Raw genomic sequence first — 72089 nt, 5'->3', positions numbered from 1 at the left:
CACGTTGCGCTTTGGGGCGTTTCCTGTCGCGGGCGCTAGGCCTACCCACACAAGTGAGGTATCATTTTTATCGGGAGACTTGGGGGAACGCCGGGTGGAAGGAAATTTGTGGCTCCTCTCAGATTCCAGAACTTTCTGTCACCGAAATCTGAGGAAAACTTGTTTTTTTAGCCACTTTTTGAGGTTTGCAAAGGATTCTGGGTAACAGAACCTGGTCCGAGCCCCGCGAGTCACCCCTCCTTGGATTGCCCTAGGTCTCTAGTTTTCAGAAATGCACAGGTTTGGTAGGTTTCCCTAGGTGCCGGCTGAGCTACAGGCCAAAATCTACAGGTAGGCACTTCTCAAAAAACACCTCTGTTTTCTTCAAAAAATTTTGATGTGTCCACGTTGCGCTTTGGGGCGTTTCCTGTCGCGGGCGCTAGGCCTACCCACACAAGTGAGGTATCATTTTTATCGGGAGACTTGGGGGAACGCCGGGTGGAAGGAAATTTGTGGCTCCTCTCAGATTCCAGAACTTTCTGTCACCGAAATGTGAGGAAAACTTGTTTTTTTAGCCACTTTTTGAGGTTTGCAAAGGATTCTGGGTAACAGAACCTGGTCCGAGCCCCGCAAGTCACCCCTCCTTGGATTCCCCTAGGTCTCTAGTTTTCAGAAATGCACAGGTTTGGTAGGTTTCCCTATGTGCCGGCTGAGCTAGAGGCCAAAATCTACAGGTAGGCACTTTGGAAAAAACAGCTGTGTTTTCTATAAAAAAAATAGGATGTGTCCATGTTGTGTTTTGGGGCATTTCCTGTCGCGGGCACTAGGCCTACCCACACAAGTGAGGTATCATTTTTATCGGGAGACTTGGGGGAACACAGAATAGCTAAACAAGTGTTATTGCCCCTTATCTTTCTCTACATTTTTTCCTTCCAAATATAAGAGAGTGTGTAAAAAAGACGTCTATTTGAGAAATGCCCTGCAATTCACATGCTAGTATGGGCACCTCGGAATTCAGCGATGTGCAAATAACCACTGCTCCTCAAAACCTTATCTTGATCCCATTTTGGAAATGCAAAGGTTTTCTTGATACCTCTTTTTCACTCTTCATATTTCAGCAAATGAATTGCTGTATACCCAGTATAGAATGAAAACCAACTGCAGGGTGCAGCTTATTTATTGGCTCTGGGTACCTAGGGTTCTTGATGAACCTACAAGCCCTTTATATCCCCGCAACCAGAAGAGTCCAGCAGACAAAACGGTATATTGCTTTCAGAAATCTGACATCGCAGGAAAAAGTTACAGAGTAAAACATAAAGAAAAATGGCTGTTGTTTTCAGCTCAATTTCAATATTTTTTTATTTCAGCTGTTATTTTCTGTAGGAAAACCTTGTAGGATCTACACAAATGACCCCTTGCTGAATTCAGAATTTTGCCTAGTTTTCAGAAATGTTTAGCATTCCGGGATCCAGCATTGGTTTCACACCCATTCCTGTCACTAACTGGAAGGAGGCTGAAAGCACCAAATATAGTAGAAATGGGGTATGTCCCAGTAAAATGCCAAATTTGTGTTGAAAAATTCGGTTTTCTGATTCAAGTCTGCCCGTTCCTGAAAGGTGGGAAGATAGTGATTTCAGCACCAGAAACCCTTGGTTGATGGCATTTTCAGGGAAAAAAACCACAAGCCTTCTTCGGCAGCCCTTTTTTCCCATTTTTTTGGAAAAAACAAAATTTTCACTGTATTTTGGCTATTTTCTTGGTCTCCTCCAGGGGAAACCACCAACTCTGGGTACCATTAGAATCCCTAGGATGTTGGAAAAAAAGGACGCAAATTTGGCGTGGTTAGCTTATGTGGACAAAAAGTTATGAAGCCCTAAGCGCGAACTACCCCAAATAGCCAAAAAAGGGCTCAGCACTGGGGGGGGGAAAGGCCCAGCAGCTAAGGGGTTAAGGTCTAATCACATATTTTGCACATTAAATGATCGTGTATATGGGAGTAATAGCACCTTTATCAAAGCAGTACTGGATAGATCTTTTATATAACTTTATGAGAGCAGATTGGAAAACCCAACCGATTGGTTATCTCCCGCTTATAAAGAGCGGACAACCATCAGCTTACTGGCTTTTATAATAACTCATGTTCAGGTTTGTTACCTTGGGTGCGTTTTAATTAAAGCAATAGTTAAATATGGCAACTTTACCACTAGAATTGTACAAGCAAAAAAAAGATTGTGATAATCAAAGAGGGAAACAAGGACTTATTTTAACGTTTTTATTTCGAAATATTATTTAATATGTAACTTCTTCTCATACATTCTTATAAAACATGTATTCATCCAACTATGCCTTCTACTTGGTGAATAATCCATCTCATGTGCGGACACAAAATAGAGAAAGGCTTGGTTTCGTTTTTGAGTAGTCCATTTAAACCATGTATAATGCATGTTCCTGGTCTGCTTAAACAGCTTTCCTAAAACTGTGGCCTAGTAAGACTTGCTTCCTCTTCCAAACCATTTCTATACAACTAAATGTAACATTCGTTAAAGGCATTCAGTTACGATGCCAATGGAATAAGGACCACATACCTTTTTAAATGTATATAATCTAAAGCATCGCATGCGTCTATTATTATTTTGGTATTTTGGAAGGCACAGAAATTCAGCTTCATGGTACGTTTAGACGTAATTTTCCCTATGCAAGCCCTTAGGTATAAAATACCCTAATTTCGTGTTAAACCCATGATGCAGAAAAAATTCTTATATGAAATTAGATAGATGTGTGTGTCAGTGTCACTTTGTCCTATTTGGCACCAATATACATAGGGAGATTAATTTTGGATGACTTATTGTAAAAAAATACCTTGTACTTATTTATTTTTATTATTCAACAGCAGAACTCTCAGATATACGATACTAAGAACCTGATTTAAAAAAAAGTGGCACTGCAACCAGTGCTGCGCCCCCTAACACCATGTGTGCACCATTTCTAAGATACGCCGCACCGTGGGGGTAGTTAGGGAAATTAGCGTCAGAATTTTTGATGCTGGTTCGGAGCTTTGCAGGATTAACGTAATAAATGTTGATGCTAATCCTTCAAAGCCCTATAAGGCCCATTGACAACAGTGGTCTGCCTCCTTTTAATGCCTGTTCTGAGCAGGCGTTAAATGCGCCAAAATAGATGATGCAAATACATCTTTTATATTTCTTTTTGCCATTTTTTTGGCACCCCTAACAGGGGAACCCCGCTTTGCATACATCATGCCTGGCGCAGGCATAATGTAGTGCAAAGGTTTACAAAGTGGTGCAGTGCATGCATTGCACCACTTTGTAAATTTGGGGCATCATTTTCGCCCTTTTTGGGCCAATTTAGCATAAAAAATGATGCTAATGTGGCACAAGGAGGCACTAGGGGATCTTAAATCAGCCACTAAGTCCCATATTTACTAAAGAGTTGCACTGTCATTGTGGGACGCAAGTCCTCCTAATGCAACGCAAGCCCTTATCTGAGATTTACTAAGGCACACAAAGCCACTTTACATGTATCTGTGCGGTTTATTGAATACAAGGTAATGTAAGACAGCACTATGCCTTGCATTACTTTTCGTCAGAGAGGTGTCCCAGGAGTGAAGCATGGGCGTTCTCATGCATCCCCCGATAAACTTTGATACAATCCCAGATTTACCAAGGTCGGTAAACCTTGGATTGTGCCCAAATGATGCACCTCCAAGACCCAGTTGTAAATTTTGAGATGGTGGAGGCAGTCTGCTGTAGTTCCTCATTTTGCTTTTTTTCCCCGAGTGTTACTGATTGTCCTACAGTACTTATCTGCTGAGGCCTCAATTGTTTTGGTAAATTGTAATCTCTTTTTCACATTTGACTGCATGCTGTGATTTAGGGACCTGTGGATAACCCCAGATTTCACACCAAATGTGTTGTATTTTGTGTGGTCCTGATCTTGCATATGTTTGTTAGTGTTTGGTGAGTGGGACATCAGCTACATTATCTAAATATATTGCTAGCAACTTTATGGTTCTTTAAAATTGCCTTCATAGCAAGGGAACAATCACAGGACAAAGGGGTGGAGCGATTTGCCCACCCGCTGTACGTCAATAAAGAAAAGTACAACAGGACACAGTGGCAGGAATTATATGGAGATTAGAGGACAGTGAAGTTTTGCTCAAAACCAACTATTCTCATATTATGCTTTGACTCAAGTGTCCCGTATACAGAGTTCTTTCTAGTTGCATGTTTTTTCATACTTTAAAAAAAAAATATTCAATCTGAGTGCTTTTCAAATAAATGTTTTTCAGTTTATCCATCTAAACCTCTCAGACAATGACTCCTTTAAAGTCAGAGGATTGGGACTATTTGTATAAAGTAATCACAAGGCTTCCCTGCAGAAGAGATCATGTTCGGTTACAAAGAAACACAATTAAAACCATAAGGCCATGAAATGTGCAACAGATATACATTCTAAAATAATACGTTATTACACCAATTTACCAAAACCTTTATAATACATTAACATGTATTTCTAGAACATAATAGGCAGGACATCTGTTATAATGATATTTATTCGGAAGGCATGCAAAAAACTTCAGAAATTATACTCAAATTAGGTTTCTTTCTGACTGCAAAATGATGACTGAGACTGACACTAAAAAGCGATGTAATTGTCTGGTGTTGAATTTAGCTACATTGACAAGTCTTAGCTGGAGCTGTTATAGTGCTCAATAATATATAGGGGCATATTTACAAGAAAGTGGTGCATCAGCTGTAATGTGCCACTTTTCTTGCGTCGCCCTGCGCCCCCTAGCCTCACCATGGTAGCGCTGTATTTTCTATACAGTGCACCATGGCACAAATTAGCACAATAGAGTCACAATTTATAACGCTATTGTGGATCTTTGATGGATTAGCGCCATAAGTTATGGCGTTAGTCCAGCAAAGCACAGGGAGGCCCATAGATCAATATGGGAGTGTCACTTTAACGCCTGCCCTGAGCAGGCAGAAAAAATGGCACAGTGAAATATTGTAAATTTCAATGCGCCATTTTCTTGGGCCTCCCTTACATATTATAACTGGCGCAGGTATAATGTAGCACCAGTGGTTACAAAGTGGGGCAATGTATGCATTGTTCCACTTTGTAAATATGGCATGCAGGGGGAACCGACTTAGTGCCTCCTTAGCTTAAAAAAAAATGACACAAGGGTGGCACAGTGAGGCACAAGGGGCTTGTAAATATGTCTCTTATTATTGTATCATGTCAAAAGCAGAGTGATGTTTTCCAGTAAAACCATAAATGCCTCAATTGGGAAAAAAAACTCAATAGAGAAGAGACATTACTCTCTTCTGCCCAAAATCCAGCACTGAAGTTGGCCATTAAAGAGGTGTTTCTCCATAACCTGCTTGGTCACTGTGATGGCTGCGTAAGGGGAATTTAAAGGGAGATTTCTTTGGCTCAACAGTCTCTCCAGAACACTGCTCAGTGAAGTGTACCATAATAACTGTGTTCACAACAATAACCATGAAAAACATAGGCCAGCAGACACTTGGGGCAGATTTAGAGTATGGTAGAGAGGATACTTCGTCACCAAAGTCAGCAGAATACCCAGTCTGCTAAACTGAAGGTCCATCTGGTTGATTTACAGATTGGTGTACCTTTGGTATGTCAGCACTGGAGTCTACTCCATCGCTGATGCTGACATAATCCTCCAATGGCCTGATAGAGTAAGGGTAATCGGAGGCTTGGCTATTAGACCACCCACAAGATTTAGTGTAGAGTGTCAAATGGCCAGTTTTCACTGTCCAATCACTGCCAGGTAAAACCTGGCGGTAAAGGGGAATCAATGGGGGTCATTGCCCATGGAGTAGGAGTCATTTGTTTTTGTATTTCCAAAAAACAAAATCCCACAGTGGGATTTAGATTTTTAAAACACAAAAACATGTTAAAAAGTTTGATGGATGATACAGGTAGGTTGACTGAACTGTACATAAAACATTCAATACACTGACAGGAACTCTTTCATGGGAGGTTCCAGACAATGTTAAGAGATGTCCACTGGGCTGGTGGGCATCTCTAAATTCTGAGTTTGTTTACTCTGTCAGGGCATCAAAATATTTATTTCCATCACGCTGATTAAATAATGTATTCCAGTATCTAAATAAGGTGCTAGGTTATAATTCTTCAACTGTGGAAACTATCTCCAATTATCTTGTGCATATATTATATGCAGGGCACATGTCACAATGTCAGATGTCACTCAATATCTTAATAACACCTCCAGCGACACCTATCAAACACTATGTCAGTGATTAAGACATGGTTACTGAAAACAGAAAATAACAAAAATAGCACCACAAATAACACAGTGACACAAGCTTTGGAATACCATTGAATCTAGGGTGTTATTTGAATTATGTTTTCCAAGAGTCAAACTATGTTGGCAGACATTTCTACAACTGTGTTTGGTTAATTCAGTACCCAAACAAGGCACAGAACCCCTTGTCAAATTACCTTGATGTATCATTGGGGAATATATGGTTTCAGGGTGATCGGAAAGTAGCTCTCTACTATGTGTCTTGCAGGGCCCTCCACCATGGTTCTAAGAGCTTTGAACAAGCATTGGCTATAACAAAAAACATAAAACTTGGTGATACATATATATATATATATATATATATATATATGTGTGTATATATATATATATATATGATACAAGGCTATTTTATATACTCCAACTCAACAGCAGTTACGCACAAATATGCTTATTTAAGATTTCTCTAATTGACTGTTGTTGAATTTACAGATTCATGTGCAGGAAGGTCATCATTAGATTTTTGCTTCTGTAGTTATAAAGCATGGACAAACTGAAGTACCTTGTATAAGTAACAGAAGTAAAGGTGTTTTGTTTAAAGCATTTTTTAATGGAAAAAGACCATCAAACCTGATATATTTGTAAGGAATATACATCTAGTTGGGCCACTTGTACAGTTTTTAGAAGTGGGTAGGAAGGACTGTACCCTGAGAAGACAACTAGTTCATTTAAAATAGCATCCAACTGTGCAGATGCCTGTGAGTTGTTTTTTATTCACGATAGTAACTTCTGCACATATATCCAATTTGTGATGATAGATGAATGGAATATATGCATCTAAGCTGATGAATGAAGTTTATGTTGTTTAATTATTACACAAGTAGCAAATGTTTAGAGTGCATGAATAAAATATGAATATTTTTTGCATATGTAATGTTATTATTGATATTTATTACAGTTGGTTCATTTTACTTTTTGAACATATTTTGTAATGTATCTACTTAATTAAACATGAGAAAGAGAGGAGAAATAGAAATGTGTTATGCTGGATGTATAAAGAACTGACAAATAGTTGCCCTGACCTTTATTTCAGAGAACAGATTTTACAACAGTGCAATTATCATCTAGTGGATGATAGTGAAAGTGAAATTCAACCACGTTCCAATTTGTAAAACAGGCTGCTTTGTACTATTAGATCTATTCTTTGTCCCTCAATTAGAAAGACAAGTTTGTGCTACAAATTGTTTTACAAAAAACATTGTCCAAAAAGGTGGTTTCAAATGACTATACTATCAGGAAAACTATTGCCAGCGTTGTAAGGTTCTTCCCTCAGCAAAAGCGATTTCCATTTTCTCTGTACCCACGTTGGTTGCAGCAACATCCCCACTCCCGGTGGCTCTTGCGGAGGCTGTTCCTAGAACTAGCCTCCTCAGGTTTAATAGCCACTCAAGATGGTAGCCGTAGATCTTTGTGAGGTCAGCGCTCTAGTGTTTCTACTTTAGTCTCATGCTGTAGTTCATCTCAGGGAGCAGTGCACTTCAACTGTCATCTTGAGGAGGATGAGCAATGTTCCTGTGGCAATTGGCTTCATTGACAATTATTTCAGTAGTGAGTAGGTAATCCTTTTTTCTTGGTACGGTGTGCACAACAGGGATTTTTTCCCTTTTGGAGAAGCTGATTTTTTCCTTCTTCCAGCAACTGGGTATCGGCTTTCTGAGGAGAATTTGTTCTGGCTCAACTGAACTTCAAGCAAATGCAGTAAGGAATCCTCCTATGTAACATCCAGACTTGCCAATATATATATATTAAAACTATTTGCCTTGCAGACTCATCCGTCTTAAGAGACAAACCTCAGAACTCAGACTAATGCCTTAGAGACTATGATAGAGAAATTCAAACTTTGAGAAGGAGGTTTCTATTTATGTATTTCTGTAAAAGACAATAGTAAATAGTACATTTATGAACTTTGGACTGTTCTTCAGAGAACCTTGGATTTATCCTCTGACTTCAGGAGAAAAGAAGATTCTGAGATAACATTGTTCTTTTAGAGAGAGAGGATAGTATTTCAAAAGATTCAGGTTAGGAGAGCGATTGCATTGAGTGAATGAGAATGACTGAACAGTTGAATGACCAGTAGGAATGTACTCATTTGTGCTCTTATCACACCACTGTAGGTCCTTCCCTGAAAGAAATCCCCAAAAGAATAAAGGTGCTGGTTTACAGAAGCACATGCAGAATATCCTATCTTCATGTGGGAAACACAGGTAGGAACTGGATCTGGTGGTGGTCTCGCTTTTTCTATTCCCATTCCCCTTTCCCCCTAGTGAATGCAGGGTTCAGATAATCAGCTAAGGTCTGAGCACACATCTGTTGGAGGGAGTTGGGTAAAAAACATCTGCTCCTGTGGAATTTTGATTCAATTGGTAATCTTCTGACACATACACTCTGAGTTCCCTCAGACTTTCCCCAATCATATGTCAATCCATGGACCGGTCCAGAAAATGGCAAAGTATAGACTTTGGATAGTTGTCTTATTGGTAAAGGATAATTTACACTCCTATAAATATGCTGGAAGCCCTCTGTTGTCCCTAAATAAAAGAGAAACTTGAACGTTTTAGCTGACAGAGAAAAAGTGGGCAAATGTTTGGCCCCAAAAACTCCTAACTGACCGGTAAAATATCTTGACCGAGGACTAGGTGACCAGCAGTGGAAAATCTCCATGTTTAAAATAGATCCCCTCTCAATAACAGCTCAGTATGCTGAGTGTTCCTTTAAGACATATCATGCATTGAATTTAACCCTGGGTCACCAGAGCACAATTAATCAGACTCCTCTCATATTTTAAATAGAGCTGAATATACTTTTGTCCACAACTGGCACTAATTTTCACTAACCCATGTGTGTTAGGAACAGGTGGCAAGCTGGATTAAAGACCAACAAATATGTCTACTCGCACTTCTGTTAAAGGTCCTTGAATCTAGCCAGTCCCACCAAAATTCAGGTTACCCCTGCCTATACTCCTTCTCTATAATATCTTTGTTTACAAAATAAACATGGCAGTTTCTGTTTTCCCCCTTAAGCCGCTTTTTTATATAAAAATATTGTACTATTAATTTCATAGGCTTTCATGGCTCAGTTAGCACTTAAGACAGAGCAGGCTGCCGTGAGTTTACATTTTAGAATTATGAAGGAAGACTTTAAATTAAGATTATATTGTATTTTGAAATAATATGGATTGTTAAGATATGTTAGTTTAACCAAAACGTCAAATAGCATCTCGCTGTGGAAAAATGGATGGATTGAATATTCTCCACTGTTTTTGACTCAGTGCCTCATTCCTTTCCAGTGTATTTACTCACTGGGCCATTGTTTCAGCCTCCACTTGGAGAAGACAAGGCATAATAGTTCACAATGGACTGTTCTGACTGGAGTAGAATAGCCAAGGTTCCTGGACCTTTTGGTAAGCAGTTGGTGTGAGTTAGCCTGTTGTTGATGAACTTCTTACAACTTAAAAACAATTGCATGGAAATTCCCCAGAGTAATAGAAAGTGGTTTTATTTAATTCAAGTGTTTCCATCCATTACTTGTTTGCTGCTGTTGCAATGTACAGCAATGAACACACTACTGACTGACATACCATTGTATACTTTCAGCATTTGCAATTATAATTACAAAGTTAAGCTTTTGTTCTAGCATGTCAACATACATATTATATAGGGTGTGTACTGATCAGCTTGAATTATTTGCATTAGTTTTGAAAGTTGTAGAACTGAATTGAAGATGTGGGTTTTCTGTGATCCCCTAAATGCTTGCAAGTGTTCAGTTCATTATGTAGATGGTCAGATTTGGGCTCTATAGGCGAATAAACATATTAAGTGTGCTCTACCACAGTTGCTTTTTCGGTTTGTAATCAGTAAGAGCTTAGTTGTACCATTAACCAATGGTTGGTTTCAGAAAAAAAAAGAATTAAGTTAAAAGGATAAATAAACAAAATCCCAAGATGCACATACTATATTTTCTGAAATAATTCTTTATTTCCTCACATGAAATAATAGATGAACAATGGGTATGGTACTAGAATATTGTGAATGAAGTACCATTCTATGGAATACTGTGGTCTAGATATTGATGACTGTGAGGACAAGCTCCTTTTATAGAATCACCCCCACTTTCCTTTTTGCAGGGTCACACAAACTTTTCTCCCCCACTTTTTGTTACTTTTAGTGCTGGTTTACTGACTCTGAACACTGGGGTGCAGACATCCAACACTCAGGGGGTCATTTCTACATTGGCGGGCGGCGGTCGCCGCCCGCCAAGCAGGAACCGCCGAATGACCGCACCGCGGTCAAAAGACTGCGGCGGCCATTCTGGCTTTCCCACGGGGCCGGCGGGCGACTGCCAGAAGGCTGCCCGCCGGCCCAGCGGGAAACCCCCTTCTACGAGGATGCCGGCTCCGAATGGAGCCGGCGGAGTCGAAGGGGTGCGACGGGTGCAGTGGCACCCGTCGCGATTTTCAGTGTCTGCTTTGCAGACACTGAAAATCTTAGTGGGGCCCTGTTAGGGGGCCCCTGCAGTGCCCATGCCAGTGGCATGGGCACTGCAGCGGCCCCCAGGGGCCCCACAACACCCGTTACTGCCATCCTGTTCCTGGCGGTGAAAACCGCCAGGAACAGGATGGCGGTAAGGGGGTCGGAATCCCCATGGCGGCGCTGCAAGCAGCGCCGCCATGGAGGATTCCCTGGGCCAGGGGTAAACCGGCGGGAAACCGCCGGTTGCCCTTTTCTGACCACGGCTTTACCGCCGCGGTCAGAATGGCCAAGGAAGCACCGCAAGCCTGTTGGCGGTGCTTCCGTCATTTTAGCCCTGGCTGTCGCCGACCGCCAGGTTTAGAATGACCCCCTCAGTGTATATGCTCTGACCACTCAAAACTTGTTGATTTGGCTAATCCCTGATTGACTTATCTAACTTACTTCTAACTCCCTAGTATATGGTACTCTGGCTACTCAGAGCCTGTGAGTTAAATGTCCATGTGTACTGCAGCAATTGTTGTGTCACCACTAAAGTAGCAGTGCAAAGCATATCTTCAGGCCAGACCCTGAAGCCTGAGTGTGTAGTTTTAAAACTGCAAATTCAACCTGGCAACATAAAACGTTTTTCCTTTTGCCAGACTGAAATCTTCCTTTTTAATTCTGGTATGTCAACCCTAAGTTAGACCCTAAGGCCCTCATTCTGACCTTGGCGGTCGGCGGAGAGGCGGCGGTCGGACCGCGAACAGACCGGCGGTCAAAAAAATGGCATTCTGACCGCGGCGGTCACCGCCGCGATCGACCGCCACTTCCCCACTCCGACCGCCACGGCGGTCATGACCGACGGGCTGGAGTTTGCGCACTCCGGCCTGGCGGTCGACCCAAGACCGCCAACGGTATCATGACCCTGCTTACCGCCGCGGTTTCTGGCGGTCGGGAACCGCCATGCGAACCATGGCGGTAGGCACTATCGGGGCCAGGGAATTCCTTCCCTGGCACTGATAGGGGTCTCCCCCACCCCCCACTGCCCCCCGAGTCCTCCCCCCACACCCTCCACCCCCCTGCCACCCCCCAGAGGTGGTACGAACCCCCTCCCCACCCCCACCCCGACATGCACATACACGCATCCCGACATGCACACACCCCCAACATGCACATATACACACCCCCTACACACACACATACACAACGGGGACACATACCCGCACACATACATGCCGACATGCGCACCCGCCGAACTACACACATTGCCCATAGGCACAGCAGCACCCCCGCCCGCATGCACGCACTCACACACCCCCTCTACACACTCACACGCACACCCCCATGCACGCACACATCACACAACACCCCCCCCACCCCCCCCCCTCACGGACGATCAACTTACCTTGTGCGTTGGTCCTCCGGGAGGCGACAGGAGCCATGGGGAGGTGACCGCCAACAGAAGACCGCCAACAGAAGACCGCCACACAGAAATGTGGGTCGTAATTCTGTGGGCGGTGTTCTGCTGGCGTGGCGGTGGAGGTTGACCAGTCTCCACTTTCCCACCGACCGCCAGTGTGGCTGCTGGCGGTTTTCCGGCGGAACGCTCCCAGCGGTCGGAATGCGCACAGCGGCATACCGCCGCGGTCGGCGGTCTTCACCGCGGCGGTAACTCGGCGGTCTTGCGAAAAGACCGCCAAGGTCAGAATGAGGGCCTAAGTGCCTATAGGGCAGGGCACATGCTGTTTAAAAAGTTTGATATGTGTTCTCAGGTTTTAGATGTCCTAGCAATGAAACAATCTCTGTTTTTCACCGTGGAAGGTTTCTCACCCATCGAAAATCACTGAGTTACATTAAACACCTTATAGTGTATAACTTTGGGTTGGTAATAGATAGAACCAAGAACCAACTACTCAAAGTAACAGGAAATTAAAATTCAATCTGATGGTAATGTCATGTTTTTAAATTAGTATTTTGAAAATGTCACTTCTAGAAATGTGTGATTTCCTGCCTACCAGATGGTAGCCCTTTCCAGAGATAATCATCACCTTTCTCCTAGCATCCTGCTGAGAGATATGAACTGCTCTCAGGAAAAGGAACAAAAGTGTCTCAAATGGGAGAAAGTGTGACTTCCTTTTGATGGGATGGACTAGGGATGTGGCCACTAATCATACAAGATTCAAAGGGGCTGCCCCTGCCACAGGCAGATGTTACTCAAACCTATGCCTGCCCCTGCCACTGTCTACATAGCCAGAGTGGCACCAAGACCTGTGGGGGGGAAACCTGTCCCTGACTAATTTTGCATGCAGAGTTGCTAACTTCCATAGACCCATGCAGGGTTGTGCCCAGAGCTCTGACCAAGGAAAGAAAGACTCTGCTGTGTTAGATTTTGGCAGATCAGGACACTGTAGGATTGTTTAGGACTAACCCCAAAGACATGATGTGAAAGTCGGTAGGGTTGCCCCTGGTAAATTTTTCCATGCTGAATAGGGAATTCACCTCCACCCACAAGCTAGTGCTAGGCATAAAAGTGGCACCCCCTGGACACCTTTTTCAGTACACTGCTGGACCTATGGAACCCAGAAAAGGGAATACATCTGCTGAACCAACGGACCAGCAATCGAAGGAAGAAGGAATGAAGCTGTGGATAGAACCCCAAAGGCTGTCTCTGCTCCCACCTGACCCAAAACAGAAGAGTGGACTCCAAAGGCTAGTTAGAAAGCCTCTAGGAGCAGAATGGAATCCTATTGTGGATGGTCTTTCTATTAAGGTGGATATCGCATGAAGGCACCACCATAAGTGAAAGTATAACCATGCTGGGGCTGTACCCTGTCACAAAGAGGATGTAGAGTTATTGTACCTACATTATAAGTATCCTTAAAGTGCTCAGAGTTTTTTGTCAACACATCAGAGATATTTGTTTGTCTTTTAGTTGAACTTCCATGGTACAAAGTTGTATCCCCTGCCCAGTATGCCTAACAGAGTTTGTTTTATTCAGTTCTTGGTCTGTTTGCCCTGATCACCAGGTGGGTACCGACTCTGAATGTGCCCTGTGCTCTGCTAACCAGGCCCAGGGTCAATTCTCTTTCCTTAAATGGTATATGTTAATTGGTAAAATTCGAATTAGCAAAGACAACCTACCTGTAAGTGCTTAGTTTATTATAGGGCTTTTAGGTTTTAAGACACCAGCGGACTTAATGCACTTTTCTGTGCACTGCTGTGTTGTCTTCCTTCCAAAGTTTAAAACTTCCTTCTTATTACTTATAAGTCACTGATATGGTGTCCCCTAGATGTCTACAGGTCAGGGTGTATAGCTATGAAAAGCAGGGACAATATAAAATACGTTTTATAAGCCCTGGTAATGGAATACAGCCCAAGGGTTTTTTTCCCGATTGTTATGCTTCTAGCCTAAGGGCTAGCATGGGAAGGTTTTCATAAACTTGATAAAGTCTTTTGAGTGGAGGTAGCTAGTCATATCATTCAAAGTATCAAACTGATAGAATAAACACAACAACTTGCCAAGGTTGGATGTAATATAAATAGTACAAGAAATTAGTGTTAAAACTTTTAATCCTGAAGATATATAAAGCAGTGCTACAGCATCCTGCACACCAAGGACATAAGGTACAGTACTCAGCGGCCTAGCTTGGTTCTGTGCCTGGCCTGAGCTCCATCGCAGTCAGCCTGAACTTGTGACTTTGTCCCAGTCCAGCACGACCAGATACCCTAATTGAAGCTTTGTGCCGTTTAGTGGTATTTATATCTAAATATTTAGAAATGCATAGCTCTGGTTGCCTTCATTGGATTTTTATTGTTTTGGTGTTGCTTTGAAGATAAAAGTTTTATCTATTTTTACAAATTGGTTTTAGATTTTTATTTTACTATGTCTTTTACTTATTTGCCCTTTTGGTGGTACTAAATGTTTCACACACACCCATCACCTAAGTTAAGCCTGATTGCTTGTTTGCTAAGCTATCAAGGGTTATGCAAGGATTAGTTTACTGAGACTTGACTGGACCTGTTGGTGATAATGGTATTATTACTAGCTGAGGGGGAATACCCCCCTAATCATATCCCACTTTCCTACATGTTCAACGTTACACTAATCTAACATGTGCCAAAGTCTGGTCTTATATGTGCCTGGACATGTAAGGGTGCTCCAACTGAGCCCTGGAAAGTGATACAGTTCCTGCCCCGTCACAGGATCATGTGTGTAGCACAGTTGTAGCAGCATACAATGATTTGTAGTGATAATAGCATAGCCAGACCTTTTTATCTGCATTATAAGAGTGGAAGTCTACCAGCCCACTTGGGTAAATTCCACTGCTTGCAATAAACCTGAATCCTAGCTCTGAGATCTTGAGCGCATGGATGTATACATGTGGTCTGTGATGAGCAGTTTACACAGTGCATGATTGTATGAGTGGATCAGAGAGGCACAGGCTTGATGATTCCACTTAAGGAGCTCTGACCTCTTCCTGTGCTCTCGATGGAAAAAAGGTTACTTCCCTAGTGATTGGAAGTGTATTACTGACATTCTTGAGACTGGAGGGAAGGAACACAGAAACTGAAATGGGGACAGGGAGAACAGGCTCTGCCTTCAAATTTCAATTACATCCTTTGATGTAGAAGACTGCTGGGGAATTTTCCAGGAAATTGCCATTTAGTGGATGGTAGAAGAGGGTGGGACAGCGGTTACAGATGTCAAGAAGTGAAGGGTCTTTTGAAAAGGACCAGCATTTTGAGTCTCTTGCTGGTCACTGTCATGTGTGGCTGTTATCAGACAATTTTGAATGCTCACACCTTGTTGTGCCTCATTGTGTGTGCCCATTCATGTAGAGGATACTGCAATGAAGAACATAACTCAAGGAAAGGTCTGAGTCTGGATAGCAGCAGTTTCTGATGTCAGGGAGTGAAGCGTCTTTTGAAAAGGGTGAGCATTTTGAGTCTCCTCCTGATCACTGTCAGGTGTGGCTGTTGTCAGCCAAGTGTTAATGCTCACACCTTGTTTTGTCTCCATATTAGGTGCTCCAGCAAGGAGAGGATACTGCTATGAAGAGCATAACTCAAGACAAGGGCTGAGTTTGGATGACAGCCTGAGGACACATGAAAAGAGAACTGAACCAAACTGGCCCAACAAGTGCAGACTGAGAATACAGATTCCCTGTCCATTATACATGTAGAAGAGTGGCAGCTGCTGACCCATTTGTTGTTCCAGTTTCAAGTTTTCATTGAAAATGGAGCGGGTGCTCCGCAGATTACCCAGAGTAATATTGCAGAAGAAGAGCTGGTGTCTCACTGATAGCCAGTTTTCCAGTCTGATGCAGAGAAAGAGCTTGTGATGATGTGGGTAAGAATGTCGGTGCGTGGTATGGAATTATCTGACATAGCCGGGCAGTGCCCGAGGATTCCATGCTACGCTAACGGATGACTGCGCTCGTCGTCACTCTGTGCCCTGTTTCAGATGTAACTTAATTTTATGTATGTTCTCCAAATAAACTTCATTTGTGGAGTGAAGAACTGGTTTTGCCGCTCGTCTTTACAAGTGGCGACGAGGGTGAACAAAGCAGCCTTTTTATTTCCTTGTGGCTCCTCTCCTTTCCCGGTCTTGGTGGTACACAACGGCCGAGGCTGAGTTCACCATAGCCGCGGTCTCTGGCAGAAGGCGGCGCTTTGGGGGCACAGAGTAAGTTTTTGTTTTTCATCATTGTACTATCTTCATAGCGTTACGAGCCGCTTTTTATAATGCACTTTAAATGGCACATACGCGTGCCGTACTGGACTTTGCTCGTGCATACCTCGCGTGCTGGCCTGCTGAAATTGGAGGTGCATTCCTGACACTGAGCGCTGTGGGAGGCGCGTTCGTTATACTGAACGCTGTGGGAACTTTCTACATTTCCTTACCAGTGAATTCTCTGGCTGGTGGATTATTCCTTTTTCCATCCTGTACTGGAGCTTGCTGATCATCATCCTAGAGAACTTCTTGTCTGCCAGGAAGTTCAAGGAAACACAGAAAGGACACATTTTTTTCCCCTCTTCTTGAAGTGTAAGAAGGACTGCTTTTGTTTGGCAAACTGGTTCGGCCATCTTGCTTTGGGACACTGTGCAAATTAAAATTCTTATTTTTCTCCATTTTATTTTATTATCATCATTTTAAAAGTTAAAGAAGAAAATTCATAAAGAGGAAAATGCAGAATGTAATGTCACCTGCTCCTTTTTTCAGGACCCTGGTGATCCCCCCTTGGAATGGAAGTTGTGGCTTCGTTGCTTTAAAGCCTTTTTGGGTGCCATTGACGGCCACAAATTTAGGCAGGAAAGGAAAAAGAGTTTAATGTATTAATATCTGGGTGTGGAAGGTCAGAAATGTTTTGATCATTTACCAGTCTATGAGTTACGTGAGGACGAAGAATTGGATGAATTTGAAATGGCAGGAGCGCAACTGGACAAGCATTTCACTAAAACAAAAAATATTGTAGTGCATAGGTACACATTTTTTACGAGATCACAGAATCCGAATGAAACTATTGAGTTGTTTAATACAGCGTTGAAGGTTTTGGCTGCTAAATGTGAATTTGAAAATTTTACCGCCGCGGTCAAAAGACAGCGGCGGCCATTCCAACTTTACCGCTGGGCCGGCGGGCGACCGCCAAAAGGCCGCCCGTCGGCCCAGCGGGAAAGCCCCTGCAACGAGGAAGCTGGCTCCGAATGGAGCCGGCGGAGTTGCAGGGGTCGACGGGTGCAGTGGCACCCGTCGCGATTTTCACTGTCTGCTAAGCAGACAGTGAAAATCTGTATGGGGCCCTGTGAGGGGGCCCCTGCACTGCCCATGCCAGTGGCATGGGCAGTGCAGGGGCCCCCAGGGGCCCCACGACACCCGTTCCCGCCATCCTGGTTCTGGCGGTGACAACCGCCAGAAACAGGCTGGCGGAAAGGGGGTCGGAATCCCCGTGGCGGTGCTGCAAGCTGCGCCGCCATGGAGGATTCCCTGGGCCAGGGGAAAACCGGCGGGAAACCGCCGGTTCCCCTTTTCTGACCGCGGCTTTACCGCCGCGGTCAGAATAGCCCAGGAAGCACCGCCAGCCTGTTGGCGGTGCTTCCACTGCCCTCCGCCCTGGCGGTCATGGACCGCCAGGGTCGGAATGACCCCCTATGTGTTTTAGATGTGGTTCTGTGAACCATATTTCCTCCTTTAAGAACTGTCCTGCTGTCAATCAACAGTGTAGGAGTTGTAACAAACTTGGACATTTCTCACAAGTGTGTAGAAGCATCAAGAAGGGTAATGTCTATTGTGTACTAGAGGGAGACAAAGAGACTGTTCAACACGAAGACAACAAATTTGTTTTAGTAGTCAGAGACACTCCTACAGTCAACAAATTAGTAGTAGATCCTCACATTGATGTGTTGATTGGAGCAATTACGGTTAAATTATTGGTTGCTACAGGAGCTCGCATCACAATTGTTTCACTAGAGAAATTCAATGAGTTCTGGGGGGAAAAAACTCACTCTCCTCCTGATGTTGCCACGCTGGCTTTTGAAGGCAGCAAGATCGACTTGATTGGTACTTTTGGACTTCATTGTCTATTTTTAGTGAAACCATTCAAGGCAAAGTTTATGTAGCTAGAAAAGGTATCAATGTCTTGGGGCTAATTCACCAGGCTGAATTTAAATTAATTATCAAACCAGGAAGGGTGAAACCAGTCACTATTGAGAGGAGTGATACCAACTGTGTTCAAACTATTTCTCACACTGCTAATTTCTGGCAACAGAAATTTAACAAGTTATTTCAGGACAACTTAGGGAAAATAACAGATTTCACACACACAATTAAGATAAAACAGGGAGCAGTACCTATAAAATATAAATTAAGAAATGTCCCCTTAAGGGTGAGAACAGACTTATCCAAGTTGCTAAAAGATATGTGCGAACAGGGCATAATAGAGAAAGTGGAAGCTACGCTGTGGTTGTCTCCCATAGTTTTGGCAAGGAACAGTTCTGGGGAGTTGAGAATGTGTGTGAATTTGAGGAGTTTGAACGAAGTGATTTGGGTTGACAGTTTTCCGTTACCACGAATTGATGACCTCATTACGAAAGTAGGTTCTGCCAGTTGGTTTATGAAATTAGACCTAAGATCGTCCTATCACCAAGTAGAATTAGATGTTAATTCAAAACACCTTACTGCCTTTGTGACTCCTGACGGGACTTTCCAATTTTGCAGATTGCCATTTGGTTTAGCGTCGGCTGCTGCCGTATTTCAAAGATTGATGACTGATATGTTTCCCAATAATTCCAATGTGGTTGTATTCTAAGATGACATATTGTTTTTTGCTGACATGGATAGTGCACACGACAAACTTTTGGAAGAAGTCCTGAAAACTTTGGAGGATAGGGGGGTAACCCTAAGGAAGGACAAGTGCATTTTTAAGACTAGGGAAATTGGGTACCTTGGTCATGTTCTTTCTGAAAAGGGGGTCAAACCCAAGCCAGGATTGGTAAAAAGTATTCTTGAAGCCCCCGCACCAGAGACCAAAGAACAATTTTTATCTTTTCTAGGGTTGTGTGAATTTTACGTGGAACTTTTGAAGGATTTTGCCAAAACCACAGATTGTCTCAGATCATTACTCAAGAAAAAACAAGCATTTGTTTGGTCTGAAGAATGCAATGAAGCATTTGAACAGATTAAACAAAGCATTGTTAAATCTCCAGCATTACAACCCTTTTCAGAAAGTTGTAAGACCATAGTTACAGTAGATGCGTGTGAGTATGATTTGGGTGCAGTCTTAATGCAAGTTTCCGGTGATGGCAATGGCAAGGAGAATACTGTTGGCTTTGCATCAAGAACTTTGCGAGTGGTGGAACGGAAATATTCTGTGATTGAAAAAGAACTTTTAGCTTGCGTATGGAGTGTGGAAAAAGTTTAGGCAGTATCTTTGGGGTAGACATTTTATCCTAAAAACTGATCATCGTCTTCTAGTAGAAATGTTATCAGGAAAAAGAATTAAACACTCCACTTCTCGTATAGCCCGACTTTCAGCTAAATTGTTGGAATTCAACTTCTCGGTTGAGTATATTCCTGGGGGGAAAAATAGTAGGGCAGACTACCTATCTCGTTTGCCTATCAGAGAGGATGATGAACTAGAGTGAGAGACAGAAATTGAGGAGTGTTTTATAGCATGCATCACTGACTTTGACAACATTTTGGAGGAAGGGTCTTGGATTGAGTCATTAAAGAATGATAATTTACTATGCAATGTAATGCAAATGGTTGAGGTTGGTTGGCCAAAGGAGAAGAGTTTGCCATCTGAGTTGCAACCTTTTTGGAAGGTGTCAGACAAATTATCTATTGAAGGTGACAAACTTATTAGGAGTGAAAAACTCGTTCCTCCTGAGTGTTTTAGGAGAGATTTGATAATTAAAACACATTCTGGCCATTTAGGTTCCACCATCACTAAAAGAAAATTAAGATCAAACTTTTGGTGGCCTAAAATGGACAAAGAAATTGAGGAATTTGTGAGAAACTGCGCTAGGTGCTGCTTAAGTGACAAGGTACTTATTACTCAGGAGGCGGGATTCTTTTGTTCCATCACCAGCAAGAGCTTGGCAGAAAATTGGTTTGGATTTTCTAGGGCCCTATCATGTGTTACCACCTGACATGAGGTATTTCATCGTAATGGTGGATCACCTTTCAAGATGGGTGGAGGTTTTACCTGTTAGGTTCCCAACTACACAAAGTGTTATCACATGCTTAAGATATGTTTTCGGTCGTGAGGGTTTCCCTGAACAGATATTAACAGACAATGGGGATCAATTTGTTTCTGGGGAAATGTGTGAATTCTTAGGCAAGTGTGGAATTAAACACATAAGGACCCCATTATATCATCCTCAAAGCAATGGCATTGTGGAACGTTTTAATCGTGTGCTTGTAGAGTGTATTCAGGCTGTTCGCAGGAGCAACATGTCGGTAGATCAAGCTATTAAGGAATTAGTTTGATCTCATCGTACAACACCTCATATTGCCACTGGTAAAAGCCCTTTTGAATTAATGAGAGACAGAGTTGCAACGACAGAATTCATGAAGGTAGCAACTTGAAGGAAGCTTGGGATATGGCAAGACACAATTCGGATATTGTTGGCAGGAAAAGACTGAATGGGTTTCAGGGTAACAACACTCTGCAGGTGGGCAATTGGGTGAGAGTAAGGGATCCCTTAGTGGTCAAGAAAGGCATTTCAAAGTTCAGAGAACCTCAGCAAATTCTAGAGGTACGCAGGAATGCCGCAAAACTAACAGATGGTAGTTGGTGGGGTATCACAAGATTAGCTTTAGATCCCAGTATTCGACGTAGAATTGCGGGGAGTGAGGAGCATGGTTACAAATCTTTGGATCAAGCTAAACAAGTGGGGAATAAAGTTCATGCAGAACAATTAAATGTGGTGACCAGAAGGAGTATGAGAAAATGCCACAGGCACACAAAATTTCAGGACTATGTTTTGCCTTAAAAAAAAAGTAAATAATATTAGGACACTAACACAATTACTTTTGTGTTTGGTTCAGTTAGTTATTAGGCTAAACTTGCAACTTCCTCATTTTTATTCGTTCCATGAGTTTCACTTCACATAGGCTTGTTTCTTTTTAATTATTCAGATTATTACATTCTTATTGTATTTTTGTATAAGGGGGAAGAAGTGTGATGATGTGGGTAAGAATGCCGGTGCGTGGTATGGAATTCTCTGACATAGCCGGGCAGTGCCCGAGGATTCCATGCTACGCTAAGAGATGATTGCGCTCGTCGTCGCTCTCTGCCCCGTTTCAGATGTAACTTCATTTTATGTACGTTCTCCAAATAAACTTCATTTGTGGAGTGAAGAACTGGTTTTGCTGCTCGTCTTTACAGATCTGCTTTTCTTCTCCTGCAAGACCAGAAGAGTCCTGCCTGAACAATGAGGAGAGGAGCAAACCTGCTTGGCAGGAAGCAATCATTGTTTGTGTGGACAGGAGTGGCTGAACCTGGGGCTTTTCTCAATCCATCAGAAACTCAAGAAGAGTGTGACTGTGTCCTGCCAACATGGAGCCAGTCACTGAACCTCAGAGGCACTGCTGACCTGTGCCCGAGTGAATTCCATTGTCATCCATACCATTGCAGCTGTGGGTATAGCTTGAGTGTGTCTTAACAGCCTGCACCTCTGAAGAAGGGATTGGCATTGAACTGATTCGGTGGTTTGTGTGCCTAAAGTGACTTTTGTTGGTGTGACTGTGGCATTTGCTGAGTTGTGCCTGAGAGCTCAAAACCACTGAAGAAGAACCCAGTGAGCCTATGGCACCCACCCAAAGGTGCCCTGAACAGACTGAAAGTGTGGCTAGACCCAGAACTTGTCAAGTGTTTTCCATGGAGACCATGAAGCACCCGCCATGAGGCACTTTGTTCCCATGTGCCAAAGCAATCATTGGCTCTCTTTGGTGGTGTCAGTGCAACTCATCAGGCTCAGCAATTGCTCTCAAGTGTGTGTCGATGAAAGTCACTGTCCAAGGACCTGTGCATGAAAGGAAGGCTGCATCACTGCTGCATGCCACAATGTACCAATCACTATCATCAAGCAGATCTAGAGGTACTATGCCCGCTGCAAAAGAGAGGTTTAGCTCCTGCTGATGCAGCTAAGCTCTGAAAAGTCATGCCATCTTAAGACTGCCTCGGTTGCCTCCCAGACACTTATGTGAGTCCTGCACCTACCTCACCAGAGTGAAACAGCCACTCAACTTGACAACAGCTGTCAAGCCTTCAGTGAACATGGACCAAAAGCGGGAGGCCACCCCATGACCTACTGTAGCCCAGAAAACAGGAAAAACATTAAATACAAATATAGCCGTATAGAGACAAAAAAAGAATGAGAGGAAGAAGGGGGATAGAGTGATGGAGGAGAATCTTCCTAGCTGTATTAGCCTCACACCTGCATATCGGGTATATGATACTTTTTGTTTTAATGTGTAGTATTGTGTCACAATGTGTAAAATATAGTTTTCGTTTTGCTAAGAGAAACACTGGGATGGACACTGCTGGATGTCTCTGAGTATATGGTACTCCCACACTAACCTCCCTTTGAAGCCTTTGACTTCTCGTCAATGCCACCACTGACAGTCAGATGCTGAAGGCAAACAACCCTAGCCTTCACTGTTTTGGCCTCGGTCCCCTACTGACAGCTTTACGTGCATGAATGTCTTTGGTGGCAATCCAGGCATCTTAAATTGGCTGGCTAGTCTGATGCAATCCTGGTGGTATTATGACCTCCTGATACAGTCCGCGATGGTGGCAGCATCACTCTAAACTGGAGGCCAACTGGAGGCCCCAATTTTGTTCTCTGGTGTGGGAATGACAATTAATGCAGATAAAGCTCTAATTTCCAACAGTACTTTCCACTAAATAAGCGCTCTCTGGTGATTTACAGCTCTTTTAAACAACAGAAGTGTTGTCAAATGTTTTTTTGGTTGGTGCTTCTACAAAGCATCCAATCTTCTTCAACCTTTACAGTCTCCAAAGTGTTTTCCGCCAGTTTAAGACCATTTTCAATGCATTTCTTTTCCACTATAATTCCTTTCGTTGCCCTTTTAAACGTCAACATTGTCATGTTATGTTTGTTACCCCTTTTGCTGCAAATGATGCTCATATAGGCCCGTATTTATATTTTTTTTAGCGCCGCATTTGCGCCGCTTTTTGACGCAAAACGGCGCAAACCTACAAAATACAGGGCCATATTTATACTCTGGTTGCGCCGAATTTGCGTCGTTTTTTTCGACGCAAATTCGACGCAAAACTAACGCCAACTAACGCCATATTTATACTATGGCGCTAGACGCGTCTAGCGCCAAAGTTCCCGGAATGTGCGTCATTTTTTAGCGTGAACCCCTTCCTTGCGTTAATGATATGCAAGGGAGGCGTTCCCGTCTTAAAAAATGACTCCCAGGCCTTTACGTGGTATTTATACTCCCGGGCAAAAATGACGCCCGGGAGTGGGCGTGGCCAAAAACGGCGCATTTGCGCCGCTTTTTAACGCCTGGGTCAGGGATGGCGTTAAGGGACAAGTGGGCTCAAAATGAGCCCAGAGTGCCCTCCCCTGCCCCCAGGGACCCCCCCTGCCACTCTTGCCCACCCCAGGAGGACACCCAAGGACGGAGGGACCCATCCCATGGACATTAAGGTAAGTTCAGGTAAGTATTTTTTTTTTTTTTTTTGTGGCATAGGGGGGCCTGATTTGTGCCCCCCTACATGCCACTATGCCCAATGACCATGCCCAGGGGACAGAAGTCCCCTGGGCATGGCCATTGGGCAAGGGGGCATGACTCCTATCTTTACAATGATAGGAGTCATGTTGATGGGGGATGGGCATCGAAAAAAAATGGCGCAAGTCGGGTTACGACGATTTTTTCGACGCAACCTGACTTGCCCCATTTTAAGACGCCCATACGCCATTTTCCCCCTACGCCGGCGCTGTCTGGTGTACGTGTTTTTTTTCCACGCACACCAGGCAGCGCCGGTCTGCTAGCGCCGGCTAACGCCATTCAATAAATACGGAGCCCGCATGGCGCTTCAGAATGGCGTTAGCCGGCGCAAATTTTTTTGACGCAAAACTGCGTTAGCGCAGTTTTGCGTCAAAAAGTATAAATACGGCCCACAATGGCATTTTGCAAGTTTGCGCCGTTTTTGCGTCAAAAAACGACGCAAATGAGGCGCAAAAAAAGTATAAATACGGGCCACAATATTTTAATATTATCCACTGTAGTTTTTTTTTCCCCACACTATACTGAAGCATACTGTAGTTCATTAGCGTTTGTCTGAAAGCAACCATATGCCGAACGTACTACATATAAAGAAGGTTAGTAATTTTAAGTGACCTTTTACTCCACATTGTAATATATTTGTAATTATAAATACAACTATAATGTGCTGTCCTGACTACTGCACCACTTTGAATCACATCCTTCTTTAATCAGGCCTTATAGTCTTCTGGTTCTCACAAGTCAAGTTCTAGGTCCTCATGACATTCTAGAGATACCCTTGGAAAAGTGCTTTGAGTCTCCTTTAAAGTCAGTTTCATGACACGTCAAATATACTTATATGAAACATTAACGAAGTCCATAGGTTTGGCATCGGTATAATGCAAGCATAAGGAGTCATACAACAAATTGTTATATGTACACACAAAACATGCACAAGGACTGGTATATCTACGGACACCGAATTACATCTAAAATAAAGCACTCATGCCTGCAAACATGCATACAACAGTCGAAAATGCACACAGATTTCAGGCACACACACGAGCAGCGAATGCGTCAATGAACCACAGGATGATTTGCAGCAAGAGGTACAAGGGAATGTGCAGAACAACTGATGAGTACAAGGTGATGTGATCAAGTGGAGTGGGTGTGTGGGAATTGTAACAGTTTTCTGACTTGCCCAAGGTGAGTTTAGACATTATCTCAGTTTCATTCACTGCACAAGGAGGTCCTGCAAGGTATCCATCTGCAGGTAATTGATCTCGCTGCTGTCTGTAAGGATTGCTAGCTCGGAATGGTAGTGTGGAATCACAGTGGCTTCGACTAATGAGCCATGCACGTCCTCTCCTCTGCATCGGAGAAGGGAAATTATAGGTCTCATGACGAGCAAGGTTAACTGCAGCAACAGAGAAGTGTGCTTACAGCCCTGAGCTCGCCAGAGCTGTTCCTGCTGCAATGCAAGTCCTTTTTTGCTGCTTTAAAAGTAGCCAGTTTCACAATACATAAATACACATGGACTGCTAAGCTTTGTAACTTTGGACAGCTTTACAGTGGAACCTAAAGTACTGTGCACTGTGGGAAACACGGTGAGGCACCTCAGGGCTGTATTGGCTTAACCATATCAAGAGAGCAGTGGTTGGTGGGCTTCAGAGCTCCACATGAGGTTGCCCTTGAGCACGTATCGTGAGTGGCGTCTATTTGCTACCCACCAGGAATCGTAAAAGAAACTCGATGGAGTTTCTTACATTTGTTATTGTAATTTCCTAATTGCGATTCACATGGAATCACAGTTAGGAAATCGCAATTCTGAATGTTCGTACATGTGACCCTAAGTGATGTACAGTTGGCTGAAATTTTGATGTGCACCATTCCATGTGACATCTTCTATTGGTCAGTAGTTTTTTGCCAAAAGGCAAAACAGCAAGTCCCAGATAATAACGTTTTTCATTTAATAAAAAAGTTATTGTAAAGAACATTGTGATAGCTATAAAACAGGATTTTCTCCGTTCTCAATGGAGACATTATAATATTGGAAAGATGGTGGAGGGACGAGGGCTCCCAGAGACCCCATACATTCAGTCAGGTGACTATTAAAATCAGATTGGTGCACGTTACTGAGCATAACAGGACATTGCCAAAAGACTGGCAAAATGACTTCACAGGCTGCACTGCAACATTTTAGACTCATTTTAGCTTTTATTTACTTACCAATGTTCAAAATATCCCAAATCCGTTATTTGGTTTTCAACTAAATGTGCTCAATCACAACTATATGCGTGTAGGTGAATACAGACACTGGGATAAAACGCACCTGGCGGGCATTCTTGTGTATTCTCTATTGCACGTTTTAGAATTATAACAAAGGGCCCGATTCACAAATGTCAAAAGTCAAAAGTCAAAGTTTAGATCAAAAATTCTAAGTTTAGACGTAAAGTCTATCTTTACTCCCAGTCTTTACTACAAATAAAGTTAGACTTTAAGTCTAAACTTAGACTTTTAGTCTAAACTTGGACTTTTGGTCTAAGCTTGCCTTTGTGAATGGGCCCAATATCTTCTATCCAATCATCAAAATATATTTTGATTGGCCAATACTCTAACTAAAAGAGAAAAAAAGAAGGAAAATAGTATAATCTAAAACTTGTAATGTTGAACGGAAAAGGTTAAAGACACAGGTCAAGCCTCTTCTCCGAATTGCAAGTTGTCAGTGAATTTAATTGGTCAATTGATCATTAATTATTTGCCGGAAAGTAATACTACATTTTATTGGCTCAAATGCGAAGTCAGAATTAGTTGGCCATATTCTCCATCACCATACATTTACTGTCTACATTAACTCACAATTTACAACTTTTTGCCACATGCTACTGGTAACCTGGCCATCTAAGAGACAATTAACTCAAATATTAACATTTATCATCCGCCCAAGATTACAGAGAATTATCCCAAGGTGAAATGAGCGTGTTTGCAAAGTTTCTTTTATGTCTTATGTTTGTTGATATCAATTCAAGCCTTTTGAATATGAAATCTCCAGGTAACTTATGAATGCTAGCAACATGAATGTATTTGTTATGCACATATATCAGGAAATCATATTAATGGGGGTGTCTAATTTGAGTTTAAAAGAAGCACCTGATGATGCTTGCAATGCTGAGGTACTAAGGGCCGTATTTATACTCCGTTTGCGCCGAATTTGCGTCGTTTTTTTCGACGCAAATTCGACGCTAAACTAACGCCAACTAACGCCATATTTATACTATGGCGTTAGAGGCGAATAGCGCCAAAGTTCCCGGAATGTGCGTCATTTTTTAGCGTGAACCCCTTCCTTGCGTTAATGATATGCAAGGGAGGCGTTCCCGTCTAAAAAATGACTCCCAGGCCTTTACGTGGTATTTATACTCCCGGGCAAAAGAGACGCCCGGGAGTGGGCGTGGCTAAAAACGGCGCATTTGCGCCGCTTTTTAACGCCTGGGTCAGGCATGGCGTTAAGGGACAAGTGGGCTCAAAATGAGCCCAGAGTGCCGTCCCCTGCCCCCAGGGACCCCCCCTGCCACCCTTGCCCACCCCAGGAGGACACCCAAGGCTGGAGGGACCCACCCCAGGGACATTCAGGTAAGTATTTTTTTATTTTTTTTAAATAATTTTTTTTGGCATAGGGGGGCCTGATTTGTGCCCCCCTACATGCCACTATGCCCAATGACCATGCCCAGGGGACAGAAGTCCCCTGGGCATGGCCACTGGGCAAGGGGGCATGACTCCTATCTTTACAATGATAGGAGTCATGTTGATGGGGGATGGGCGTCGAAAATAAATGGCGCAAGTCGGGTTACGACGATTTTTTCGACGTAACCTGACTTGCCCCATTTTAAGACGCCCATGCGCCATTTTCCCCCTACGCCGGCGCTGCCTGGTGTACGTGGTTTTTCTCGCGCACACCAGGCAGCGCCGGTCTGCTTGCGCCGGCTAACGCCATTCAATAAATACGGCGCCCGCATGGCGCTTCAGAATGGCGTTAGCCGGCGCAAAACTTTTTGACGCTAAACTGCGTTAGCGCAGTTTAGCGTCAAAAAGTATAAATATGGGCCTTAATGAGTTTGTGGGAATTCATTCTGGCTCAATCCCAGTCTAATTACGAGGCAATCAAAGTGATTTTCTGGTAAGGTATTTGTCCTGTCTAAGGGCCTGGTTACGAGGTTGGCAGTCAGACTGCCATGTTGGTGGTCCTAAAAAGATCGCAATATTGGTGGTGTTTCACACCAACGTATTAGAAGTTACACAGGCAGGACAACTGATAGCCACGCAAAAATGGCAGAACGACAGCATGCAGCAGTCTGGAAATAGGCGATCCGGCCACCAGCTCTGTGAGCACCACGACCAACAACCGAGCATATTACAGGCACACAGTCCCTGTGATGGACCCTTCATGGCAGTCAGCCAATAACAGACTGAACCACGGCGGTTCGCAGTCAGCAACGTAATAGACAACTGCACATTGGATGAATATGAAAACAAAGCAGCTGACACACATTGCGATAGTGGACACACCTGCAAAAGTTACTATAAAATTCACACCTTCATAGACCATAATCCTTTGCATTTCCAGTGCAAAACACAGAAGCCAGAAACACTTTTTGTCCACAGTCTACATTTATTAGGCACCCCTTTTTTCACCATCCCATTGAACATCCTGCACACACTTTTGTCCATTCAGACCCTTTTGCATTTCCCCTGTTTAGTAAGTCACTGCAAACCTTTTTTTTCCACTGTGTCATGTTCTAAAAATCCCCATTTATCAGAAGATGAGTTAAGAGTCATAGGGGGTCATTACAACCCTAGCGGATGGTGTTAAAGGTGCGGTAATACCGCAAACAGGCCGGGGGACAAAAAAAGGGAATCATGACCCTGGCGGAAACCGCCAACAAAGACAGCCACTTAAACACACCACCCGCCACGGCGGTACAGACAAGCAGCGTGGCGGTTACCGCCAACAGACAGGCGGGAGACAATGTACCGCCCACACTATTACAACCCGCCAAGCCGCCACCTTTTCCAGGGCGGACGCACCGCGGATAAAAACACGGAGGAAACAGCTTTTGCAATGGGAAAACGCTCACCTCAACACATCCCAAGAGGATGGAGGACACCATGGAGCCCGAATTACAAATCCTACCTGCCCTTGTTTTTCTGCTCCTTTACGACCAACAGCTACGTAGGCACAGAAGATACCGGTGAGTACTGCACCTACGACACGGGAGGCAAAAGTTAGGGGGACACCCACCAAACACCCCCACCCTCGCATATCACAACATACACACCAATGCAGTCACAAAAATCACAGTAACAACCCACAATCCCCCCGGAAGAATGAAAACACAATGCGAAAATCAGGCAAACATTGTAATGTGCCAATATACATGTCATACACAAATATACAGATATACATATCTCAAAATCACTCTTATTTACACATACAATCCGAGAAGTAGTGCAGATATGTACACAACAATGTCCGTGCACCAACAGTCCAAAATAGCATGGGCGAGGCCCACAATAGATACCTGACCAAAATCGGAGAGAACCCTGCCGGGGCAACAGATAGAAACACTACAGGCACCTCAGGGGGAAAGGAAGGGGGGCACCTCAGCCAGATGAATGCGAAGTCAGATCCACGACGGGGCTCCATGCCCATTGATGTATCCTGGGGAGTGCAAAGCCACAGTCTCACAAGTCACTACAGTGGGTGGTTTGCCCACTGTGCCATCCTGGGGAGTGCAAAGCCACAGTCTCACAAGTCACTACAGTGGGTGGTTTGCCCACTGTGCCATCCTGGGGAGTGCAAAGCCACAGTCTCACAAGTAGATGCAGGTCTCCACTGGTTCTGGAGGGGGACTGGTGCCCAGACTGGATGAGTCTCCACGTGAAAGTACCTGTCCTGTCACTGTCCCAGCTGCACATGGGATAAGGATGCCTGCTGTGGCGGTCCATTAATTCCTAGACGGTGCATGCCCTGTTCAGCGGTGCTTTGCCATGGCGTTTCAGGACTGTTCAGCGGTGCTTTGCCATGGCGGTCTTTGCCCTGTTCAGCGGTGCTTTGCCATGGCGTTTCAGGACTGTTCAGCGGTGCTTTGCCAAGGCGGTCTTTGCCCTGTTCAGCGGTGCTTTGCCATGGTGGTCTTTGCCCTGTTCAGCGGTGCTTTGCCATGGCGGTCTTTGCCCTGTTCAGCGGTGCTTTGCCATGGCGTTTCAGGACTGTTCAGCGGTGCTTTGCCATGGCGGTCCTTGCCCTGTTCAGCGGTGCTTTGCCATGGCGTTTCAGGACTGTTCAGCGGTGCTTTGCCATGGTGGTCTTTGCCCTGTTCAGTGGTGCTTTGCCATGGCGTTTCAGGACTGTTCAGCGGTGCTTTGCCATGGTGGTCTTTGCCCTGTTCAGCAGTGCTTTGCCATGGCGGTCTTTGCCCTGTTTAGCGGTGCTTTGGCATGGCGGTTCTGATACGGACATTGGTGTGTGGCATGACGATCTCTACACTGGGCATTGGTGTGTGGCATGACGATCTCTACACTGGGCATTGGTGTGTGGCATGACGATCTCTACAATGGGCATTGGTGTGTGGCATGACGTTCCATCATTGCCCAGCGGGGCTGTGGCATCCTGGCCCCTCATGGGCTGTGACTCTGGCGGTGGTCTCTGGACCAGTGACGATACTTGTGCCCTCCTGGGCTGTGACTCTGGCGGTGGTCTCTGGACCAGTGACGATACTTGGGCCCTCCTGGGCTGTGACTAAGGCGGTGGTCTCTGGACCAGTGACGATACTTGGGCCCTCCTGGGCTGTGACTCTGGTGGTGGTCTCTGGACCAGTGACGATACTTGTGCCCTCCTGGGCTGTGACTCTGGCGGTGGTCTCTGGACCAGTGACGATACTTGTGCCCTCCTGGGCTGTGACTCTGGCGGTGGTCTCTGGACCAGTGACGATACTTGTGCCCTCCTGGGCTGTGACTCCGGCGGTGGTCTCTGGACCAGTGACGATACTTGTGCCCTCCTGGGCTGTGACTCCGGCAGTGGTCTCTGGACCAGTGACGATACTTGGGCCCTCCTGGGCTGTGACTCCGGCGGTGGTCTCTGGACCAGTGACGACGGTGCTGGCGGTTGTGTCTGGACCGCCGGATATGATGGCGCACTTCTCCACCGTGACACTCAAAACAGGCTGGGCAGACTTCCTCTGGACCTTCCACACCTTTGTTGGAGTTACAGCTGACTCACCAATTGCCTCCGATCCCATGTCACTTGTTGTCCCACCAGGAGTCTTAAGATGGTCCCGTCGTCCACTCTCCATTTTCAGAGCCTTTACAGGGGGTGGGCTGCCACTGCCTTGGCTCCGGGTCCTACTGCCTGCCCTGGTGGACGGTGCACTCCAAAAACCTGGAACACGCACCACTGGTACTGGAGGCTTTTTGGCTGAGGCGCTACGACGGGACTGATGAATTGGAGGGGAGGGGGGGCAAAAAGGTAAATTTGACAGAGGGACAGTTTCTGACGAACACTGGGATGGGTAGCTGGAGGGGGTCTGGGAGTGGAGGAAGAGGACGTGGTTGTAGGAGGTGTCACTTTAGGTGTTTTTGGTGCAGGTGCAGGTACTGGAGGCTGTCCTGAGGTGGATGGATTTTGGGTGAGTGATTGCCGGCGTTTGGGTACTTTGGGAGGGGGCGTCACAGACACATTGGGAGAGGACACAGGGGATGTGTAAATGGCAGCGGAGGTGGTGAGTGCAGGTGAGCGGCTTGTGGTGCTGGGTGTCCTGGTGCGAGTCCTAGTGCCTGTAGATGTGGTGCATGCAGGTGTGTGTGTAGACGAGACTGGGAGGGAGGAGGGAGAAGAGGAGGAGGGGGACACAGTGGAGACAGTGAATGTTGCTGTGTCTGTATGTGGGTGAGGCTTGCGTGAGTGCCTGTGGTGTGTGTGGTGCCTATGTTTGCTTGAGCTACTTGTGTGTGTTGACTTGTGTGCATGCTGGTCTGTAGGTGTGCTTGGGATGGGCTGGGGTACAGGAGATTGGGTCTGGGTGGAGGAAGTTGGAGGGGGAGGCTGGACACAGGGACAATGGCTGCCATCAGTGCTGAGGCCAGAGATTGCAGGGTTCGCAGAAGGACAGCCTGACCAGAATGAATGCCCTCCAGGAATGCATTACTGTGTTGCAACTCCCTTTCTACACCCTGGATGGCATTCACAATGGTAGACTGCCCAACAGTGATTGACCTGAGGAGGTCAATGGCCTCCTCACTGAGGGCAGCAGGGGTGACTGGGGCAGGGCCTGAGGTGCCTGGGGCAAAGGTGATGCCCACCCTCCTGGGTGAGCGGGCACGGGGCGAACGCTGAGGGGCTGCTGGGAGGGCGGTGCTGGGAGGGCGGTGCTGTTAGGGGGGGTGGCGGCTGTACCTGTAGAAGTGGGGCGCACAGGTGGTGCCGCCACCACAGGGGAGCTTCCATCGGCGGACGAGTCTGTGTCGCTGGTTTGTGATCCGGTGGCCGACGTGAAGCTCCCCTCGCCCTCCGTCCCACTGGTGCATTCAGAGTCTGTGGTGTGGCCCTCCATGGCCATGTGGGATGCAGCTACCTCGTGCTCCGGTGCCACTGTACCTCCGCCTGATGATGCTGATGTACAAAAGGACAGGGAGAGCAGGAAAAGGGGGGGAGACAGAACAACGAGAGTTTTAGTGCATGGCATACCGCTACCGTTGGCGGACAAGACAGATGCAGCAGCCCCCTGCATTACGCCGTTCTCCTGCCCTCTGCACATGCAATTTCTGGGACATGGCCTACATGGCAATGGTGGGAATCTGCGCACAGTGATGCCACAGGGGCAACTATACCTCAACTTGGCACTCTGCTGAGGTGGGGTTGAGTGCCACATGGCCTACATAACGGAGGGGCCTTGCCTACCCAACTCGCCCTGGCCTAGGGACACCCACAGCCCACCTCCCCCACCCAGACACCTCCACTGCACGCAAACTCCGCTGAATGAGGTTGTACTCACCCCCTTGTGTCTGCTGTGATGTCCTCAAGCGCCCATCCAACTCCGGGTAGGCCACCGCCAGGATCTGGAACATCAGGGGGGTCATGGTGCGACGGGCACCCCTCCCACGTTGGGAGGCCATCCCCAGCTGAGCCTCCGCCGTCTTCTTGCTGCAGTGGCGGATGTCCTCCCATCTCTTCCGGCAGTGGGTGCCCCGTCTCTGGTGGGCCCCCAGGGTCCGGACCTCCTTGGCGATTGCCCGCCAAATGTCCCTCTTCTGGTGGGCGCTGACCTACATGACATGCACAAGGAAAGAGGAAGAGTCATTACCAACTGCACCGTCATTGTGAGTGGCCCCCTCCCTACTCTGGCCATGTTGCCCATTCATTCCCATGCATGACTGTTCTATGTACTCTGCCCCCTTCCCTCTTCCACCCAGCCCTCTCCACCCAGGCCTAGCCCATACAACGTGCTCCCTTGGCACTAACCTGTTAGTCTGGAGGACCGTAGAGTAGCATGAACTGGGGGAGGACCCCATCCACAAGTTTCTCCAACTCCTGTGCAGTGAAGGCAGGGGCCCTTTCCCCAGACGCAGCAGCCATCGTCGCTTCCAGACCGAGGTCACAGCAGCACTAGCAGTGTAGGTCCTCTCCTGTCGAAGGTCATCTATCTAGTGATTTAACAGATAGAAAATGGCGGTGACGTCCGCGGCGGTGCGCATCATCACCACCGGCGCACCTGCTCATTGGCTCTTGGGACCCATAGGGTCCAATATTAACCAATGCAGCATTGCGCCGCGGTCTACGACCGCCTACCGCGACCGTGTGCAATGCCAGCGCAGTTACCCCACAATCCCATTATCCCAGTTTAGAGGTCAGGCAGCCGCCATTTCAGGGGCCCACCTGGCTTCATTTACTACTGCGTCACGCATAGCTAGGCCTATACTCAACACACATACAGGAAGGCTTTTTTGTCTGGTGTAGTCTTGTGTGTAACTGTGGGTACATACCTGGAGGAATAGTGACTCGTTCTTCGCTTTTGTCCTTCTTAGGCACCGTCAGCTGGGACATATGAGAAGATGGCGGAATCCTCCGGTGTACCGACCGCTGGTGGACCTGTTGACAATGGAAGAAAGACACATCATCGTCACCTACCGGTTTGACCGTGCCACAATCCAGGAACTATGTACCAAGTTGGAGCCAGACCTGATGTCACCAATCCGCCATCCGAGTGGAATCCCCCCTGATGTGCAGGTGCTGTCAGTGCTACATTTCCTTGCAAGTAGGTCATTTCAGACAACAGTGGCCATGGCATCAGGGATGTCCCAGCCTATGTTTTCCAACGTGCTGTCCAGAGTGTTGTCTGCCCTGCTGAAACACGTAAGGAGATACATCATTTTCCCTGAGGTGGAGGATTTGCCTACAGTGAAAGGTGACTTCTATGCCCTTGGACATATCCCCAACGTCATAGGTACCATTGATCGGACCCATGTAGCTCTGGTCCCCCCCCGCAGGAGTGAACAGGTGTACAGGAACCGGAAGAGTTATCATTCCATGAATGTCCAGATGGTCTGTTTGGCAGACCAGTACATCTCGCAGGTAAATGCTATGTTCCCTGGCTCTGTGCATGACGCATACATACTGCGGAATAGCAGCATCCTGATATGATGGGCCAACTCCAGAGGCACCGTGTATGGCTATTGGGGGACTCTGGTTACCCCAACCTTTCGTGGCTATTGACCCCAGTGAGGAATCCCAGGACCAGGGCAGAGGAACGGTACAATGATGCCCATGGGGGGACTATGAGGGTAATCTAACGCACCTTCGGCCTTCTTAAGGCCAGGTTCAGGTGCCTCCATATGACAGGTGGATCCATATTCTACTCACCGAAGAAGGTGTGCGACATCATCATCGCCTGCTCCATGCTCCATAATTTGGCATTGCGACGCGAGGTGGCTTTTCTGCAGGAGGATGATCCAGATGACGGTGTTGTGGCAGCTGTGGAGCCTGTGGAGCCAGTGGACAGTGATGAGGATGAAGCTGAGGATGAAGAAAACGACAACAGGGAGTCAGTCATACATCAATATTTCCAGTGACACACAGGTGAGAACATTTTCTGGTTTAAAATGACATTTACTTTCACACGTCTACCTCTATCCTGTACCTACATTTCACTAACTATTTGTTAATTAAGTTGTACCCTTCCATTTCAGTTTCACAAGTGTGGTAACCTACGTGTCAACTGCCTGCATCCTTCAAGGGCTGGTGATGTGTGACATTGGTATGTTAGCCTTACAATGGGTAACCCATATTGACACTGTAATTGATAATACAAAGTTCCAAATCATAGACTGACTCAAGATTTTTTTCGCTTTCAAGGGTGTTTATTTAAGTGCTAAAAAAATCAAGGAAGTTTGTAAAATGGTGATGGGTGATGGTGGAGGAATGTCCATGGCAGAGTCCAGTCTATTCGTCTCACAGGTGCACTGCCCATCTGAAGTGGAGCTGGGGCAGTTCCAATCTGGACAGGGTGACAAAGTGGGACAGTGGGGGGACAATCAGGGTGGTCTTATTTCCTGGCGGGGGTCTTGCCATCTTGCTCTGTCCTGTTCCTGGATCTCAGGGACCGCTTGCGTGGTGGTTGTCCGTCTGCAGGGGATGGGATGCTGGTGTGTTGGACCTGTGGCGTGGCATCCTGTCCACTAGCACCGGCGGAGGTGGTGGGCAGTTCGTCGTCCTGGCTAGTGTCAGGGGCCCCTTGGAGTGCCACGGTGTCCCTCAAGGTCTTTTGAATGTCCGTCAGCACCCCTACGATGGTGCCCAGAGCGGAGCTGATGGTCCTGAGCTCCTCCCTGAACCCCAAATACAGTTCGTCCTGCAAACGCAGGGTCTCCTGCAACTTGTCCAGGACTGTGGCCATCGTCTCCTGGGAGTGGTGGTATGCTCCCATGATGGAGGATAGGGCCTCATGGAGAGTTGGTTCCCTTGGCCTGTCCTCCCTCTGTCGCACAGCAGCCCTCCCAGTTCCCCGGTGTTCCTGTGCCTCCGTCCCCTGGACCGTGTGCCCACTACCACTGCCCCCAGGTCCCTGTTGTTGTTGGGGTGGTGGGTTAGCCTGGGTGCCCTGTAGTGGTGGACACACCGCTGATTGACCTGTCCTGGGTAGGGAGGTTTGGGCCCGCTGGGTGGGTGCTGTGCTGGTGTTACCAGAGGGTGGCAGCTCGGTGTTGGGCTGTGGCTGGGCAAGGGAAACCGACTGTCCTGAGGCCCACGATGGTCCGGGCTGGTCATCAGGATCCAGTGGGGCAGAGCTGCTGTCGTCACTGTGGGCCTCTTCTGGGGGTGGAGTGGTGTTGTCTGGACCCTCTGGTGTGGTGACGTTCCTTCGGGTTCCTGCAGGGGTATAAGCACATGATTATTGCATCTGTGTGTGTAATGGTGTGCAATGGTTGGGTGTGCGTGATCCCCAGTGCAGGCATTCCTGTGTGGGGGCTTGTGTGATGATGGTTGGGGGGGGTTCTGGGTATGTGCAGTGGGCATGCTTTGGTGAGGGGTGCCCATGCTTAGTTGTGTCATGCAGGGCTTGGTGTTGGGATGGGTACTTTGTGTCATGTGTATATTGGTGAGGATTTGGGGTGATAGGGGAGGGTGTGAGGGTGGGGGTGTGTGATAGCATGCAGGTAGGGTGGGGGATGTGATAGTTAAGATTTGACTTACCAGTGTCCCATCCTCCTCCGACTCCTCCGAGGCCCTCAGGATGCAAGATGGTCAGGACTTGCTCCTCCCATGTTGTTAGTTGTGGGGGAGGAGGTGGGGGTCCGCCGCCAGTCCGGTGCACCGCGATGTTGTGCCTGGAGACCGTTGAACGCACCTTCCCCCGTAGGTCGTTCCACCTCTTCCTGATGTCCTCCCTATTTCTTGGGTGCTGTCCCACGGCGTTGACCCTGTCCACTATTCTGCGCCATAGCTCAATCTTCCTGGCTATTGATGTGTGCTGTACCTGTGAGCCAAATAGCCGTGGCTTTACCCGTACGATTTCCTCCACCATGACCCTGAGCTCCTCCTCGGTGAAGCGGGGGTGTCTTTGGCGTGACATGGGGTGTTATGTGTGATGTGTGGGGTGGTGCATGTGTTGATGAGTGTGGTGAATGTAGTGGTATGTGGTGTTTGTGTGTGGATGTTGTGTGGGTGATGGTGTTGTGTGCCTCTGTGTGATGGAGTTGTCAATAGCTGTGCTGTCTCTCTGGCCTTCTCTCAGAATTTCTGGTTGTAGGGGTTTGTGTGTGATGTGGGTGTGTGTTTTATATTGTGTTGGGTGTGTGGGAGTGGTGTGTGTATGTGTATCAGGTGTGTGTATTTTGAATTGTCCAATGTGGCGGTGTTTTGGAGATGTGTGTGTATTTTGAGCGCGGCGGTGTGTACCGCCAATGGAATAACGCAGTTGAAAGACCGCCGCGTGGATTTGTGGTTCGTAATAGCATGGGCGTGTTTCTGTTGGCGTGGAGGTGGAGGATTTGTTTCCGCCAGTTTATAGCTGACCTTTGGTGTGGCGGTGTTGTGTGGGTGTCTGAATTTCGGCGGATTCCATGATGTGTGTCATAATAGCTGTGGCGGTCTACCACGGCCACGGCGGTGTATTGGCGGTCTTCTGCACGGTGGTAGGCGCCTTATACCGCCAATGTTGTAATGACCCCCATAGTGGTTGAAATCATAAGGGAAGAGCCACAGTTGTTTGGAGCACAAGTCCAGCACCCTCCTCTCAGTAGGAAAATGAAAATGTGGGACAGAATCGTCAACAGAGTGAATGTTGTAGAACCATCCTGCACACAAAGGAGGACATCAGGAAGAGGTGAAACAACCTCAGGGGCAAGGTCCATTCCCTGGTCGCCAGACACCAGTTGAAGGCCAAAAAGACTAATGGTGGCCCTTCTAGAGCCCCATTATATCTCTTTCCCTGGAGGAGAAGGTCTTGGTCATCCTGCATCCGGAGGGCTCAAAAGGAATACCGGGGGAGAGGAGTCTGGTAAGTTACCACATCAAAAATGTCACAAATCTTCAATGTCCTGCATGCACACAGCTCACCTTTTCCCACTGTCTTGTTTGTGTACCCTGCCAGCATTCAATTCCCCGAGTATCTGAGTGTAAACACTATCAGTCTGTATTGCTGGACCCAACAGCACAGCTACCAAGGTCCATCACATTCCATTGGTCTGAATGGGGCCTGTCAGTCTTTCAATATACAATAACAACACCAGGACTCACAAAATGTCTCAACAGGTATATGTGTGCCCTAACCTAAATGCACTCTGCATATCGATATGTAATACCCAACGTTTGTACAGTGTGTGTAGTAGAGAGAGTGACATGACTGCAACTCCTAATAGGCACTGTTTCTATTACTCCAAACATCAGACCACTACTCACTTGTCCAAATACCCCTGTTTGGTGACCCTCAATTGAAGTGTACTCACCTGAGAGGATACCATGTGTATAGTGTGTGTAGTAGAGAGAGGAACATGACTGCAACTCCCAGGAGGCACTGGTTCAGTAACTCCAAACACCAGATCTGTGTTTACTTGTCCAAATGCCCCTATTTGTTAACTCTCATTTGAAGTGTACTCAACTGGAAGGATACAATGTGAATAGTGTGTGTAGTAGAGAGAGTGACTTGACTGCAACTTACAGGAGACATTGTTTCTATTACTCCAAACACCAGATCACTTGTCCAAATACCCTTGTTTGGTAACTCACAATTGAAGTGTACCCACCTGGGAGGATAACATATGTCAAGTGTGGGAAGTAGAGGGAGTGACCTGACTGCAAAGTAAAATAGGACCTATGTCTGTAATTCCAACCACCAGCCAAGTGTACACTTGTCAAAATACATCTGTTTGTTAACTCTCATTTGAAGTGTACCTACCTGGAAGGAAACCATGGCCCATATTTATACTTTTTAGCGCTGCATTTGCGTCATTTTGTATTTTTGTAAGCCTGCACTGCTTTTGCGTAAAAAAGTGGCAGCGCAAATGCAGCGCTAAACAAGTATAAATATGGGCCCATGTGTATAATGTGTGTAGTAGAGAGAAAGACATGACCGCAACTCACAGGAGGCTTTGAGTATGTAACTCCAAACAATAGACTAGGGTACAGATGTACAAAAACCCTGTTTGGTAACTCTCAATTAAAGTTTACTCACATGTGAGGCTACTATTCGTCAAGTGGGGTAATCAGAGGGACTGACCTGACTGCAACTCCCAGCAGACCCTGTTTCTGTTACTCCAACCACCAGCCCAGTGTTCACTTGTCCATATACCCCTGTTTGTTAAGTCACAAATTGTGTCCTCACCTGGGGAGATAATATTTTTTATAGTGTGTGTACCCCTGTTTGTCAACTCCAAAATGAAGTATACTTACCTGGGATTGATCAAGCACAGATCATGTTTAAATCAGAGACTTGTCTGTCGACTTAGCTCCATCTGGAATTGCTAACCCAGGATGAAGTATTTGAGGACAGGAAGGACATCCTACCCAGCGTGTATAACAAGTATTTCTAAGGCCTCAAGATGCATCACCAGATTAGTATTGGCAGAAGCCACATTCACGCTGCACTAGGCACATGATGACTCCAGTCACATATTCAACCAAGTCCTGGGTTTGCCTGTATCCAACTCAAATAGCCCTCCAAATAGTCAAAGCCATATTTTTACTGTCCACTGTGTTCGCTGCACTGGTGGTAAAATGTCATTTTCAGGCCATCTTCCAAACAGTTGCTTCAGTCATGTTGGGTTAGCATGTTTCACACGTCATGTCAAATTACCCAATACCATAGTTACTTGACACAATTGGATTACCTAGCAAGGGCACAGGCCCATAGAGGTAGGGTGGGTGGGAGCAATTCTGTGGGCCAGTGGGGTGTGCCCACTGGGTCTGATCTTGGCCAGGACACCATCAGCCACGTCTTGGAGATCTATCAGGAGTCCCAAGGCGTGATGGGCCAGGTCTTGACCGAACTCCAGGAAATCAAGTGGCTACAGAGGGACATGCACAGAGACATGCAGGAATAGATGGAGTCCCACAATAACAACATGGCCTCCCTAACAGGGGTACTGAGGGACATTTACACCACCCTGAGCAGGGCTTTTCAACGAAAGTCTACCCCTTCCTTTGACTCACCAACACCAGGCACATCAACATAATTGCCAGCCATTGGAAGGGAGGCCCTGCCAGAGGAAGAAACAGCCCCAGACACCCCTGCCTATGTAGCAGCAGACCCTCCCATGTAAGCAGGTATGTCCAGCTAAGAATCCATGAGGTGCGGCTGGCAAGACAACCAACACTGCCAGCAAGGGACCTCTTCTTTAAGGAACTCCTTTGTATGTCACACACTCACTCTGTTGACTGATCCTTAACTGCCTATCAGTTGCAATGGGAGAAGTACCATGGACTTTGGACTCCTAATGGTGTGGCATCCACTCCAATGATCTCATTCACCATGACTGACCCCTTCACTTTAAATGTGTGCTCCTTTCTGTCCAAACATTTAGCATTGTAATAAATTCACCCTTCAGACCATGTGAACCATACAATGAAGGTAGAAGCTACATGCACAAGCAGGGATACGGTACATGTACACAGTGTCCAGCTCGGGATTACACTCATTACACACCAGCACATTAGTGCAAGTGCCTGGTCAAACCAAAAACTTTACTACAGTTTTCAGCACATAGGCTGTTAATATGTCTGGACTTTTCGAAATATGAATTAGTGACTCAGACTGAGTAAATGTACACATTTCAAGGTATAGATGCACAGACCATGGAAGAAAGGGATTTGTCAGACATTATCCTGTAGAATAGGCAAACAGTTAAGATGTTGATGTCATCAGCGTGAGCCTTATCACATACCACACCAAACTATTCCAACATCACATAATCCAAAATACAGACAGATGGCAGTACAACAGTCCTTGATCACAGGGGCATCATAATCCAACTCCTGTGTAGCTGGTGATGTGACACAAACAAATGTCAATACTTTGGCACAGGCACTGTGGCTTGCAGTGATGAAACACATCTACAGCTACACACAGGTCATACAAAAAGAGTGTTTACCCAATAGGAGGAAAGATGACTTGCTCAAAAGCTAGAACTACATATTTTCTGACCACATGATGACACACATGATACATCAGGCCCACCACTGCACATGAAACAAGTTCTTTGGGCCCTTTTGTACCTCCACCCATACACTATGGAAACTGTCTTGATACAGGTCTCATGCATCCAAACTCTGCAACCTACATTACCTGGAACAATCCATGGCCACTTTGTATATCAGAACAGCATCAGATACCTGCCAATGCCACAACTCATAAATGTGTACATGAAGATGCCATGGTAAAGGTGCCTGTACATAGAACAAAACAAGAAGTATAGGCTTGAAACCACACATTTGACACAAGGCACACAGTAAGCAACTGGAAAACAAAGTACAATGCAAGGATACTGACACAAACAAAGCAACAATTTGGCTGAATATTGCAGAGTATCAGCTCCCTAGCTGTTTTCAAAGCACTGAACTCCACATATTCTCACAACTACAGTTCATTGTACATTCACTGTCATTACATCACATGGCATACTTACAGTAATGAGAAGTAGCTGTTGATGAGATCGTCTTGCAAGTCAGCTCCTTATTCTTCACCACTATCATCCTCATTTGGCATTTCAGGAGTCTCACATGCGACACTACTGGCTCCCCCTCCTCTGGGATGTACAGGATATTCCTCCTCAGGATGGTGTTGTGGACATATAGCATGCCACAGTGATCTGACACTTTCTCGGATGTGTAGAGGGCTCCACTAGTCCAGACCAGATAGCGAAATCTGGCCTTCAGGATTCCAAAAAAGCCTGCTTCACTGCACTGCGCAGTGTGTTCGTCCATGCACTTCTTTGAAGCAGAATTACCCTGACATAGTTGGATTCCTCAGCGGCGTAAATAACAAAGGATGGTTTGGATTTTCAGGGTCTCTTGTTTAGGAATGGGACATAAGTGAAACAATGAGTCACTGACTTCATGATTGTAGCACCTGACATTGCTCACACACAATCAGGACAGATGTGGCTTACCACCCAACCAGGCTCTCTCTGGGTGCAGGTGTGACATCAGCTGGGATATGGTGCTATTTCACATTATGAAGGAATCAAAGGCTGATCCTGGATAACAGGCACAGACATTTGAGATGTAGAGATCCGCCAAACAGACAACTTGCACATTGATGGAATGGAAGTTCTTTCTGTTGCAATAGACTTGTATAGTGGCCTGCAGTGGCACCAAGCCAACATGTGTGCCATCAATGGCCCCCACCACAAGTGGGAGGCAGGCAAATCCATAAAAATCAGCTTTCACATTGGCTAAAACCTTATGTTGGAGGAACCTGATATAGCTGTCTATGTATTTCAACATTGCTGAGAGGAAATCCTTCAACACCAGACTGAACATAGTTTGAGACATACCAGCAGATAGGGCCACTGTTTGTTGAAAGGACCCCGTGGCTATGAAGTGCAATACCGACATGACTTGTACAATGGGTGATATGAAGGTTGGATAACTAATAGCTGGCATCAGATTTGGCTCCAACTGACGGCATAACCACTACTGTTTGCCTATTCAGATGGTAGATCTGTATGATGTGGCATTCTTCTATGGTCTGAAGGTCTGGCAGTGGACAGTAGACAGGAGGTTGTCTCATCCTCCCTCTCACAGGGTACCTATATGTGACAAGACATGATTTGGTACATTAGTCAGTGTGTCCACAGCAACATACATGCATGCCAATAATGTCAGGTGACAAAGCATTTCTGACTGGATAGACATAACACCCAGTACACATCACAGCTGGCAACTACACAAGGCTCACATGTGACCCCCATGGTTGTCAACACATGTGTCCACAACATGGATTTGGATGAAAATCAAAGATGTGCTACACATTTGCCCCTAGAATTGAGACTGTATATTCTGACAACCCCAAAAGACCATTGGGTTTGGTGGACTGTGCACGGCTGTCAAATGCCATCTGTGCCCTGCAACACACTACATGGACCTACATGACAAGAGAGAATAAGGATGTTTGTGATGCTACAACACATATATTGTAAGTGTGATGTAGTTTACAGAGCCAAATACAGCATTCCAAGCCACCAAGGTGGCAGATGTCTGATCTACGCCACTGGACATTAGGAACCACCCATGACTGCTTGAGGAAGTTGTCAGGGCGGTAGTCGGTTTCAACTGCGGCAGACACACACATAGGCTAATGTTGTTGCATGTGGTAGTCGCGGCTCAATGGCTGTATCCGCCGGTGAAGATGGCCAGGTATGTGGAGGACGTGGCTTCCATGTTGTGCACATTCACTCACTTGACTCCTGACACTTCTGCCAGCAACACCTCCATGCTCTGAGCTGCTGTGTGCTGTCTCTGGGAGCAATCATGCCATGTCCAGCAGGTGGCTGCCTTCTCTCCAGAGGAGCTGGAGAGGCTTGTTGATTAAGTCCTACCCCTGTATGAACAGCTCTGTGACTCACCAGAGGAGCAGGTAGGAATCTCATAGGCCCAATTGATTCTGTTCTATACCATCATTACCCTCCTCACAGGCTACAATGTGCCCGTGTGTGCCAGATAAGCTTCTTGGATGCTTGTTGTTGCAGTCTGTGTGGCATCAATGGGATGTGCATTTTGCAGGTATTTGGTGGCCAGTACTAGATGTTAAGTTCTGTCGCATTGTGTGTCAAATTGTGTGTGAGGTTTTTGGGTCCTAGATACTCCTTGTGTTGGATGCACATAACTAGGTAAAGATACTTTACTGCCATCTAATGACATCTCTTTCTTCGTTATTGTTGTAAATGTTGGACAACATGTTTGTTCATGACAGCATGAGCTATGTATCCATCTTGTACGAGCCATTTGTAGATCTTGTAAGCAATGTGTATAGTTGCACAGATCTTTCAACCCACATCTTGCCAAACTGTAGTCTGGAATCCATATCCTGACTTGCTCTGTCCTTCAGGTAGCCATACACACTAGAAGCTAAATTGCTGAAGGCCCCATGATGTACTGTCATGCATGGAAGTGATGGAAATGGAGTGACATGTAGGTTCTGTGTACCCAAACTGCAGAGACCAGGGCCTGTCTAAAGTATCTCCCAATATGCGACATAGTCCAGGCTGGGGTAGAGTCATTGTGGCAATACAGCTGTGGCAGTGTGCCCACTCCCTGTACACCAGTAGCTACTGGCATGTGGACAATATAATACTCTAGTGGCAAAACTTTCCATGAATGTGTCAGTCCATTGATTAGTTTAGGAATGGATACTGAGATATATATCCCAGTTATCCATATGTGCATTATGCATCATTGTCAATGTGTGTCTTTGATTCATGACATGTCCCCTATTCCAACAGCTCTATTGCCACCTTCTCATAAGTCATGTTCGTCCTGTACAAGCTTATTGCACTAATGACAGTCCCACAGTGCAGACAGTGTGTTGATTTCTGGTAGGCCATGATATGAGTCAGTACCTGGGACACATAGCAGAAATTGTACACAGCATACCTTTGCATGTCGGGTGCCATCTCTATAGGATAGACACAAATGGCCAAAGGAGTGTTCTGTTGCACAGGTACATAACACAGACCCCACCCACTGAAGTTGCGTGAGTCTGCATTTGGTAGGCCACATGCCCACACATGCACAAGGAACACATTTTCTGTATCCACCATGCCAGCCCCTTCATTGTCACTCAACTGTAATGATGAAGTCTGTACTATCCCTGTAGGGATTCCATAAAGTCAATCTTGCAGGGTGTGAATGTGTTGGATCATTCATCCCTAAGGAGTTTACCCGTTAGAAGCCACATTGGTGCATAGTGTTTCATTGTGGTTCACATCACAGTACATGTTGTTGGAGCATGGGTTACCTGATCTCAGTAGGCTTACTTAGTCATTGTAGGCCCTAAACAGGGTAGTGGGTTAGTCTGAAGATGACTCCAAAAGTGTGTAGTTATGTCCCTGTACTTATTGGCTTGCATGCTTTACACTTTTCGTGTGTTGACAAATTGAAAATTACTAGCCTGGAGTTTCTGACATGTGTGACTCAACCATTTGTGCAAAAACTTGTGATTTTAAACTCTTGATTTGTATTTTGCATCCATGCAGGTAAATGCCCATCAGAAGAGGGAGATATGGAGAGCCATTGCCCGGAAGTTGCAGACACTTGGGGGAATATTTATACTCCGTTTGCGCCGAATTTGCGTCGTTTTTTTCGACGCAAATTCGACGCAAAACAAACTCCATATTTATACTTTGCCGTTAGACGCGCCATTTAGCGTCATTTTTTGGCGTGAACACCTTCCATGTGTTAATGAGATGCAAGGTAGGCGTTCCCGTCTTAAAAAATGACTCCCAGGCATGTGCGTGGTATTTATACTCCCGGGCAAAAATGACGCCCGGGAGTGGGCGGGGCAAAAAACCCCGCATTTGCGCCTCTTTTTAACGCCTGGGTCAGGGCAGGCGTTAAGGGACCTGTGGGCTCAGAATGAGCCCAGAGGTGCCCTCCCCTGCCCCCAGGGACACCCCCTGCCAACCTTGCCCACCCCAGGAGGACACCCAAGGATGGAGGGACCCATTCCAGGGAAGAAAAGGTAAGTTGTGGTAAGTATTTTTTTTTTTTTTTTTTTTGTGGCATAGGGGGGCCTGATTTGTGCCCCCCTACATGCCACTATGCCCAATGACCATGCCCAGGGGACAGAAGTCCCCTGGGCATGGCCATTGGGCAAGGGGGCATGACTCCTGTCTTTGCTAAGACAGGAGTCATGTTAATGGCGTCTGGGCGCCAAAAAAAAATGGCGCAAATCGGGTTAAGACGATTTTTTTGCCTCAGCCTAACTTGCCCCATTTTTGGACGCCCAAACGCCATTTTTCCCTACGCCGGCGCTGCCTGGTGTAAGTCGTTTTTTTCACGCACACCAGGCAGCGCCGGTCGGCTAACGCCGGCTAACGCCATTCAATAAATACGGCGCCCGCATGGTGCTTCAGAATGGCGTTAGATAGCGCTAATTTTTTTGGCGCAAAACTGCGTTAGCGCAGTTTTGCGTCAAAAAGTATAAATATGGCCCTTGGGGCCCACAGCCAGCTGAGCGCCTACCGTTTGCAAGAGATGGGAGGCCCTGAGATGCTATGCCCGGAAGATCACGGAGGGCCAGCTGGGGCTTTCCTCTCAACATGGGCGGGCAGCATGTCAGACAATGACCCACCTAATGCCCTGCATCCTGGTGGTGGTGTACCCAGACCTTGCTAGGCATCTGAAGGGAGCACAACAGCCACAATTTCCAAGTTAATGTGTTAGGTTCTGACATCTTCCCCTGATGATTAGGTATAAGCCATGTGTGACACAGGAGATGAGTGACTGTATGTGTAGATATGTAATGTGGTGCATAGTGATGTTCCTTGCCTATTGGCCCCGGGACCTAGGGCACAACTGTGTACAATCCACAACCAATTTGATCTTGAGGGACAACACATGGCAGTGTACATTGCTCAATCAAGTAATGTTTGTTGTTGTAGTGGGTGTAAATTCTATGCAACAGACCACTACTCCTCAGTGGTAAAGGTGAAATTTAAGGAAGGGATGGATCACTGCCCTCATCCATGTGTCTGGTCAAATGAGTATATTGGCAACTGCCACACAGAGACTACTTGTCTTCAGTGTGTGATGGGTACTGGTGCCTCAGTACTCTCTGTAATGTGAAGATGGCCATCATACATGTCACAAAGCATACATTGTTCTTTGGGTACAGCTAGCGATCAGTACTTTCCCTTGGTAAGTAGGCAATGTCCGTTGACATGATTTGTGTGCCAACACTGTTGCAAACATTTCTTGTGACTATGTGTTAGCATGTGTTCCTTATTCTTTTAGAAAAAATCTGTACACTTCTGTTTCATGCATAGGCTACCTGTGATAATGGAATAATTCCTGTATTCCCTCACACTTATATGCATGCCAATCTCTATGTGGAATAGGTATTTGCAATGGGTGTACATTTCATGTGGTGCCAAGGACAGGAGTGTTTCACCATTGATTGTTGGCTGACACATACCCTCACCCGTCACTGAATGTCATTTTGGCATGTTCAACTACAGTAGCAATGAGGGTCATGACATGCATGACTAGTTTTTATAGCCACAATGTGCATATCCAGGCCGTTGATGTGACATCATGTGGCAAAGTGCACTGCAGATGTGTAATGGGCAAGGTTTGCTACCTGACTGTTGGCATGCATCATGGAGTGACTTGCAGTTATATTGCAGGTATTGTTTACATAGTGAACTTTGTATGTTTCTCTCCCTGACTATTCTGAATCCCATTGCTCTTCCATTGTGTTGCAATATGGGTGATGTGTGGGTCTATACCAGGGATGCTTAATGGGAGGGGTATTTGCATTCCATGACACATCCATGCTTATTTGTGTTGAATCGGAAGACAGTTCATGGTATATATGTAATGTGAGGGTGTCATTTGTATTGGTAGATGTGATGTTGCTGTATTATTGCTGTTGCGTGACACAATGTTGTGTACACTTCACTGTCCCTGTGCCTATGATGTGTAGTGCAGTGTGAGTGACCTGCCCAAAGAGGACGTTTTGTGGCTGAGAATGTGTCCTTCTTTATTTATGACTCTGACTATCTACACTATAACAGGTGCACTTGGAGCCCGTAGCGTGAACTGTTGTTGAGCATAATGTCACAGGTAGATGTGTGTACTTCTGGTCAGTTGCATCCACAGGAGCGTGGATTTTTTTGCACCCTCTCGGAGCAGCAGCAGAGGCAGGATGTGTGTCACGGGCTCCATGGTGGCACACGACATGGAAGGGTCCCTGCAGGTGAGTTGCTCCCTTTATACTCTCCATTTCTGCCTGCTGACATGTGGTGGTCTCAGCGTAACGGCTGCCCTGCTGTGCTCTCCTGCTGCCTGCTGCTCTCTTGCCTGCAAGAGAAGGACTATAATGGCATCTGTTGAGCCCAGGCCCCCATAGTGACTACAAAGGCTGGTTGGCTTGTGTTAGAAATTGAGTCTTTGGTTGGCAGTCAGGTTACTCCCTGTCCAAGCAAGGGCTCGCACTACAGTCAGGGCAAAGGAGAGACACACCTAGTTAACCCCCACCTGGTTAACCCCCACTCACCCCCTTGGTAGATTGGCATGAGCAGGCAGGCTTATCCCAGAAGAAATTTGTAAAGTATTTGTACCAACACACACAGTAATACAAAGAAAGCACTACAAAATGGACACCACACCAGTTTAGAAAAATAGGCAATATTTATCTAAATGAAACATAAGACTAAAATGACAAAGATCCAACATACACATGTTAAAATTAGAATTTTCAAAAGAATAAGCATCTTATTCCATAGAAAGCAATGGAAACGTTGATTTTGCATAAAGTACCTGCTTAATGTCAAAAATAAAGCCGCACAGGTGAGCATGCATCAAAAAAGGCATCAGTGGGTCTATTCCTTCCTTGCTAGGGAGGTCGTGTGTCATTTCTTCTTCGGACGGGTCAGCGATGCATTGTTTTTCTCCCTCGCAAGAGAGCGATGCATAGATTTCTGGATAACTTTGACGCCCAGAGACGAAGCATGGAAAATCCGGTTGCACAGTGCTAGAAAGCCGCGCTGCTAGTGATTGGACTGCATCCTTGTTAGAAATGGGGTCTTTGGTTAGTAGTCAGGTTACCCCCTGTCCAAGCAAGGAACCTCACTCTAGTCTGGGCAAAGAAGAAACACATCTGGTTAACTCCCACTCACCCCCTTAGTAGCTTGACACGAGCAGGCAGGCTTGACTCAGATGCAAAGTGTAAAGTATTTGCACCAACACACATAGTGAAAACCCTACAAAATGGACACCACACCTGTTTAGAAAATAGGTAATATGAATCTAAATCAAACAAGATCAAAACAACAAAAATACAACACACACAAGCCAAGATATGTATTTTAAAAATAATAAGAGTCTTACTCCACAGAAAACAATGGAAAGATGATGTTGCACAAAGTACCTGGTTTGCGTCAAAAATAAAGCCGCACAGGTGAGCGTTTGTCAGAAAAGTCAGTAATATGTCGATTCCTTCCTCGCAAGGGAGGCCGTGCGTCATTTCTCCTCCAGTTGGGTCAGCGATGCGTCATTTTTCTCCCTCTCAAGAGAGCAATGCGTTGATTTCCAGATGGAGCCGCTCGGATCCACACACATTTGGGATGACTTTGACACCCAGGGCCGATGCGTGGGAAATCCCTTAGCACGGTGTCATAAAACCACGCTAGGTGTGGTTTGTGTCATTATCAGGAGCCGCAAGCAGGTCTTGCATGTCATTTTTTCCAGCCGCGATGCATCAGTCTCCAAGCAGTCATGCAGGTAGTGCATCCATTTCAACCGCAAAGCTGGTGGCGCATCGTTTATTAGCTGCGTTGCAGATGGTGCATCGAAAATGTCCCTGCACGGCATTCTGTGTGTGGATTTTCAGCTCTTGTTCTGCCAACTTCACCTTTCAAGGGCCAAGAAACTGGATAGGGCACCACTCGGCGGGGCAGGCGTCTCAGCAGAGAGTCCAGGTGCTAGCAGGTGAAGTCTTTGATGGCCCTGAGACTTCAAAACAGGAGGCAAGCTCAGTTAAAGCCCTTGGAGATTCTTCTTAAGCAGAAATGCACAATAAAGTCCTGTCTTTGTCCCCTTTCACAGTCAGAAGCAGCAACTGCAGGATAGCCCAACAAAGCACAGTCACAGGCAGGGGCAGCACTTCTCCTCAGCTCTTCAGCTATTTTCCTTAGCAGAGGTTCCGCTTGAATTCAGAAGTAATCTAAAAGTCTGGGGTTTTGGGTCCACTATTTTAAATCTTTCTGCCTTCCTTAGAAGTTAAACTTCAAAGGAAAGTCTCTGTTGTTCACAAGATCCTGGCTTGCCCAGGCCAGGCCCCAGACACACACTAGGGGGTTAGAGACTGCATTGTGAGAGGGCAGGCACAGCCCATTCAGGTATAAGTGACCACTCCTCCTCCACTCTAGCTCACATGGCTCATCATGATATGCAGGCTACACCCCAGCTCCCTTTGTCTCACTGTCAAGAGGGGATTCACAAACAGCCCAACTGTCATACTGACCCAGACAGGGAATCCATAAACAGGCAGAGTCACAGAATTGTTTAAGCAGGAAAATGCCTACTTTCTAACAGTGGCATTTTCAAACTAACAATCTAAAAACCAACTTCACTAAAATAAGTATTTTTAAATTGTGAGTTCAGAGAACCCAAACTCCACATTTCTATCTGCTCTCAAAGGTAATCTGCACTCTGATCATATTTAAAGGCAGCCACCATGTTAACCAATGAGAGAGATAGGCCTCGCAACATTGAAGACTGAATTTAGCAGTATTTCACTGTTAGGACATGTAGCAAACATCAGTACATGTCCCAACATAAACTGCACCTTGCCCATGGGGCTACCTAGGGCCTACTTTAGGGGTGCCTTACACGTATGAAAAGGGAAGGTTTAGGCCTGGCAAGTGAGTACACTTGCCTAGTCAAATTGGCAGTTTAAAACTGCACACACAGACACTGCAGTGTCAGGTCTGAGCCATGTTTACAGGGCTACTCATGTGGGTGGCACAACCAGTGCTGCATGGCCACTAGCAGCATTTGATTTACAGGCCCTGACACCAGACGTTGCATTGCAAGCCCTCATTGATAGGCTCCTCGGTGATGATGCAGGACCTCACATCAATGCAACTTCTCGAAATTGATGAATCAACCAGGATCTATGGCCCTTTGTTCAGTGGGCCAAACTGGGTTTCTGTAGCCAGCCTATACTCCATTGTGATCAGCCCAAACCTGTGACTTTGTCCCAGTCTGACTCAACCAGATATCCACAGTTGGCTTTTTAGTGCTATTTTCACTGAACTCTTTCAACCTGCTTGTTTGAAAACGTCCCTCTCTGAAGGGTCACGCCAACTTTTGTGCCCTCCTCATCCTCTTTTTCTGACCTTGTTTTGTTGGCTTTATGACTCTGTTCACTTTACTACTGCTAATCATTGCCAAAATGCTTGTGATCTCTCCTTAAACATTGTAACATTTGCTCATACCCAAATGACCTATTTAATGCACCTGTAAGTTCCTTGTACAATGCACTACATGTGCCCAAGATCTGTAAATGAAATGTTACTAGTGGTCCCGCAGCACTGCAAGTGCCACCCACACATGTATCTCTTTAAACATTTCTCAGGTCTGCCACTGCAAAGCCATTGTGTGCAGTTTTTACTGCAACTTTAACTTGGCATTTAAAACCCCTTCCCAAGCCTTAAACTCCCCCTTTATTACATATAAGTTTCACCTAAGTTAGGCCCTAGATAGCCCACAGGCCAGGGTGTTATGTAACTAAATATATGGCATGTACTTTTAGGTTTTACGTGTTCTGGTAGTGAAAAACTTCTCATTGGTTAACATTGGGTATTGCCTAATACATTTTTTAAGCTGTAATTCCTGATTAGAAAGGAGTAGCTGTGTCATATTTCATATCTTTGGAGTGGTAATGATAAATCCTCTTTACTAATAAAGTTGGTTTTAACCTAACTATTTTAGAAATGCCACTTTTAGAAAGTGGATTTTTCCCTGTTTTTATAGCTCTGTGTGCTTCTGACCTGTCTCCAATACACGTTTGGGGTGGGTGATAGCTAAACTTTGTGCACTCCCTCCAGACATCCACAATCCGAGGAAGGTTAGGTGTGCCTGAGTGCCCATCTGCATTCTGATAGCTCTTCCTAGGCAGGAAGGGCAAACTAGGATGACACTTACACCTGAATAGGCAGTGCCTGTTCTCATACAACCCCCTACTGATAGTCTGGAGCCAGGGCTAAGCAAGAAAAGATACTGGGGCACTTGAAAGACCCTTCTTTGAAGTCACCCCCAATTTTCACTCTGCTGGACCACTGACCTGGAAGGACTGCTTTTCTGCTGTGCTACCTTGCTGCCTGCTGTTCTTTGACCTTGCCGAGTGTGAGCTGGACTCTGTCTGGCACCACAGAGTGATTTCCAAGGGATTGCTGGCCTGCCTCCTGTTGCTTGTGACTCAGGGATATCAAAGTCTGTACCCCTGCTTCTGCACCTGGTTTACTACTAGTGGACCAAGATACTTGCTCCAGTGTTAATCTATGCATCACCTACTAAGAGCGGTAGACCTGACGCATTGCTGCTGTTGTGGAAGTAGAACCGGTGCATCACATTCAGAACCAGCTCTTCACCATCACATAGTCACCACATCGAAATAACTGCATCACTGCCACTGCTGAAGGTAGATCGGTGCATCCCTTCCCTGCATGAAGAAACCTGGCACATCGGCTTCGGAGAAAGCGCATTGACATCACATTGGAAACACGGCATTGCCACCGCTCCTAAAGGAAGATCAACACATCCCTTCACTGCGTAATGAAACCCGGAGCTGATGCATCGCAGCACTGGTGCTTTGCCTTCGAAACAGATGCATTGCCAACACTGTGTGAGGATGATCGACTCATCTTGTGTTTGCGACCAGGATCAAGGTACTCTGTTTGCTTGGCCTGCATTGCTTTTGTACATGGCCCATGCTTTATTGCGGTCGCCTTGAGCTGTTGACTTTGCCCTGTTCCAGCGCAACCTCAAGTATCCCCTAAAGCGCTATTTGCTTCTAAGCGCTATAACTTTTTCTATTCTTTAGCAAATTCATAACTCGACTTCTACTTATTGGATTTTTACTGTTCTGGTCTTGATTTATTCATAAAAGTATTTTCTATTTGTTTATACCTGTGTGGACTCTTTTTGTGGGGTTTTCATTTTGTTGCTCTGTGTGTGTGTTGCACAATTGCTTTACAAATTATATAAGTCTGCCTGCTCTGTGTCAAGCTACCAGAGGGTGAGCACAAGTTATATTTTAGTGTGTGTCTGACTTACCCTGACTAAAGTCATGGTCCCTGCTGGGTGCATTCCCCTGCCAAGTAGAGACCCCACTTCTAACACTGCATATCTCCTGTTCTACCCATTGGATTTTTGTCATTTTGGTTTTTGGTTTATTGTTTAAAAAATACTCTATTATTCTAAATCTGCTGTGGTACCCTTTAGTGGTGTGTTTTCACTGTGTTACTGTTTGAAGTGTTGCACACATACTTTACATATTGCCTGTAAAATAAGCCTCACTGCTCTGTGCTGAGCTACTCAAGGGATGAGCATAGGTTAATTTATGGGTGTTTGTGATTTTACCCTGACAAGAGTTGTGGTTTCTGCTTAAGTAGGGTTTCACCCCACTCAACCAGTAACCCAATTTCCGAAAAGGGGCATGCTCCCATTTGCTTGGTGGCATGACATAATGCAAACACAGGAATTCTTTACCATACTGTCCACACCAAATAACAGTTGTGGACTCAGTGAGGCCATCAGAAGGTACACTGGCTGTGAACCATATTGAGGAAGCCCCTTTGGAGTGAAGGCACAGTGGTTCCTGGGATTATCAACCACCCCTGCAGACGACCTGCATAGTGATCCCTACTCTCCTTCAAATGGAAGGTTGGGTCTGCAACCTCAGTGAAAGGTGGACTGGATGCTTCTAACAGCTGCTCTATGTTTTCTAAAGCACTGTTCCTCAGATCAGGTGCAAGATTACACCTACACTGGGAATAGTGCATTGACTGCACTTGTTACACGCGGTTAAATGTATGCCAGGGCACAAAGTTAGACAGTGTGGACATTTGGATTTCGTCCCCTAGTGTACCTGGGTCCAAGGATATCTGTTTGATTGTTCAAACATTATTTTTGTTGGGCTACTTCATTTCATTATGTCACGCTACAGTGTGATGATCTGAAATTAGAATTTCACCTGGTTAATTTACAGTAACAAAGATCTACAGTAGGGGTGTGCTTTTCAGGCCTTCTTTACTGTACGTGCCAAAGTTTTGCTTCCAAGGACAATCCCTTATCAGTGGAGCCCCTTTCCTAAAGATTTGTTACAGGAAAAAGGCATTAATTGATTTTGCCCCTCCTTAGTAATAGAACGAAATAGTTGACACTTCCCCTATATTTAGACTGGCGGGTCTCTGCTGCGGCGGATCAGTTACTCTTTCCATTACCTGGTACGTAAAATAATGTTATTCAATCATTGATATTGTTTTACTGACCGTCTAATTCTACTGACCGTCTAAATTCAAGCGTTTCATCGCATATTCTTTTCAAACAGTTCCGTAAAGAAGAAATAGTAACTTGGAAAATAGTTCCAATGAACTTCTCGGTCTAATAAAATCTTTGGAGGTCCTTGACTGGCATTAATTTAATTTTTAGTTTGTTTGCTAAGAGTAGTGAACCCTTGTGTCCCTCCATGATTTCAAATGTCTTGCTTTCCCTACTATATTTGCATTCTGATATTTCTGTACTGTTCTGATGGTTTTAATTAAGTCTCAATACAATTTTAATTTTAATTTCATTAATTTTCCCATTTTGAAGGAGTTGAGGTAACACAGAGGACAATTTTGGACAGTTTAACTATTACAGTCACTGTAGATTTCCAAGATTACAAAGAGGAAATGATCAATATTCTACAGTAAATAAAGGAAACATGTCTAACGAAATGCATTTGTAATTTCCTTCGAAATATTATTTTTTAAACAAAGGAACCCATAGCGTCGCACGATCGTGGAATGGATTTATAAATAACAAGATAGATATTAATTGTTTTGGACATGACCAACATGCACTGTTTGCTTCTTAAATACTGGGACTTGGGAAAAATGTCTTTAACATTTTAAATCTAAATTGTTTATGCTGACTGTTCAAGGCATTATTAAAAATAGAGTTTGAAACAATTTTTTCTGGTCAATGCCTATTTCCTGGATACGCATTTTAATATGTCGCCGTAAAATATCGTTGACGTTATCATTTCATGATTAACAATAGAAAATTAGATATTTTCTCAAGCGGGGATAGCTTTTTACAAATGCATTTTAAAGTCTGGCTTTTTAAATTATCAGCTGATGAATGATTCATGTATACGATTGCAGCCATTAAAATGAAACTTTTCCTTCACATAAGCCGAAACTGTATGAAACGAATTTCTTAAGAGGACATAGATGAGGATCTGTCAACTTGAATGAGGTTCTTCTATCAAGAAATAATTTCCCAGCTGCACTTCTGTCTCTCCCAGATTCAGTCCTCTTGCTTAAGTTTTGTACCGGTCTTTCCTCCTTCTGCAACCTTACTAAATATGCCCCCATGTTCCTTAAAACACGATTATGAAAAAATGTGATTGCAGTTTCCATTATTGTGCATGATCCACCCTATTCCACAGGTACAATATTTAGAATTTCCATTCTTCCAGCTTTATGAGAGGCAAATTCTCAATTTTGCTTTTGCTTATGAGACACTACCTACAAAGCGAATTGTCTCTGCCCCAACATGAGAAGAATAGAACAAGTTCTACAGTCCACCAATCTTTCAGGAAAAAAACTTGCTTTTTTCTTAGTCCCACCTACATCTTCTTCACCAAACACCAAACAGTTCTGGCCGTGAGGTGCTTCAATTTGCAAAGTTGTTCTATAACCTTTCATTCTGAATTCACTCTTAAATCAACAACTTATAGTTTGTGTGAATCCCAATTCAAATGAATGCCAGCCAGCCTTTTTTCAAACAGTACTGATGATGCATTCTCAGTTTATGAAACATCATGGGCATTTAAAAGAATAACCTATTGTATTTTGTGACGCTGACTACAATTTATTGTTGGATTGGATTCTCGGTTGTGAAAGACAGAAGAAACATACACATTGCCTGATGTCTTTCAACTTGGATGAGGTTGGAAATAAGCCAACACCATTATGCAAACGGAAGCAAAGCAGATACTTCCATCCATCTATTTTATTTCCATAATGATTTGATCGGAGACCAAGGTCAAATTTGAAACTAAAGGTAAATATTTATTAAGCAAAATCAATGGTTGCACATTAGTTTTTTCTACTGCCCTTTAAACCTAATCGAGTTAGAGTGGTGTGTACATTCACTCTTTTAAAAAAAAAAAACTTTTTTGTAATTTGAAACTTATTAGATGCTACAAACTAACCACATTATGTTATAGCCATAAAAATCACAAAGTAATTAAAATATTTATACTGAATCAATATCCTTTTAATAAGATATATATGCAGTGTTATAGGTTAGACACATGCATTAAAGTGGAACATCTAAAGTAGACCTGTAGCGCTAACTTATATTGCTGATCAGTCAAAACATGTTGAGATTCACATTTCTTTATCATTAGGGAAAACATCTTGAAGGGCTATTGTATTTCAAAACATAAAAACACACATGCAACATACACAACTTTCATCACAGACCCCAGAATACAATAGGTAAAAATATCTCGTTTCCTTATCCAAATGCAGTCTGTCTTCTAGACAGGGCCCCCTTTGTCCAGGAATATAGGCTATCCCAAAATACATTGGTGACCTTTAATTATACATGAATTCTTATGATTATCATTTTCATGAATATACTGAAATTACTGAATTTTATTTTTTTCACAATAAAATGTGCACAGTCATTTGTCCAGACTCAACCTTCACACCACTTTCATTGAGCAAGGCCGTAAACAGGCTACCAAACTACCAGGAGAATCAAAGAGGCATGGAAGCCCAGCATACCTCATCAATCGCATTTGCTTTTACAAACCCTCCAACCCTCCAAGCACCTCCACTCATCCGGACTCCTACTTGCATACATACCTCACACATGGATAGCCAGAACTGATGGTCAAGTCTTCTCCTATATCACTCCTAAAGCATAGAATGACCTGCCCCTACTCATAAGAGCCCCCACCTCACATCTTGAAGTCAGCAAAAATCTGAAGACCCGGCTTTTTGAAAAGTCTTGAAAAGTCTCACTAGGCCATAGCTTTGGCTATACTCATGCCTGCTGAGCACCAGCATCTCCTTCCCAGATGGCAGTGCACTTTACAAATCTACATAACATAACATAAAATAACATGACATGACCTTCTGCACAAGCCAATTAGTTAGTGACATGGCTAGGAAGTAACACATGCAGTGAAACCTCTAATTTTGTTTTGTCATATTTGTTACAGCAAGGATTAGGGTCCAGCCTACTAGATGCTTTAGTTTGAGCATATCTGTGAGGTCAAAGAAGACTAATCCAGTCTGAGAGGCAATTCTGTGAAATACATTGCTTTATCACTCTCATTCTAAACATAGTCCTAAATATATATAAGACATTGCTGTATAAATGGCAAAAGACTTTGGGGGTCATTCCGACCCCGGCGGTCAAGGACCGCCGGGGCCGGGGTCGGTGGGAGCACCGCCAACAGGCTGGCGGTGCCCCGCAGGGCATTCTGACCGCGGCGGTTTGGCCGCGGTCAGAACAGGAAAACCGGCGGTCTCCCGGCGGTTTTCCGCTGCCCTCAGGAATCCAGCTGCGCCGCCATGGGGATTCCGACACCCCATACCGCCATCCTGTTCCTGGCGGTTCGCCCGCCAGGAACAGGATGGCGGTATGGGGTGTTGTGGGGCCCCTGGGGCCCCTGCAGTGCCCATGCCAATGGCATGGGCACTGCAGGGGCCCCCGTAAGAGGGCCCCACAAAGAATTTCAGTGTCTGCTTAGCAGACACTGAAATTCGCGATGGATGCAACTGCACCCGTCGCACCATCCCACTCCGCCGGCTCCATTCGGAGCCGGCTTCCTCGTGGGAAGGGGTTTCCCGCTGGGATGGCGGGCGGCCTTCTGGCGGTCGCCCGCCAGCCCAGCGGGAAAGCCAGAATGGCCTCCGCGGTCTTTTGAACGCGGAGCGGCCATTTGGCGGTGCCCGCCAGCCTCAGAATGAGGCCCTTTGTATTGTCGCATTGGCTCTCATTGTACCAATGAGCCTGCTGGATTTGTACAGCAGCATCACCTGAATTGTGGGGAGCTGAGTTCGATCCCACACCATTTGACAACTGTCGGCCTAATTCGTTTCCCACCAGTTAGCAGCACCTCACCCATGCCCAAGAGCAGGGGTGATCTGTGGAAACCGGGTGCATGACAATGTGACTTCTCAGAGAAATTGTGGTGGATCAGATCTCATCCTTTTCTCTCTGTTAAATCTGTCTCACACATGCAAAGACAAACAGAAGCAGGGAATTGTTCAATAGGATTTATTGAATCAGCTACATCCTAGATAAAAAAGCATGAACTGCAATAATTAGGATGATAAAATATAATAGAAACAGAATGGTGACAAGAAAAGTTAAACAGAAAAAAAGTCCCACCATACTGTCACTATACAGGACGTGTGGTTCCTGTCTACGCCAATAATGTTTTATGTTAGAGCACAGCAGGATAGGACCTAATCTGCCTATCAGGACCCCCCGAGAAGACATTATCCTCCACACCTAAGTATGACAGTAGTGAAGAAGCCTTTAGTCTATTGAGACACTTTCCCCATACTGGCCAGGGAACTGGCAATCTCAGTAAGCAGCTATAGCGAAGTCAAACAGCATATGGTAGTGGTCATCGGGCTGGAACCTCCCTCTAACGTGCAGGGGACAGAGCTCTAGGTAGTTCCCAAGTTTAGGTGGAAAGCAGCTGCAGTAAGGAGCATCTTGGAACACCAGCGACACTCTAGATTTGCTCACCTCAAATGTCTGTTTATCTAGCAACGTTTTTAAGCATTGGATCAGCATAGTGCTATCCATGCCGAGCTAGATAGGGACAAAGTATATTGCCATTTGTACAGCAAAGTTTTTAAGCATAGATTTGACAGTGTCAACCTTGCAGAGCTGTAAAATGACAAAAGCCATTTACCACTCCAGGCACAGTATTACAGCTTTGGACTGGTAAAATACCATCCAAGCCAACCTGGAATGAATAAAAGCAACCCCTAACATATGTTTTGCTCCCATTAGAGCTCTTCAGAGAGGTTTAGCTTTATCCAGACACAAGGGAGCACTTAGGTTAAGTCAAAACAAATTCCTTTCAGGGTTAGAGTGATGCATAAATTATGCAAAAAAGAAGACAGAACTCTGGGTAGTTCCCAAGTTTAGGTGGAGAGCAGCTAGCCAGGGCTTGCTTTTATTCATTCCAGGTTGGCTTGGATGGTATTTGCATCGATAACCCCAGGGGGTGGTGGCCCGCATTAATTAATAACATGGCCCGCCCGGGATTCACTGTGTCTCTGCTCAAAACATTTTTAAAAAAAATACTTTTTAGCCCTGAGGTTCTCTTTGGGACACCCACCACCAGAGCTAAGGGGTCAGGGTGTTTGTACCCTGGTCCCTTTTTTTTTTTTTTGGGACTCTGCTTCAGCCGAGTACCAAGATGGTTGACAACACTTCAACAGCTTCTGTTGTTGAAGTGTCAGCCCATCAGATCTCAACACGTCCCTAGGTATACAAATTTGTTTTCCCCTTAATTTCTCAAAAACTACTGGACGGAATTACACCAAAACTAAAAAGGCAGTTTTTCTGGACCAGGTTAGACCTTCCTGCCAAATTCTGTGTAATTCCGTCTGGTTGTTTTTGCACCATTGCTGTTCAAGATCCGTATGGAAAAATGAATGAGGAAAACATGATTTGGGACCCCTCTTTTTTGGTCAACCCCCTGGACAGATCACCCCAAAACTTTCCAGGCAGCAGCTGAAGGGACTGGCACATTTGTTTTGGAAAGTTTCATGAAAGTTTGTCAAGTGGTGGCAAATATAGGGAAGTAAATACCGCTTTTTATATAGAAACTAGGTTGCAACTAGCACTACCTAGTGGTCATTTTTATTGTAAAGTAATTTTAATTATTATAATTTAGTCCAACCACCACCGCACAAGGCCCCTATAACCACCCAGCCCTGCACCTCGCACAGCCTTTGACTGTGCATGACAGGGTTTGGCCTATGGCCAGGCCATGAGCCTACCTCCTATAATCAACCAACTCTGTGGCAGGTGCGGCCTTCATCCATGCTCGGTGGGGGTTGGCTGCAAATCATGGTCCGTGGCCAGGCCTTGCAACCATGCCCCTATAACCACACAACTCCACGTCATTTAGAATAAGAAATGTTCTGACAAAATGAAAAAAATGTACTTGACATGTGCAAAGTGTGAGATCACCTTTCTGTGTGTGCCATTAATATTTGAAAAGAATGTAATACTGAGAAATGGCAACTGACACACCTAGACTAGAACCCTCAAACCTCTATGTGAGGGTCTGATACCAAAACAATAGGCCATAGATGACTCCTTAGTATGCAGTGTCAAGACATCACTTTGAAACAATCCAAAGATGGAGATGGGAAAAAGTCATAAATGTTCCATCACTAGGAATGTTTAACATTCAAATCACGAGTAACTAAACAGACACTGACATAAGATAAGGAATGTTTAGCATTCAAAACACAAGTAAGTATAACACAAGTAAATAAACAGACACACTGCCATGAGATGCCAGGATTTTAACCTTCAACCCAGTGAGTGGCAATCCAAGGGCTTTATCAGTAGGCCAAGGTGACTCTGTTCCACTGTATATCAAATTGTAACTATACCATTTGTACCAAACATCTTGCTAGTGTGACACTTTGAAGTAATTGTATTGAGAGACTGCTGTAATATCAATCTAGCTCTCTTCTATCCCAAAATGGGGTGGAATGTAGAGAGAGAGAGCGAGAGAGAGAGAATGTGACAGGACCACAGGGGCAGCACCAAGGCCTCCGCGGTCCCATCGACGCCTGTCTCCTGTGGCAGCTGGCATCGCTCCTGCACACGGGGAGCTGCTTTAAATAGCAGGGAAAGCATGTTAGCATGCAGGGAAAGAGATAAAAAATTCACTTTCAACAAGCAGGAGCAGTTTCATAGCTCCCGCTTGCTGAAAACAAAGTTATGTTTGTCAGCCTCTGGCAGGTAAAAGCAAACAGCTAACTCCCGAGGCACCTTGGAGGTGGCAGGAGCTGGTCAAGGAGGGTGGCGGCCCCCAGGGCCATCTATTGCTCCAAGAGGGTGCCTGCGCAGCCCCCCTCCATGTTTTTAATTTGGCCCAGGGAGGTTGATGATGGCACTAGTGATGTCAGTGATGTCATTGAGATGTCATCAGTGATGTTACTGACCACTGGACAAACTGGATGATGTTGTCAGTGATATCATTTGAGATGCCATCAGTGATATCATCAGTGATGTCACTGACCATGTCATAAGTGATGTCCTATGTTAGGTCATAAGCAGTGCATTGGAGGGTGGTAGATTATAGTTAGGGATGGTAACTCTTACTGCTGAGTTTCTATGGGTTTGTGTGAGTAAATTCATTATCTAACTATAACATCCCTGTAACCTTTGTTTTTTCTTTTTTTAACTCCTTGTCTAAGGTTTCTTATAAATTCTATTTCCTATAATATCCCTGTAACCTTTGTTTTTTTTCAGTGAATTTATCAGATTTTTTAAAACACAGTGGGAGGTGGTCTACAGGGCCTGGCCTAGGGCCAGATCTCTGGCCACCCTCCTAGATTATTTATATTGAATTAGTAGGTAGTTTTAAATTGTGGCAAAAAGCAAGGAGAACGTACTAAAAGATAGGGGGTAAGCAATGTGAAGGTACTAAAAAAATGGCAAAACAAAGCAAGGAGAAAGCAGTGAAAATGAGAGAAAAGCAAAGAGATGATCAAGTAAGTAGAGGAGAAAAACCAACAAGAAAGCAGTCAAAATGACGGAAAAATATGAACAAGGAAAACAAAATAAGTTGGATAAAACAAAAGGAAAGTATTGATAGTTTAAATGTAACTATATTTACCCTATTATTATTATTGTTTTTTTTTAATTCAGAATCTGCGGATCCTCTGCTGTCCAAAAGAATGTGGATGGGCAGTGCTCAATCTTTTTTGCTCTGATCACATGATCGGAATGGGTCCACTGATCCGGATCCATGGATCTCGTGAATTTTCATAAAGTTATTTCCAGTGTACAGGGGCTTCTTTTTTAACATTGGTATCAGGCTGTACCTATATGTAAATATATATAAGTTATCCTATAGTTGTTTTACTTTTCAATATGCAAATTTATGATTTACCAGGATCGGCGGATCCATGCAGGATCCCTGATTCCTCCCGATGTCACAACCAAACCTTCCAATTTCTTTTGTTGCATTGGACCACCATCCTAATTAGTTGCAGCCATACCCTAAGGTAATCATTTTTGTTATGAACTCTCTGGAGACAGAAGTGAGATCCAGTGCACCTCTAGTGTTGGCTTTGTGTGGGTTGTTTATTTTGAAAAATCACAAGTGCTTCATCAGTGGAGGAACATCAGGAAGATCCCACTATGGAGGAAGAGCAGGTAACATCCCCTCCAAAGGAGGTGAGTGAAGTGTGGAAACACGTTACTTGAGTTACAGGGCAAAAGAAGGTGAGCATATCTGCAGCAAGAAGCTATCTCATAGAACATCCAAAAAATATTCACATGGAATGAGTTCAATGTGGAAACAGCTTAAGACAATAAATGAGAGGGTGTAAACCCGGATGATGTGATAGAAGGCAGCGGGAGAAGGTCCTTCAAAATCCACTGCTTCTGAAAGACAAACATCATCATCCACAATTACAGTGCCAGCTGTTTGCCAAGAAATGGGTGCATAAGTAAATCACTGTGCTACTTGTCATGTGCTCATCTGTGCAAAGGTGTTCTCTATCACAGAATTTATTGCTGCTGTCCACAACCATTGTCGCTAGTTTTTAATAATAATTTCAATACATTTTTACCATTTTAAATAGTGAAGGCAGTTTAAAAAAAAATCTTTAAAAAATTCTTAAAAATGTTTCTTGTTAGAACCATTCCATTCAACCAAAGGAGAGCTGTGTCCATGTTTTTTTTGTTAGGATATGTGATAGAGTGTACTACTGTGGGTCCATTGCCACATGTGTGTATACTTTAGTATGTCATTGTATGCATGAGTTCATGTCACAGTTTGTCAATCTATGCATTATTGGGTGACTGGGTATAGCAGTGCATACATCAGTGTGTGGCTCAGTGTGTGAGTGTGTGCATGAGTGTATACCTGGGTATGTTAGTATATTTATCGGTTTATATTTTGGTATACCAATGACTACATGAGTGTGTTCCTGGGTGTGTCATTGTGGGCATTAGTGCATGAAGGAGTAAAACAGGCTGTGCTTGAGTGTGTGCATGGGTGTGGCTGAAAATGGGGTCTTTGGTTGACAGTCAGGTTACCCGTGTCCAAGCAAGGACCACCACTCTAGTCAGGGTAAAGGAGAATCCCTCTCAGTTAACTCCCGCTCACCCCCTTGGTAGCTTGGCACAAGCAGGCAGGCTTAGCTTCAGAGTCTAGGTGTAAAGTATAGATACCAACACACACAGTAACTGAGTGAAAACGCTACAAAATGACACAACACAGGTTTAGAAAAATAGGTAATATTTATCTAAACAAAACAAGACCAAACAACAAAAATCCACCATACACAAGTTCTGAATTAAAAGCCAAAAAGAGTCTTAAGTCTCTGAGAAAACAGTAATAACACTGTTAGCGTTCAAAAGTACCTGGGTAGTGTTAAAATAACACCGCACGGGCGAGTGTGCATCAAAAAAGGGCAGCGATGCGTCGATCTCTCACCCGCAAGCGAGACCGTGCATTGTTCCTCCTGCCGTCAGGTCTGTGTGCGGCGTTTCTTCTCTCCGCAGGAGAGCGATGCATCGATCCCGAGAGCACCTCGGTTCCGGGCAGGCTTTGAATTGTTTTTCCACGCCCAGCGAGGTTTGCGTTGAAAATCATGCTGCACGGTATCAGCAAAACTACGCTATGTAGGTTGCGACGTTATCAGCCTCTGTCAGTGGGTGTTGCATGTTGTTTCTACAGCCACATGCGTCGGTCTTCCAGCCGCGATGCAGGTGAAGTGCAGATTTCAGCCATGAAGCAGGAAGCGTGTCCTTTCTCAGCAGCGACCTGGAAGGTGCATCAAAATTTTCCCTGCGCAGCAGTCTGTGCGTGGATTTTCACACTTCTGCCAGCTTCACCTTTCGAGGGCCCAGGAACTGGATAGGGCACCACTTGGCAGGGCAGGAGTCTCAGCAGAGAGTTCAGGTGCTGGCAGGGGAGGTCTTTGATGGCCTTGAGACTTCAACAACAGGAGGCAAACACAGGACAAGTCCTTGGAGATTTCTTCACAAGCAGGAATGCACAACAAAGTCCAGTCTTTGTCCCCTTGCACAGGCAGAAGCAGCAACTGCAGGGTAGCTCTACAAAGCACACTCACAGGCAGGGCAGCACTTCCCTTCAGCTTGATTTCCAGAAGTGATCTACTTTTTCAGGGGTTGGAGTGCTCTTCTTATACCCATGTTGGCCTTTGAAGTAGGCCTACTTTAGAGGAAAAGTCTCTCTTGTTTGTGAAATCCTGCCTTGCCCAGGTCAGGTCCCAGACACACATCAGGGGGTTGGAGACTGCATTGTGTGAGGGCAGGCACAGCCCTTTCAGGTGTAAGTGACCACTCCTCCCCTCCATCCTAGCACAGATGGGTCATCAGGATATGCAGGCTACACCCCAGCTCCCTTTGTGTCACTAATTAGAGAGAGGTGCAAACAGCCCAACTGTCAAACTAACCCAGAAAGGGAATCCACAAACAGGCAGAGTCACAGAATGGTTTAAGCAAGAAAATGCCTACTTTCTAAAAGTGGCATTTTCAAACACACAATCTTAAATCCAACTTTGCTAAAATATGTTTTTTTTTAAATTGTGAGTTCAGAGACACCAAACTCCACATGTCCATCTGCTCCCCAGGGAGATCTACACTTTAGTCATATTTAAAGGTAGCCCCCAGGTTAACCTGTGAGAGGGATAGGCCTTGCAGCAGTGAAAAATGAATTTAGCAGTATTTCACTGTCAGGGCATATAAAACACATTAGTATATGTCCTACCTTAAACATACACTGCACCCTGCCCATTGGGCTACCTAGGGCCTACCTTAGAGGTATCTTAAATGTAAGAAAAGGGAAGGTTTAGGCCTGGCAAGTGGGTACCCTTGCCAAGTCGCATTGGCAGTTTAAAACTGCACACACAGACACTGCAGTGGCAGGTTTGAGCCACGTTTACAGGGCTACTAATGTGGGTGGCACAACCAGTGCTGCAGGCCCACTAGTACCATTTGATCTGCAGACCCTGGGTACCTTTAGTGCACTGTACTAGGGACCTACCGGTAAATCCAATATGCCAATCATGGGAATCTTATTACACATACATTTTACATAGGAGAACGTGCACTTTAGCATTGGATACCAGTGGTAAAGTGCCCAAAGTAACAAAAACAGCAAAAACAGAGTCCAGCACACATCAACAACCTGGGAAACAGAGACAAAAAGTTAGGGGAGACCACGCCAAGGCTGCCAAGTCTAACAGGTGTCTCAGTGTATGCACCAGTGTGTGCCTGGGTCTCTTAGTGTATGTTGCAATACCTTCCTGGGTCTGTCAGCATATATGTCAGTGTCTGCCTGTTTTTTTCAGCATATGAATTACTGTGAGACTGAGTATGTCACTCTAATCAAGAGTGTTTCCCTGGGTATGTGAACATATACTTAGTGGATGCATGAATGTCTTACTCTTTGTATCAGTGTGTGTGGTTGGATATGCCAATCTATTCATGAGTGTGTGGCTGGGTGTATTAGTGTGAGTATAAGGGTGTCCTTAAGTGGGTCAGTGTATACGTCAGTATCTGTCTGGGTGTTTCAATGTATTCATTACTGTGTGACTGGGTGTGTCAGTATATGCATAAGTGTGTGCATGTGACTGAGTATGTCAGACTATGCATACATGTGTGCCTGGGTGTGTGACTGTATGCATCACTGGGTGTCTTACTGTGTTTATCAGTCTGTTGCAGGATGTGTCAGCATGTATGGTAGGTCAAGGCTGGATATGTCAGTATATGCATGAGTATGTCCCTGGTTGTGTTAGTGTGTGTATAAGTGTGTCGGTGGATGTGTCAGAATATATGTCAGTGTGTGTCTGGGTGTGTCAACATATGCATCAGTGCGTGCCCGTGCATGTCAGTCTAAGCATGAGTGTGTGTCTGGGTGTGTGACTGTATGCTTCAGTGTGTGCCTGGATGTCTTACTGTGGGGATCAATGTGAGCCAGGATGTGTCAGCATATATGTTATTGTGTGGTTGGGTATGTCGGTCTATGCATGTGTGGTTGCTTGGGTGTGCTAGAGCACTTATGAATTAGTTCTTGGGTGTGTCAGGGTATACTTCAGTGTGTGCCTGGCTGTGTCAATGTATACTTTACTGTGCGACCATATTTCAGTCTATGCATAAACGTATGTCCGAGTGTGTGAGTGTATGGATCTGTGTTTGCCTAGGTATATTACTCTATGTATCAGTGTGCACCAGGATGCATCAGCATATGTTAGTGTATGGCTTGGTATGTCAGTTTATGCATGGATGTGTGCTGGGGTGTGCTAGTGTATCTATAAGTGCGTCTCTGGGTGTGTCAGTGGATGTATCAATATGTGCCTGGCTGTGGCAGTGAGTGCATCAGTGTATGGCTGGGTCTGTCAGTGTATGCATGAGTGAGTGACTGGGTGAGTTAGTGCATGTTCAAGTATACATATGGATGTATCAGTGTTTTCATCATTGTGTATTAGTTTATCACTGTAATTACCTATGTCTGGTTGGATATATTTCTGAATGGTCCATGAGTAGAGAAAGACACAATTAGTTACCTAAATTACTGCAATAAATAAGTCCCATAAGCTGTGTAAAAAGAAATAAAACATAAATAGAAGTTAAACTTTCATATTATAAATTTGTCTATTACATTTCAACAATCTGTAATAAATAAAAGCTATTGATACTAATAATTGTATAGCAATTATTATACATATTACTTAAGCATCCAATTTCCCCTTTTTCACTGTTCTCAGCTCCCATACTTTTAAACCGGCAGTTAAGTGTTGTATAGATACTCATCACTGAAAAGTGGAGGGGAAAACAATCTATATTTATAGACTGTAAAAAAATTCACAAGTGGATAGTACTTCATTTAAAATTAACATTACAATGCATCACACTCTCTACTATAAATGATCGCACTCTTTTACCTATACTTATTAAGTAATGTAATAGATATAATCTTAATAAAAGTATTTCCCTATATTAAGAATGCTGTGATACAATTAATATGTATCAAGGCTACCAGTAGGTGTAAAACTTAAAAAATACATCACCCTTGGTGGGTCGCATGTTGTAGAATCTGATAATTCATTAACAAGGAGTAGAGTATGTGAGTGTTATAATTCTAATTCTGTTTTATTATTTTGGACCTGTTCTTGAAACATCTGTTTGATTGTGACTGTCTTCTTATGATATTCTGACCATCCACTTTTAGTTTTTAAAAACAAATTGAATATCCACAAATATGTTTAATAACGTTAGTAGTATTTGTTTCTGTGTAAAATAGTTGTCTGTCCTGGTTTGTAATTTGTCATCTTGGTCATCTAGCCTTACACACCAACATATTTAGAACAACCAATCACAACCTATAGCCTCAGTTCAGCTACTTTTCACTTGAAAAATGCCTCACTCAACTGCAGCCTAGTCCTGTGCGGTACTCCTGCTTCCCTCCAGAATGCTCAAAGTGTGGATTGTGGGTCACAGATTTGTGTTTTGGGCCAGCGGTAGTACTGGAAAAGGTGACATTGACAGGGACCTGGGTTTATCTAACATGGATATTATTTGGGTTGACAAAGCAAAAACAACAAGTGATGGACGGAATGCTGAACATTGTCAAACACTCACCCCCAGTCATAGATCTGGGTTTAATCCATCGTTCTTTTGCTCACCATGCCACCCCAGTTTGGACCCAGCCATTTGCAAATCAGTCTTGACCCTGTTCCTCATGGAAACAGTCCAGACCGAACTGCCAAGCCAGGTCCTCACTGGACCGGAAACAAGCATCCTGGGACCGGTTTCGGGGTTTCACCCCTCATCAGCCAGGCTAGCTTGAATCCAGTGGCATGGGAAGCACGGGCGATGGATTAAACCCAGATCTATGACTGGGGGTGAGTGTTTGACAATGTTCAGCATTCCGTCCATCACTTGTTGTTATTATTTTGTTGGCCAGAGAGGGTTAAAGTGGCATCAATTGCTGCTTTTGCTTGAAAGCATTATGGACTGCCAAAATCCACACTTTATGATTGTGCATTGTGGTGGCAATGACCTCGGCACAGCTACTGGGCTAGGATTCTAAAATCCTAGAAATCCTAATGAAGGATACCATTGGAACATTAATGGGACTTTTCTCAGATACTGCCTAACATTTTTCTAACCTTTGTCTAAAGCAGAAGTGGAAATGGTTAAGTGAATTCTGTCCGCAAATAGACAAATCCTGGACACATATTATTAAAACAGATTCTGCATTCCTCAGGGACCATAACATAGGCTCTATATATTCCACAATAATTTATGATTTGATATGGATGGTATATATAGAAGTGATGGAGTTCACCTAAGAAAGGCAACATGAAAGGCAACATGAAAGAATGTTTCATATGTAGTTATGAACTAAACCCATTAGACACAAAAACCTTTTTTGAGCCAACCCCTATTACCATAGATATATTTTTTTCATTCCTATTTTTTTAAATATAATTTGGATCCAACTGCAGATCTCAAAAATGCCATATAGAAGACTTTTTCTAAATTTTACACCCAATAATAAGTAGTGTGCCACATTTCTATTAAACCACTGGGGTCAGAAAACATCAAACCCTTACTTCTTGATATGCATTCCAGCATACATGTTAGCCCCAGGGCCCTTTTACAGATATAACACTATCAATGTGAAAGTGTTTGTATGGGTGTGAGAGTGTCTGTCTGGGTGTGAGAGTGAGTGTATGAGCCTCTGCATGGGTGTGAGAATTCATGTGAGAGTGTCTGGGTGTGGGAGTGAGTGACAAAATGTCTGTCTGTGTGAGAGTGGGTGTGAAAGCATGTGTGTGAGAGTGGGTGTGAGAGTGGGTATTAGAGTGTGCGCTTTGGTATGAGAGAGGGTGTGAGAGTCGGTATGAGAGGGTCTGTCAGGGTGTGACAGTGGCTGTGAAAAGGGTGTCTTTGGGTGTGAGAGAAGGTGGAAGAGTGTGTGCCATGGTATGAGAGTGTCTGTCTGGGTGTGTTAGTGGGTGTGAGAGAGAGTGTGGCCGGGTGTTACAGTGTGTGTGAGAGGGTGCATCTGAATGTCAGGATCAATGAGATAGTGTGTGTCTGGGTGTGAGAGTGTCTGTCTGTCTGGGTGTGAGAGTAGGTGTAAGAACGTGTGCCTGGGTGTGAGAGTGTTTTTCTGGGTATAAGCGTGAGTATGAGAACCTTTGTCTGCCTGTTTGGGTGGCGGTATGAATATATATATATATATAAATATTTAGGGAAACCCACGGATCCACCAGTTGATTTATTCCAGGAGCCATGTTGAGCTCAGCGGTTGGATTTGCAGATCTCGAAAAGATTTAAAAAAACACTAGTTTGAGGGCATTTACTGCCCTTTACTAAGTTTGTAGTTACATCTTTATTAATGCCAGATGGTCAGAGACCCTCTACCATGACCACATTATCTCCATTGCAATGTACATCTAGCGGCCGCCATTTTATTTTACCAAAAAATGATGGCCAGGTTCAAATGGAGGATGCAAGAGAGATGATGGGTCAGGGTAGTGGTTCCCGTACCCCATGGTATTGTAAGAATTGAAGGAAAATAGTAAATAACACCCTTAAATAATGTATTTTCTGATGGTTTTCTGAAATGCGCGGATCCACCCCCAGATTTACACTGGGTGCCATGCTGAATCCAGCGGGTAAATCTGCGGACCTCGAAAAACAGCAAAAAAATGTACATAATTTTCAAGCTATTACATACCATTTGCTCTTATGTCTTCCAACCCCATGCGGTCAGAGAACCTCTACTATGAACCCATCATGTCTATTGAACCCCAAAATATAGCCCTGAGGACTATTTCCCTGATAAAATGAAATGGCAGCTACAACTTCCCTGTCAGATTGGGGCCAGCCAATCAGACTCTTGCTTTAGGAAGCGGATCCATGGATACACCCATGGTGGATCCACTGAAGAGCCACGTAACTAGAAAACTATCTTTTTTCCCTTTTAATATCTCCTAAAATACAACATAGATTTACACCAAAAAGCACAAAATGCACACCAAAATCTAGCATCCTGCCAAATTTGGTGAAATTAGTGGCGCGGTTCCGGTTGTAGACATGTCTAAAAAACCTATGAGAAAATGCAATGGAGTAAATGTGTTTTCGGACAACCCCTTTTTCTTAGCCCTCGGGTTGATGAATCATCCTTAAACTTTCAAGTCAGTAGCTGAACTGACTGTCATACTACTTTTGAAATGTTAATAAAGATTTGTCAACTGGTGCCAGAGTTATTAGCAAAAAAAAAAGCTTTTCCTACAGAAACTAGTTTCTCACTGTAACTACCTACTGGCAACAGCCAGTAGGTATGTGTACATATATATATATCTATATATCCTGAAGTTATTTCTTCACTAATTTGACTACTACAGCTTTATTTATATGTTTAATAATAACGTTATTGAAGTTGTCATGAGTACTGTACTATCTAGGGTAATTATCAGTTTGCCGCGAGGGGGCAAGTTATAGTTACCTTAGATCGCAAATAATAGTTACTTGAAATAACTCTAAATATAACTGCTGAATTTCTATGGTTTTCTACAAGTGAATTCAGAACCTAACTATAACATCACTGTAATGTTTGTTTTTTCGGTGAAATTCTGTTTTTTAAAATTCTATTTCCTAACTATAACGTCCTAGTAAACGTTGTTTTTTTCAGTGAATATCTATGTTTTTTAAAAATAAAATAATTTTAATTGCTATACTTCCTGCAGCCAAGTCCCCTAAAACCAACCAACCCTGTGCCACGCCAGTCCTGGGCTGTGAGCAGCAGGGTTTGGCCACCAGACCTGGCCACTCTGCCAAACTCTATAATCACCCAACCCTGCCCTGCACACAGCCAAAGGCCCTGCACAGCAGGCTTTCGACCACTGGGCCTGGCCTGTGGCCAAGCAATGCAGCCAAGCCCAAAAGCCACCCAACCGATTTTGGCCCTTAGGACCCCATCCCCTAGGCCCTTGCCATAAACACAAATGGAAGGGGGGCAATGTGGTCCACCTCCCTAGGCCAATTTCGGCCCTGAGGACCCCATCCCCTGGGTCCAGCCTTCATAAAATAGCAGATGAGAACTACATGGCCCTCCTCCCTGGGCTGATTTCACCCCCAGGAACCCCATCCCCTGGGGCCCAGCCATCTGTGGCACCCACTGTGCAATGGGACTGTGGGAGGAGCCTCAAGACCCTCATGGCCCCATCTGGCTCCCCACCAGCTTCCAGCCAGCTCCCAGCCTCCTCCTAAGAATGCAGCTCCCTGTCTGTGAGAGCTATCCTTCTGTCCTGTCCAATAAGGGAGGGCTGCTGTGATTGTTTCTGTGAGGCGCCCGGGTGGGCTAGGTCCTGGGGGCATTTACATTTTAATGCAGGGGATGCCCTCCGGTCCCCCCGCAGACCCAGGAACCACTACCCTGCAGGGTATTTCTTAAATTGTATGCAGTGGGCCTCGTGCCACCCCCAACAGCCTCAGGGATCAACACCTCAATGCAGCATTTCTTAAATTGTGTGCTGGGGACCCCGTGGTCCCACAACAGCCACCTCCTGGGGCATTTTAAATTGTATGCAGGGTGGCTGTCCACCCCACCTGCAGCCCCAGGGACCACCACCTTCCTCGGGCAAATGTTAAAAAAAGAAAAGGGGATCTGTTTCAGAGCCCTGTGGACCACCACATCCCAGGGGCTGACTCCTGGTATGTCCTGGAGTGCCCACCACCGGCACATAGCTGTTTGCTGTGGCTTGGCAGCAGCGTTGACAG

Source organism: Pleurodeles waltl, chromosome 8 (assembly GCF_031143425.1).
Source record: "Pleurodeles waltl isolate 20211129_DDA chromosome 8, aPleWal1.hap1.20221129, whole genome shotgun sequence".
Taxonomy (NCBI): domain Eukaryota; kingdom Metazoa; phylum Chordata; class Amphibia; order Caudata; family Salamandridae; genus Pleurodeles; species Pleurodeles waltl.
This window is presented reverse-complemented; position numbering follows the sequence as displayed.